The 72,089-nt window shown below is 35.2% G+C and overlaps 2 pseudogenes; one reads left to right on the top strand and one right to left on the bottom strand.

The window, feature by feature from the left end:
• Nucleotides 1-25,950: 25,950 nt before the first annotated feature.
• Nucleotides 25,951-29,084, bottom strand: LOC149578486 (type I inositol polyphosphate 5-phosphatase 4-like; annotated as a pseudogene).
• A 3,960-nt stretch (nt 29,085-33,044) lies between these two features.
• On the top strand, nt 33,045-37,732 carry LOC149578485 (65-kDa microtubule-associated protein 3-like; annotated as a pseudogene).
• Nucleotides 37,733-72,089: the final 34,357 nt, after the last annotated feature.

Below are 72,089 nucleotides of genomic sequence, written 5' to 3'. Positions count from 1 at the left end.
TAATCTAAGAGGATTCCATTCTAGAAAGGGTGCCTTTTAAATTTGAGTCAATATGGTTGTAACATAAAGATTGGGAGGTGTTAATGGTGGAAGACAACCCCTATCAAACAAGGTAATAAAATCTTTATGTTCTTCAAAAAGTTGTAATTTAAAAAAGATTACCTCAAAATTTGGAGCATGGAATCCTTCCAAGATATCTTCAATGAGAAATTAAGAATTTGAAAATCTAAAAGATTTACATTCAATGGTTATAGTTAAGGGAATGAGGGAAGAGGATTTCCTAAAAGAAGTAGGATTGAATAAGAGCTATTCTAAAATCTTGGCAAGGGAAGAAATTTATTGGAGACAAAAGTCCCATGAAACTTGGTTGGCCATAGGTGATAGAAATGCAAAGTTTTTCCATAGCTCTATCAAAGTTAGGTGCTCTTTCAATAATATATTTTCTTTGAACAATCAGGAAAGTGTAAGGCTCACTAATTGATTGAAATGAATCAAAAGGTTATTAGAAATGTTTTTATGAGCATTTCAGTGATCCAGAAAATTTTACCATGGATTTGTCTAAATTATTAGATTTCGTCCCTAACACTATTACTAAGGAACAAAACAATATTCTATATGTCATGGTGAAGGATTCAGAGGTTAAATCGTTAATTTTAAGTATGGGAGGAGAAAAAGGCTCCTAGGCCTAATGGTTTTTCCGCTATCTTCTTTTAGAGGTTTTGGCATATGTTGGTCAAGAGGTTGTTGAGGAATCTAGTGTTAGCAATTTTGTGCTCAAAGATTTAAATAATACCTTTATTGCCCTTGTTCCCAAGTTTGAAGATAGGATGAGTTTACGTGATTTTGGACCTATCTCCCTTTGCAATACAATTTACAAAATTATTGCAAAGGTCATTGCTAACAGATTGAAACTAGTGTTGAACTCTATTATTCTCAAGAACAAAGTGGCTTTTGTCCCAATTGATCAATCTACGAAGGTATTATTATTGCTCATGAAGCTATTCATATAGTAAACTCTGCCAAATTGGAAAAAATGATGATTAAGTTTAATATAAGAAAGGCTTATGATGAGGCAAATAGAAAGTTTTTACACAAGGTTTTAGACAAATTTGGCTTTTCTAAGGCATGGATTAAATGGTTTGAGAGTTATATTTATGTTGACCCTATGATGAGACATGTTGTCAATTAGTTCCAAAACACTTAGTCATTATTAAGGAAGGTTGGATAATACTACAATCGAGCTTTCCTTTAGTCAACATGTTTTCAGTGTAGCTCGAGAAGACTGAGAAGATCTTGTGTAAACCAAGTATCTGAGTATCCAGTGTTAATCGGGCACCACCATATGGAACAAGCATCACATTGTTAACCAAGCAACCATTGTTCATTGAGTGTCCAACATGAACCAAGCATCCAATGAAACCAAGGCAAGTAGTGTCACCCGAGCATCCAGTGTTACCCAAGTGCCAAAGTATTACCCGAGTACATTGTATTGCCCGAGCATCAACATATCACTTGAGTACATAGTTTGACCCAAGCATCAACATTAACTAACTTGGAGATATAATTTGATTATTGAAAATATACCTTTTCATTTGAAACTGGCTTGGAATGAAAATATTGATTGGATAACTATATAAGGAAGATGTAATGTTTTTTCAAAAGTAAGTGTGTGGAATAAAAAGATGGAATGAAATGAGAAACAAGGAAGTGTGAAGAATAGCAAATTGATTGGCAGTTAAGTCTTGTGGCTAATAGGTAGTATAAAAGGGCAAAGTAGAGACACATCTATCATAGTTAGGTGATTACAAACTTCAATAGAAGATCTACATTAGCAAATAAAGTTACAAAGAAAGGATCATATTGTTGATTGCATCCTAATAGTTGCATCAAGTAAAATCCTCTAACAAGGTGGACTTTACAGTCCTTTGTAAAATCTCCTAACAGAGTACATACTTCATTTTATTGTAAAATTATTTCACAAGGTGGACCTAGTAGTTCTTTATACTCCTAATAGAGTAGATCACCATAAGTGATCAATTGTAAGCCCTAACATGCCAACTTTATTACTGCAATAGTAAAGCATTGTGGGTGCCACCCCCACCAGAGTTTTACCTTCACCTTGGAGGGTTTCTAGGTTAATATTGTGTCAAAGTGTTATGATGCTCTACATTCACCCCCACCCCCCTTGCCGCCACCCCTCTTAGTCACCTATCTATCATTACATTTCCAACAATTGGTATCAGAGCAAGGTTCTCCTATTAGAGGCTTAGCAGCTTGAGAGGAAATATCTAGGGAAATGGAAGTGTATAAGTTAGAAAAAGCCATTTTGAATGACAAACTAGATCTACATATGGTTATGGAGCAAATCAAAAAACTCAAAAAGAAACTCATTCACTCTCTAAAAAGAAGAAAAGAGTTAGCAATGCAGATGAATGACAATCTATACATAGAAGAAAGAATAGAATACCTTTGTAGAGAAAGAAGTTCAGAAGAAGCAAATGCAACGATAAAAGATCTACTAGGGAGGAATAAAATTCTACAAGAAGAATTAAGAAAGTTGAAAAGAGAATAAAAAAGACACTCGGTCAGGCTATGTGAAGTCATGGAACAAAAGAAAAAAATACTAAATGACAAAGAAATGACAGAAGAAGGTAAAAGATTGCTTGCAACAAGATTAGACAAAAAGATCAATGAAATCAAACAACTATCACAACATTAGGTAGACATGGAAAATTAGCTAAATAATGCAAGTCATGAAATCATCGATCTAAGAACAGAGAAAGATAGACTCAAGAATGATCTAAGAATTGAAAAGGAATTCAATGAAAGAATGTTGAGGTCACAGGAAAGTGTAAATCAATTGTATAAACAAACTCAAGAAAGACACTTAAAGAACTATTGGCTTAGGGTTTACTGAAACTAAACAAGGAGAATCATCAAAACAAGGAGCACGAAAGAACAAAAAACCTACATATAACAATTGTAGAAAAATAGGACATACATCAAATGTTTGTTGGAGTAATGCTATGAAAACCAAGTTCAATGGATATTACTATAATTGTAACAAGCATGGACATAAAGCAAATGAATGTACAACTAGACCAAAATTTGAAGGAAACTACTACACATGTTAGAAGTAGGGTCACAAATCTTTTGAGTATAGATCCAAACTATGGAATCCAAAATAATCAATTCAATGGAACTAGACAAGGAGCAATTATTGGTTGGGACTCTATCTATGTGGAGAATATGGCCACATTGGAGCAAATTGTGTAAGAACCCACTTCAGGAAGAGACATACTAATATGAGATGTTATGTATGCAAAAAGGTTGGTCATTTGGGAAGAAATTGTATGAACTGAGCTACAACAAATTCTAGTGAAGAAAAAAAAGGGAAAACAAAGGTTGAAGAGATCAAAACTCAGATGAATAAAAAATGGGTAAGGAAATTAGAGTAAAACATAAGGAAAAGAAATGAAGCTATTGTCACCCAAACCAATGAGTTGGGTGAAGCAACCACCTCCAACTAAGCATATAAAGAGATGGCTAGAACTATGAATCCAAAGAATATCATACATCAATTCTAGATAGAGAAGAAAGAATAGTTCAAATCTGCATATTAAGATGCACAAGGACAAGTGAAGGAAACTAAGTTTAACCGAGTTGAAGAATCTTAGTTATAACCAAACTGTCAAGCATAACCAAGTCAAGTTGAGTTAAGAACCAGTTCTAACTGAGCTTCATGATGAACGGTTCTTGCCAAGTCACCTCACCTACCAAGTACAGAGCATTTATTAGGCCCTAGAATTGAATTTTATAAAAAGGGAAATTGAGGTTTATTCTTTCGCTATGAATACATAGATCAATTTGAGTAGAGTGATTTTGAGCCTCCACATGATTTAGAGCATAAATTATCATGTTGTTGAGCGAATTGGAAGGAGTACTATTTGGCAAGGTAATATGTCATTGAAAATCTTCATTAACCAAGAAAATGGCATCCACCTCTAACATAAAGGCAAAGAAGGTTTTTGAAATGTTGGTAAAGAATGTGGTTTGCAAAGCACCCAAATTCAAGCTACATCCTGTGGTAGCTGAGGAGAAAGACCCCATGAGAGCTCACTCGATCATCCCTCTAAAGGTACTGCTAATTCATGATATTAGGTCGTTCTGCCACTACACAATGTTGGAATTAGGCTCATCCGAGATGAATGAAGCATTTGGTACACTATGTGAGAATGGAGTACTGAAACCCAAGCATAGGTCACAATTTTTCCAATGTTGGATAGACCAAGAACTACCCAAACCCTACCTCAAGGTGAGTTTGCAAAGAAAACCCTAGCAGAGTGGAATGGTAGAGGTATGATATTGAGCAATGTTATAGACAAAAAAATCAAGTTTGTCATCCATGTCATTGCCCACAAAATCTACAACTCAAGTAGACCCCATAGTGTACCCTATGAGGCAGTCGACCTAGCATTCAAGATTGTCAAGAACAATCTATCTTATGACCTAGCCAAGTTGCACCTGATTCAATTAAGCAAGAACATGGGGAGCATGTGGGCATGAAAGAAGAATGTTTTTAAGTTTGGATCTTTACTTTTATGTTTATTTTTCTATGTGAAAAAGTTATTTCCTTCCAAGGGTAATGTGGTTTGGAACAAGGATAGACCAGTTATCTATCAAATAAATGAATTCATCAATGATTTAGGAGAAAATATAGATGGAATTATGGATGCATATTTTGAGAACTTTAAGGATAAGATGTAGAATAGATTTAGGATCCCTCAACAACTGGTTGATCAATATGAAAAAGATATTTGCTTCCTAGTTGACTATGATAAAACTCATAATCAAACAATCAAACCTATGATTGCATGGGTAAAACCATTGGGCTATGAAGTAAACATTGACGATACTAGGGGCATCACTAAGGCTCTACTGAATGAGCCAGATAATCCTAAGGCCACTTACTTTGGAACCTATGAAGAGGCCAAAACCATAATATATCTAGAAATAGAGATTCCTCAAATATTGAAGAGAGGAAAGAAAAGAATTAAAAATATTTAGAAGAAAATTGACAAGAAGGATGACCCTCTCATGCTTATAGAAGGAAAAGGAGAGGATGAAGAGAACAAGTCCAATGAGAAGGAAAAAGAACCTCCAAAGAAGAAAGGGAAAGTAATGATCAAGGCAATACCAAAGAAGATTGCACCTAAGAAGGCAACTAATCCTATGATCACTACTACCAAGCCTACAAGGATAAGGAGAAAACTAAAGCTTTAGGATGATGATGACGAGGAGGAAGAAGAAGCATAAAACATCAATTTGAAGAAACCCCCACCATCCTTTGAGAAGCAATTGAAGAAATTAAGAGAAGGAAGTGGCATCGCTAGATTCAAATACTTCATATATGAATCCAAGAGCAAGGAGGAGAAGTAGAAAATAGAATATGCTTTGGTTGAAAAGATGGCCAAATGGAAATATGACCCAAATGAATTAAAAGGCCAAGCTCCATATGTCTTAATTAAAGAAGTGTCACATAGATGGGAAAATATTGTAACTATTGAAAGAGACATTAGAGAACAAACATTGAAAAGTGTTATGCCACACTTTACTAAAGAAGAAGTCAAGAAGGCTATGACCAAGCATGAAAATAGGGAAACTCCTAGATTTAAATGTTTACAAATCTCGTCAAATAAAATAGAAGAAGTTGTACAGTTCACAACAAATATGTAAAAAAATATTTTTGAGGTAAATAATAAAGGATATGGGGATGCATCACCAAGTGTACAAATGCTATAAGAATATGACTCTGAGATTTAAGCAGCTAAGGTAATAGCTTCCCTACCCACTTCTCCAAACCAAGCTATCGTTTCATCAACTGTAAAGAAGACACAAAATATAGAGAAGAAAAAGGAAAATTCTACATCCACCTAAGTAGGAATTGAGAAATAGACTCAAAATACCTCTAGGCCAAGCTTAATTGAGCAAGAAACCAATAAGGATGTAAACACGATTGACAAAGAAGCTAAAGAAATCAAAGAAGAAGGCAAGAGTCAAGAGAGCGAGGAGGAGAAGGATGAAGGCAATGGAAAAGAAATAATACTTTCACTGAGTGCCAAGGTCAAGGAAAAAGGAAAGGAAACAATAGAAATTGACCTTAACAAGGAGATTATGATTCCAAATTGGGATTAATCAAATCTCTCTACTGAACAAATGGAAATCTTGAGTGAACTCTGGAGAAAAAGGACTCAACAACAAAAAATTAAGGTAGAAAGAGATAGAGGAAAGGTCCTTGAAGACATCAATGACATAATCTTGGATGTAATGCAAGTAGAGGTAAAAAATAATGCCCTTATTATAGAGAAATTAATATATAATGTACATGAGTTCAATAAAGACATAGATGGTCAAGAAAAACTTCTACAAAGAGCATAAAGGAAATTTGAGAATAAAGTTTTGAAAATGTAGCTAAGAAGATTGCCATAGATCAAGTAGAATTATTCATTCTCATTTCTAGATTAGAAGGAGTTGTAAATAATGTTGTAACCCTATTCACAAAATTGTGTGATACATCCAATTTCACTAAGGAAATAAAAGATCAATTGGTCAAGATTGATGAGGATTTGAAGAAAAGTGCTAGTCAGTTGGCACTTGACCCTGTAATCACCTAAAAATGGTCACCTAAAATTCTATGGTATGAGAGAATGTAGACAAGAAATAGAAGTTCTCCACAAAGCTCCAAAGAAACCTGTTAGAAAACCTGCAGCATGACAATATTCAAAAGATAGGATTGATTTAGGGGGAAAGCTCTCTCCCTTTTAAAGATTTATGGACGGTAGAGATCAAGATGAAGATGGTGGATGATCAACAGTGGAATTCAAAAAGAGGAGTAAAAAAATGTACACTCGATTTGTGTCACACTCTAAACCCTTCTATCCAAATGATTCCATGAGTTGGGAATGATTGGATGCCGGCTTAGAGCTCCCTATCCATGGAGTGCAAGAGAGTATATTTCAAGAATAAGAAGGCTCTCGGATGAGCCTTAGAGATACTCTTCTTGCTAGTAAACCATGCAATGGGAGGTTCCAAAGACAAGATGCAAGAATGCAAATGTCCCAAGGAGTTCCTCAAGAATGCAATGCAACTAAAGATTAAACTAGAATGAATATGAAAAGTGCAGCTATTCTAAGCATGGATGAGTGTTACAATACCATTATTAAGCTATGTGAGATTAAGCTACATGTAAAGATGAAAGCTAAGCTAAGCTAGAATGCCATGGATGAGAGAATGTAGACAAGAAAGAGAAGTTCTCCACAAAGCTCCAAAGAAACCTGTTAGAAAACCTGTAGCATGACAATATTCAAAAGATAGGATTGATTGAGGGGGAAAGCTCTCTCCCTTTTAAAGATGCATGGACAGTAGAGATCAAGATGAAGATGGTGGATGATCAACAGTGGAATTCAAAAAGAGGAGTGATCCATGTGCACACACAAGTCAACCAATAGAATATAAGTTGACTTGTCATATAAGACAAAAGTCTCACAAGCCTTTTCTTTTAATTGTAAAATAGAAAAAGGACTTTATGTGTGCACTTTAAGTGGATTAGAAGAATGGGGTCTTTTATTTAATTAAAAGAGGACATGTTCTTTTAATCAAATAATGAACTTAGGATAGCATAGTCAAACTATAGGTTATAATCAAATAAATTGATTATTAGAAATTTGGTCCAGGTAAATGATTAAATTAAATTAGCCAAAATGTTTAGAAGGGGGCTAATAGTCTAGATGACCATTTTTAGGTGATTACATTTGCCCCTCTTTGACTAATGCGTGATCGATCTGGGAACACATTATGTCAAAGAAAATAGAAAGCCAAGTAGGCGGTGATAGATATAGATATCTAATTTTGAAGAATGAAATGTAGAAAAAGATAGCAAGTCCTGAATGTACAGCTTAATAGTGGTAGTACTGAACACTAGGAAGAGAACAATGTTAGAATTCAAGAAGAATGTTAAAACCTAGAAAAGTGGATAGAGTGAGAGGAAGTGAGAAGATCAAATAAATGCTCCTAAGAAATAGATAGTTGTAGCAATCAGTGATAGAGTATTTCTGCCCCCTCGGGATCGAAATTGAAATGAGGTAAGGGGATGCAAAAATTGGCTAGACATGAAAAAAATAGAATATAGCAATGTCCAAGATGACAGATAGATGATTAGAACCCAAGAATGACTATATAAAAAAATTGATAAAATGCCCCAGTTTGACTAGAGTTGACCTTGAAGGATATAGCATAAAAATAAGGTCGAAATGAGTAGAAAGGTGATTTTAGACATGAAATAGTGAATTTAAGTAGATATGAAGTATGGAAATGATGAAGACATGAAGAAATGAAGATGCCCCAGTGATGATTCAGAGATTAGACCTCAAAAGGTCAGCTAACTACTTAGAAGAAAGTAGAATTTTAAAAGACAATTTTGACCATCAAGATGAACTCGAATTTGGATTTCGATCCCGAAAATGAATCTAGGAAGTCAAAATTATTTAAGAGGTCAAAACTTTATATAATGTGATGACAAGATAGAAAAGAGATGAAGCGAAAGATTAAGAAGGTGAAAAGACATGAACAAGAAGAAAGTAAAGAAATATATGAAAGGAGTTAGCTGATATGTCCACAAAAAGATGAAGAGAGAGCTCTCCCCATATGCAAGAATGCAAGACTAAGCTAGAAAATAAACCTAAAATGCAAGCTAATATGCAAAGTGGTTTACCAGCAAGAAGCATATAACATTTAGACTCTTAATTTCATCATTAAGCATTTATTAGGGACATCATGAGATCATACAACCATCACTAGTATAACTATGAGGATATGAATATGATCGATATGAGATAGGTATGTGAAAATCCAATCTAAGCATCAGAGACATGTAAGTCAAGATAACTACACGATTAGATTCCCTAAGTTTAATTTAGCAAGATTACACCTATATCAAGGCATAAGCGCTAGGATAAACCTCAAGTGTGGTCTTGCAAAACAGTCAAGGATGATACATTTGTAAGTCAACGTGTTGAATAGGACCAACATAAATGCTTACAACACTATAGACAAACAAAAGTATACCCACAAGCAGAAATCAAGAAAATATGTCCCATGCCCCCAATCTTCTAATCAATGACATCCTCGAAAGACTATTAGGGAGGGAACACATGGCAAAGAAATCATCATAGACAGCACACAAAGTAGATAAAGATCAGCATAGCTCAGTCGTTTAAGTGTTAAAGTTCGTGTGTGTAAGTCACTTGGCCATTTCTTCCAAACTTGATTTTGATAGTGAGAAATATCACGACATCGGAGACCGTAGGTAAACTATCTGTAAAGTGTTGAAAAACACTTGATGTCAAAGTGGGTGGGGGTAGTGTTGAGAAACACTGTTTTGTGAGTTGTCAAAGAAACCCTAATGCACAAGAATACCTCAATAGGCTAAGTAGCTATGCCCCCGAGATGAGGACAAGAAACAATTCCAAGCCAGGAAATGTGTAGCGAAGTGGATGATTGAGACTGATAGACATAGGTGCAAGGGTTTCAAGCAGCGCCTGTTTCTAGGTTTTCACCACTTGACAGTTTTTGTTTTTTTTTTTTTTGGTAATACATCAAAGTGCCTATTGCTAGGTTTTCACTAAGATGATCATTTTTTCATGACATTTTTTTGATTTTTATGATTTTTTCAGCATCATATATGATTTTTTGGATTTTTTAAGAAGGTTTTAGATATCACTAGTTCTCAAGCAAGATCACATCATTTTCTCCCAATGTCTAGCAAGGTATAGGACACGATGGAGAAACAATCCAGTGGATAAGCAATAATGCATAAGAAAGGAATGTGAAGCAAGTGAAAGTGATCCTCAAGAACGGACTCCTCAAGAGTACCCAAGCTAGGGAAAGAGGTGAAATAGTCATATGAAGCATATTTTGGATAAGCAATGGAAGTAATGAGAAAGATAACATGTAGGATAAGCAATGAAGCCAACAAGTGAGATAGCATGAAGTGGGTAGTCCAAAAGAGTAGCCATGTCAAGAGACCTATGAGAATCATGTTTCATTTATTATGATCAAGACCAAGGGGTCAACTAGATAGGATAGCGATGGGATAGAGAAATAAAAATAAAGCTCAATATGGAGGCTGTGAGGGAATGTGAAAGCACAAATAGAAAATCTTGTGGATAAGATAGCCAATATGCAAAGATAGCTCAACATTGTCAAGATCAAAGAGAGAAGAGGGGATAGATGGATGACGGAAGAATTATGCATGATGCCTATTTGCCAGGTTTTCATCATGGTACTTATCCAAGGTGCCACAAGAAATAGTTTTCACCATAGAAGAAATTTATTTCTCTTTACTTTTGCTACCGAGGTGCCACAAGAAGTAGTTTTCACCAAGGCACATTTTTTTTTAAATTTTTTTTTTTTTTTTTGCTTTTTTTTTTCTTCTCTATTTTCTTTTTTCTTTTTTAGAATTTTTAGAAAGAGCTCAAGCTTTTTGAATGTAGATAATGCTTCTATAGAAAAGATAAGTCATGATAAGCCAAGACCATAGAAATGTATGCTCAAAGATGTTGATAGGGTGATGAAAGAGAAATGGTAGTAGGAAAAGTATATGGAGGATAATAGTTCATGTATAGAAAGTAAGTGTAAGCTTTAGATGATTTCATGAGGGTAGTTGAAATATTGGACAAGATCAACATTGACACACACCTTGAAGGGTATTGGAATGATGGAGGAATCATGGATGAAATAGCTTGAGGTTTAGATCTATGAGAAGGTAGAAGAGATTTGGAAAAAAGTGGAGTGGAAGGCTTTAGAATATTTATAGAAATATTTTTAGAAGAATATGGAATGGAAGCCTTTGGAAGCTTGAATGTCAATTTTGAAGTATTTTCAATATTCAAGTCTTCTAAAAGAGACTTGGGATTCCATATAGCTTTAGATTTTCGTTTGGATACTTCAAAACACATTTCTTTAATAATGGGTTTAGGAACCCATATTTTCTTTGATTTAGCTTTTTTAATAGTGGACCTTTGTGGTCTCTTTTGTGCATTCTCCTTGTTAGCATTCACATGTCGATGAGATGAGACATAGCGATCTTTCTTTTTCAATGGATTCTTATGTTTTTTCTCACTTCCAAAGGACTTGGGATTTGTGGATGAATAAGGCTGATATGACTGGTTTAGGTGGATAGATGGGTGATAATTAATCAAGGATGAGTGTCTTTGTTGATCTTGAGGTATGACGAGAGAGCTAGGAGTGGAAAATGTAGGAGATGACAGAACATAAGGTCCCAATATAGATGGAAGTTTTGAAGGCTTTAGCTTTGATGGATAAGGACCAAGGATAGACTTAGGAGATGCAAATGGATAGTGAAAAGGGACATCAACATCTTTAGAGTGAGCAACGTGGTCAAAGCCATCAATAGACTCATGAGTAGCTTTGACAGGAGCAACATTTTTAATAGGAGCACTTGAAGCTTGAGTAAAATTTTGAAGTGGATATGGAGAAGTAGAACATGAGGGGACACTTTGATCTTGACAAGTAGCTTTGGATAGCATAGGAAGAGAACTTTTCTCATAATTTTCAGTAAGCTCAAGGGAGATAGTGGAAGTTGCGTCTTCATCATACTTAGGAGGTGGATAAGATATAGAATATGGAGGGGAAAATCTTGAAAGAGATGAAAGGGTACTTGATCTTGATCTTTCTTGACATTTATAGCTTTTTCTTTTTGAGAGTCCTCTTGACATGGAGCCACTTCTAAGGACAAGGGAGAATGAAGAGTGAATGGAGTAGTGCTTGGATTAGGTATAGTAGTGCACGAAGGTTGAGGATGTTTAGGATTAGTAGCATGGAAAAGGTTTGCAGCCAAGTGAAGGTTAGCTTGAGTTTCTTTTAGAGATAGCCCTTGAGGATACACATAGTCAATGTGGAAAGCATTAGGTTCTTTATTTGATGGAGGCATGTTGGAAAGATTTGAAGTGTTGGGAGATGCATGAGTGTTGGAAGAAGTGGAAGATGTAATGGAGCCACTACTAGACATAGGTTCATCAACATAATCTTGCTCAAGAGAAGTATCCTCAACACATGAGTCACTAGAGGTTCCAATAATTCCATTATCAATAAGATCTTGGATTTTATGTTTTAGCTCAATGCAATCTGAAGTACTATGCTCATTATGTTGATGATAAGCATAATAGATATCCAAGAATGGGTTTCCATATGAGCTAGACTTAGGTAACATGATCTTATTGCCAAGAAGTTTTTGCAAAGTGTCATCATAAGAATCTTCCAAGGGAGCAAAAGTTCTATCAAAATTATGTCTAGAGTCCTTTTGTTTTTTCTCATATGAATAGTATGCATCCATGTATTCATCATTATCTTGGTCAAAGATAGGTCCATCATGAAATTTTAGCATAGGCTCAAAGGAGGTATCACTTGCTTGTTCTCTAAAGAGGCCTTTAGATCTAGAAGAAGAAGACATTTGATGTCTTAAAGTAGAGCATGTAGACCTAGAAGAAGAGGATGACCTCAAAGAAGGTGACTCAGATGCATGTAAAGACCTTAAGGAAGATTCATGTAATGATGCAATCTTCTCCTCTAACCTTTTCTCAAGTTTAGACTTCATTTCTATCATGCGCTTAGAGAGATGAAGGTAAGAAAGATCATTTGTCTCTTCTAGTTCTTTGTATTGTGCATATAGATCTTGAAACTCTTTAGTGACACAGAGGATATCATGATCATCTAGATTTGGTTGAGGTTTGCTAGCACAAGCTTTAGATCCCATAGTTTTAGATGCAAAGCCAAGCATAAAAGAGCCTAGAAGATAACTTGATGTTGAAACTATAGGAGGTAGAGTGTTCACTTGCCAAGATAGTAGAGAGAGATTAAAGTGACTTGTCAAACAATATGTCCAAGAAAATTATGACATGAATGACTCAAGTCAATAGCTAGGCAAGATGCCCAAATAGCCAAATAGATAGAGCAAGCGGGGTGACAAGTGAACAACTCTCCAACCCATGAGTGTAGTCAAGAAATCAAGGTAACCATTTTAGCAAAAGGATAACTAGCAAGAATGCATAGACCATGAAGATAGAAAGACCAAGAGCACTAAGACCAAAGAGCCACTTTAAGCATGTTCAAGAACTAGATACATATAAAAGAAAAGTCAAATGATGAGACTCCTCTTAGCAAGCAACACAAGAAAATGTTTGCACGTGATGTTTTGACTTGGTTGACAAAGTTTGACAATAGTTGATAGCATAGCAAGTTTGATGTTCAAAAAAAATTCTTTCTAAGCAAGATAGTGACACATGGAGTAGTCTTCAAACAATCAAGCAAAGGACAAAGCAACCTTGCATGATACAAGCATATGTGAGGTCTTAAAAGAAATCCCTAGAACTATCGTCATATGTATGTTCAAAAAAAATTCATAGGTCTAGCACATTCGAGAACACATCAAGCAATATCTACCTAAAAGTCATGGTTCATTACTCAACAACTTGGCCCACGCTTGATGCTCCTTTGCCTCACACCAAGTGGTTTCCCACAAGAGATATTGGCTTTGTCATGGAAGTGCCATAAGAACAACCAAGGGAACACATATGGTGAGTGTAAAATCATGGGGTGATCCGTGTAGTCCACTAGGATCAATCCTTGCACCAAGAAGTTGAGTGGCTAAAAAAGGTAGTTACTAACTTAGGGTGTTTAGATAGGGCTTCCGTTCATAGTGTTCCTCTTGCTCCCAATTACGAGACACCTCACCTTGCGATGAGTAACCGATCTCGCGACCACAAGAGTACCTTAAGCATTCTTGCCTAGTGATCTCCCTATGGTCGAAATCCCATAAGCGATCACACTAGACGAAGACAAACACTTTGTCTACCAAGGTTTTGTGTCCTCGGTAGCCTTGAGTTTATAGTGGGTTGGAAGAGCCAGGCAATCAGCTTGTCCCCACTTGGGTTGTTCCTCTTAGGTTGTCTGAGAGCAGGCCCTCTAAGGGATTCTAACTACACAAAGTGGATCAACTTTTAGAAGTCAAGATTTCTGGTTCACCACAAGGGTGAAGAGAATACTCTCCTATTCCAATCATTTTCTCCCAAACATGCCAAGAAGATTTAGTTACCCCTTGCTTTTGAAACCAAATGGCAAGTCAAGATTTCTGATTCACCACAAGGGTGAAGAGCATACTCTCCTATTACCAAAAGACTCCAATCACAAGTTTTATGTGCCTATAAAAAATGAACAATTAGTCAATGCCACACATGAAAACAAAAAAGCAAGAAATTTTGAGTTTTTATGCTTTGGGCAGCCCTGCAAACAATGTTAGTAGCCCTTGTGCATTTGAAGCTTTGACATGCGTTCTTTTTATGCAATGTTTCAATTTTTTTTTCATAAGGATGGCAACCTGTAATCACAACTTGTTAGCACCAAAAGTTAGTGTGAAATAACATAAACATCTGCAATAAAAAGTGGTGAGTTGCCTCAAAAATCCAATTTATCTTCCAACCAAGTGCATGCAAAGAAAGTGCAAGTTAATCACAAATGCTCTCATTTTTACTCTTTGATTTTGACCTAGTCGACAAGATTGGACTTGTTTGCTATGATTTCGTATCCAAAAATAAAAATGAAAAGAAGAGACCCCTATTAAAAATCAGAGAGCTTTCCAAAAATGCAAGAAATTTAAAAAAAATCTCTTCATTTGCGCTCTAGAGATCGATTTTGTCAAAACAGGCCAAATTTATCAAATCGAGTTTTTGATCCTTAATACGACCTCAAAATTCAAAACACAAAGAAAGAACCCCCATTAGAATTGAAAACCCTTTCTAAAATTGTAAGTATTTTAAAAAAAATTTCTGATTTGCAATCAGAAATAGCTTTTTATGAAAAACAAAGAAAAAATCATAACTCCCAAAAATCACTTCAAAATGCTCTAAAAATTGGACTGAGACATTTTGAACACATACCCAACTTGCAAAAAAAAATTCAGAACTAAACTCCAAGCGGTTTAAAAGATATGATCAAATCTTTAAACCAACTAAGTTTTTGACCTTCAAACCAATCTACTTAGGGGTTGGCCTTAAAATCAAAGTGATAATTCTACAAAAGCATTTGATTAGATCCAATATGCTGCTGTAAAAAATCAAATATGAAAAATAAAAGCAAATGGAGCTAGAAACTTGATTCAAGCCCCTAGGTGGGCGCCAAAAATGTACACTCAAATTGTGTCACACTCTAAACCATTCTATGCAAATGATTCCATGAGTTGGAATGTTCGGATGCCGGCTTAGAGCTCCCTATCCACAAATCGAGTGTGAATTCCAATCATCTAAACACTCAATTTGAATTCCACTATTGATCATCCACCATCTTCATCTTGATCTCTACCGTCCATACATCTTTAAAAGGGAGAGAGCTTTCCCCCTCAATCAATCCTCATTTTGAATATTGTTATGCTGTAGGTTTTCTAACAGGTTTCTTTGGAGCTTTGTGGAGAACTTCTATTTCTTGTCTACATTCTCTCATACCATAGCATTTTAGCTTAGATTCATGTTGCATGTTAGTTTAGCTTCTATTTTGCAATAATCTATCTCACATAGCTTAATATTTGGATTGTAACACTCTCATACATGTTTTAGCATACCTCCACTTTGCATCTCATTCTAGCTTAATTTTCATTTGTATTGCATCCTTGAGGAACTCCTTGGGACATTTGCATTCTTGCATCTTGTCTTTGGAACCTCCCATTGCATGGTTTACTAGCAAGAAGAGTATCTCTAAGGCTCATCTGAGAGCCCTTGAACTTGAAATACACTCTCTTGCACTCCGTGGATAGGGAGCTCTAAGCCGGCATCCGAGCATTCTGAACTCATGGAATCGTTTGAATAGAAGGGTTTAGAGTGGGACACTTTCGAGTGTACATACCCAAGTACCAACTCCAATAATTTTATGAAGATTGGATTTTTGATAGATTTATAGGCTGAATTACTAAGGGAAGAAGCTAGGATTAGGGCACCATTAATCTATATTCAGAGTATGCTACTTCCCCACATGGATATAATGCAGAAACAACTTTCACATGCTAATACATTGGTTCATGACACAAATTTATTAGTTGCAAACCACTTCATGGAATTATCAGTAGAGCTTTAGATTGAACTGCACATATTGAAGGTATTGTAAGAAAATTGGGATAAAGCAATGTCTATAATTTTGAAAGTGTGTCATGATTTCCTCCATCATTTTGGTATAAACTTGTAAAGCCGTGTTTTTGGAATTCCTAAGAAAAATAAGGGGGAAAATGTATAGTGGGAAATATTTATGTATATAGCAAGTAAACAAGGGGAAATATATAAAGAAGATGTACAGTTGAACAAAAACATTTTTTGGAAAATCAAAATTCAATTCAATTGTAACCGAGCCACAATTTTTTAGTTCAAACCAAGTTGTAGATCCAAGTATATGGAAAGGGGGAGTTTGACTAAAAATTTTGGATTAAAGAGTTTTTGGATTGGAGATATAATTTCTCATGATAAGTTTTTTTTGTCACTAATGCCAAAGCGGGGGGTTGTTGACCCTATGGAAAGACATATTGTCAATTAGAGCCAAAACATTTAATCATTATTCAGGAAGATCAATTAATACTGAAACTAAACTTTCCTTTAGTCAACATGTTTGTAGTATAGCTTGAGTAGATTGAGAAGATCTTGTGTAAACTAAGTATCTAAGTATCCAATGTAAACCGAGCACCAGCATATGCAACAAGCATCATAGTGCTAACTGAGCAAGCAATGTTCATTGAGTGTTCATCATGAACCAAACATCTAGTGCAAGTAAGACAAGCAGTGCCACCCGAGTGCATAGAATCACCTGGGTATTCAGTGTTACTTGAGCGCCAGACTATTACTCGATTGCACTATATCACTCGAGTACACTATTTGACCCAAGCATCAATATTAGCTGACTTGGAGATATAATTTGATTATTTAAAAGGCACCTTTTCATTTGAAGTTGACTAGGAATAAAAATATTGATTGGATAGCTATAAAAAGAAGATGTAATATTTTGTCCAAAGTAACTGTGTGGAATAAAAAGAAGATGGAATGAAATGGGAAACAAGGAAGTGCAAAGAATAAGAGATTGATTGGTAGTTATGTATTGTGGTGACCAGATAGTTTAAAAGGGAAGAGAAGAGACACATATATCACATTTTGGTGATTACAAACTTCAACAGAAGATCTATATCAGAAAATAAAATTGTGAAGAAAGGATCATGTTGTTGATTGTATCCTAACAATTGCATCATGTAAAATCCTCTAACAAGGTGGACCTTACAGTCCTTTGTAAAATCTCCTAATAGAGTACATACTTCATTGTATTGTAAAATCCTTTTACAAGGTGGACCTAGCAGTCCTTTATACTCGTAATAAGGTAGATCACTAGAAGTGATCAATTATAATCCCTAACATGTTTACTTTATTACTGTAGTAGTAAAGCATTGTGGGTGTCATCCCCACTGCAATTTTACTTTCACCTTGGAGGGTTTCTGGGTTACCAAATGTTATATGAAAGTGTTATGATGTTGATTTATTTATTGCTTTATGTTTCATGAATGACAGTAGGTTTGATAATTTAATGAAGAAAGACAAAAGAAATCAAAGTGAAAAGTTTTAAGTGGTTTCTGATTCACCTCCTACCCCTCTCAGTCACCTATCTATCATTACATTTCCAACATATTTCAACACATTGATTTTCTATAATTGTTAATGGAAGACCCCAAGGATTTTTTGAGTCAACCAAAGAGATAAGGTGGGGTGATCCTCTATCCACCTTTCTTTCTATTATCATGGATGAAACTTTTGGGTAGATTAATTTCTAAGGCTAGGAGAAAAGGGATTTCAAAGGACATTTCGATTGTAAATGGTGTTGATCCACTAACACATTTGCAATTTGTAGATGATACTTATCTGGCTTAGAAAGCTTTTCTTAGGGACATAAGGACTATTAAATCCCTACTTAATCAACACACTGAAGCCTCATGGAAATGTGTTTGATTAAAAAAAGTCTAAAATTTATTTTATTAACACGAATATCCATTTGCAAAACAATATAAGTCAGGTTTTAGGTATGAAAATTAGTCATTTACCGAGTAAATATCTAAGCATTCCATTATTTGAAGGTGCTTCTAAGGCACATCTATGGAAATACTTATTTGATAAATGCGTAAAAAGAATGGAGAGTTGGAAAAGAAAATGGCTTACATCCACAAGGAGGATCCTTTTACATAAATTAGTTATCTATGAAATTCCAATGTTCTTAATGATGCGAATGAAAATCCCCAAGAATATATTAAGAACACTTGAGCAAGGATGAGATCCTTTTTTTAAAGTGGTGGAAAAGGGGAGGAAAAATGCTCTCTCTTAGCATGGGACAAAATTTGCAAATCAACACTGAATTGTGGAGTTGGCTTGTGTAATTGGGATATTATGAATGAGGCTTTGGGAGTTAAATTAGTATGGTCTTTGCATGCAAATGTAGATTTATCATGGGTAAAAGTGTTAAGGGAAAAATTCTTGGATAGTTTGGAAGATGTTCAAATTTTGATAGTTAGAAACCCCCCTAGAGGATCAACCATATATAATTTCATAATGGGGTGTAGATCAATGATAACTAAACATATTTCTTAGCATTTTGGGATAGTTTATGTGTCCACTTTTGGGAAGATTCATTGGGTAGACAACAAGCTTTAAGGATGAATAAAAAATATGATGATCTAAGATAGGCCATGACTAATAGATGGGGCAATAAAGTTAGGGAATATGTAGATGTAAGGGTGTATCCCTTTGGTAAAGTGTGGCAATAGAAATTAGTTGATTCACTAGATATTTTAGAGCAACACAAACTACAATGCGGGATATTTTCCTAGGTAGACAAATCTTAATTTCAAATAAAGTAGATAAACTTATATGGTGTGCTTTGAAGAGCGGGTCATATTCAGTTAAAATAGGACATATGATGTTATCTAGAGAACTACAAGAGGGTAATTGGTCCACCCAATTATTTTAGGGAAAAGAATGTTTACCTAAAGTTGGTTCATTTTCATGGTTAGCTAAAAATGCCAGGATATTAACTGATGACAAGAGGAAATTTCTTGGTATTAATGGACCCTCAAGGTGCAATCTTTGTGAGTAGGAGGAGGAGGAGGAAATGACAAATTACTTATAGCTAAATTTTAAAGCGACCATAGAAATTTTGAAGTTAGTCCAAAGTAGGCTAGGATGATAGGAGCCCCTGACAAAAAATTGAAAGACTTATTTTATGGCTAGCCTACTCAGATGCCTCACTTAGTTATCTTGAGTCTATGGGAAGTTTGTCCCTCTATTATCATATAGGAAGTATGGAAGGAGATAAACATGCATATTTTATAGAATAAGGGTGAGGCTATGGACAGGCTAATATGTAGCTTGTGAATATGGATATTGAGGAGGTGGTTGATGCCACATCAACATTATTTTTGATAGACGTCCCATTCATAAAATGGGATCAGAATTGTCAATCAATGTGAATTGGATTAAAATTTAGAAGAGTGGATAGAGCAAAACATGGAGTTGTAAAAATGGATAAGTCATGGGTGAAGTGGGTAGAAATGATGAAGGGTTGGATCTATAGATGCCCAAAAATGGTTCATGTCTATTGTTTCATCACATTTTCATACTAACACATACCATTTTCTCATTTCACTAATTCTAATCTTTTTGACAACTTGATCATCATTCAAGCATATTTTGACATGTTCTTCATCATTGACACCCCATTTTCAAATAAATTGTAGATCATTTCAAAATCGATTCCTATTTTATCTAATCCTTTCAGAATTGACTCTAAATCATTTCAACATCATTAGAATCTTGTCCGATCAACTCTAAATCTAATGTCATCATAATCCCTTCTAATAAACTCTAAACCATCCCAAATCAACCCTAAATTGTTCTAAGTCAACCCTAATCAATTTGAAACATGTTAAACATCCATAATCAATTATCATTTATCCAATCCTAGGTATTATTGTATCCCTTAGTGCCTTTTGAATCTATCAATCTATTAAATTTGAACTTAGGACTGCCATGTCCTTTAGTTATAGGTCAACCTATCATTTTATCATTTGATCATCAAAATTTTTGAGTCCCTCAATGTTGGATCGTGGCCTTATCCAATCAATTTAATAACCTTAACAATGTTTTTTAATGTTATTGTTGTGGTGTCCACAACACACACCCCATTCCTCACTAGGAATGGGGACTCCCTACTTTTTTCTACTCTCAGACTAACAGTTCGAGAGTCGGGAGAAGAAAATTTTATTAGAGTTAAAGTATGAGTCACCAATTCAAAAAAAATTCAAAAAATTTAGAAAATCAAAAAAGAAAAAAAAAAAGAAAAAACAAAAAAAATAAATAAAAAACAAAACAAAACAAAAAAGAAACGCAAAAAACATAGAAAATTTGAAAAATTGAAAAAAAAAAAATCATAAGCAAGCACGCGAACAAAGTGTGCACCGCGCCCATAGCCCGGTGCGGTGGGGGTTATAAAACCCCCATCCAAACACTTTGCAATCCATGTTTTTGTTATTTTGCACTTGGCAGAGATCACATCGCAAGGTATGGCAATGTTTTTCTTTACGTGTCATGCACGCAATGTGTGCTCGCCACCACTTGTGCCAAGTGCCATCACAGGTGCCACAGGTTACATGTAACTCATGTCGAGCACAACCCTAAACATCACATGCTATACATAACTTGTATCAAGTGCTACCATAGGTGTTGCGTGCTACACATAACTCGTGTCGAGTGCAACCCTAAATGTCGCACGCTATACATAACTTGTGCTAACTGCCACCGCAAGGGCCGTGCGCTACACATAATTTGCACCGAGTGCAATCGTAAATGTTGTGTGCTATACATAACTTGCACCAAGTGCCACCACAGGTGCTGCACGCTATACATAACTTGTGCCAAGTGCCACCGCAAGCACTGCATGCTACACATGACTTGCATCAAGGGTTCACAAACCCTACACCTTTTCAAAGCACCCTGCGCCATATCTTTTGTTGTAGGCTCACAAGTGTTGTGCACTATAGGCCAAGCAATATGAGCTACAACTCGCACGCCATGCATGCCTCTTAGCCCCATGCACTGCTGGCTGCATTCTGCGGGTCAAGCATCACAGGCCACGCCTTGCACACCGTGCGTAACACTTTTTTTTTTTTTGTGAAAAAAGTTAAAAATGAAATAAAAGAAAATGATGGTAAAAAAAATAGAGAGGAAAAAATAATAATAATAATAAAAGGGAATAAAATAAGAAGATAAGAAAATAAACAAAATGCCCAAATGGGGGCCTTTTTTTTCTTTTTTTTCCTTATGTTTATTTCAATTCATAGTTTTTTTTTTAATGTTTTACTGGACTAATAAATGCTTTTTGTTCATAATGTGTAGATAATTGAATGGCATCCACATATGGAGTAGCACCCAAGTCGGTCGTGTTCAAATTCCAAGGTGTCCCTTCAAAGTCAAGATTCCACGATGATTACGCTAAGATCTAAGATACCGACCTCAGACACACAGACTTGGGAGAATTCTTGAGAATTTGTAACAAGCCAATAGAGAGGTCAGCCATTGTGTCCACTTTGATTCATTCAGGATTGGTGAATGCAGCATCACATCCATTATCTGTATAATTAGCTGAATTAATCATGACCCTATCCCAGCATTTCGTTCCTGATGAAAGAGTAGTGAAAAGTGTAACTGGAGAAGTGGTGTTGGATCTATGATTCGAAAACATTGAGAGGGTCTGTCATCTTCCTAGAGTAGACTAGTTCATCTGACTCTCCTATGAAGTGGCTGAAAGGTAGTACAGTGAGAATCAGCAAGAGGCCATTGATATTATACAATCTTCATACCTCATTGAGAAGCCTCCTTGGGGAAAGATAACCGACAAAGTAGATATGACTCGGGGATACATGAAGGAAGACATTGGATACTCTATCATTCTTCTGAGCAGAGTCATGGGCTTACCCATAGTAGGTCACCTCAACACCTTCATGGTCAATTTTATTAAGACCATCAGACAGGCAAAGATACCACTGGACTGAGCCACTACACTAAGTGAAAACTTGTGTGAGCAACTGAGGATAGTGAAGGATATGAAGAAGTTTTACATGACTTCTTACATGGTGTACCTACTCCCAATGAGGGAAATGAACTATCCTAGTTTGTAAAGGAGAGGCAATATGCAAGACCACAATGCTTGGCCTTACATAGTCTATCCTCAGCTAGTGAAGAAGAAGCTATCAGGGTAGAGCAAAGAATACATAATTGTGAATGATGCGTTCATCTTTGCGATCATTCAATTTATTGAAAGGGACTATGGAAAGAGGTTATCCGATGAAGCCAAAGCACAAGTCACAACTCTCAGAGTCTACTTCATCCAATTCAAAACATTTACCTATCTACGAGTAGTTGGTGCATCCATCAATCCTAAGAAGCTCCCAAGATACCCAAGTGACAAGTTGGTACTATTAGAGATCTCCCAACAAATTGAGTAAGCCTATGAGAAAATAAAGAGACAATGGAGACCTTGTTGGGCATGGCCATTGGTCATTGGAACATATCAAGTGAAGTGAAAGCAAGAAATTCTATCTTTTGAATGGGACTGAGAGAACTATCCCCTTGAAGAATACAACTCTCCCCAGCCATATTTTGACAATGTCAGGAAAGTGGAGAGTCTAGCAGGAAAAGACTTCCATCATGAGGATGTTGTTGAAGATCACTGGATGAATGCCACAAATGACTATGATGTTCGCATTAGGGACTATTGTAGGATGACTCTATATCTAGCAGAAAAGACTCTCTAGTTGAACATCCTAGAGGAGATAAAGAAACAAGATTTGAAGGAGTTATTGGATCCCCTATTCAATGCAGATAAAATTGGTGAAAGACCTATTTTGAATGCAGAGGTTGATAGGGAAGAAAGGGATGACATTAATCATTGAGCGAGACATGTCATCAGAATGACAAAGGATTGGATTAAGAAATGTTTTCCACTTAATCCAATTCCTGATACAGTGATCTTTCATGCACATGCTCACCCAGAAAGGGATAAAGGAAGTAAAGTAACAATTCCTACCTTTGCAACTCAGTCTCTTATCAGGCAAGAAATAGTGTACCAGCCTGATCACCTAGTTGGATATTATCACCCTCCTGAAAGGAAGGGAAAGAACAAAAGAAAGAGGACCTCATCTCAAAGGATTCAAATAGAACAGGTGCCTTCCTAGTAGCATGAACAGAGTCCACAAGGGTCTCAAGATACTGGAGCTACCCAAGTCCAGGATGAACCACAGTTGCCTCTCATTATGTCTAGCCAACTAGAAGAGGGAGAGGTTCTGCAAGTCTCCATGCCTCCTGCGCAAGATGAGCTAGCTTCTCCTTCTACCTCCAAGAAATAGAAGAAGAGGATTAAGATTTGGATGAAGAAAAGGTAAAGGATTAGTAGAAAACTAGTGCCTGATCCTTAGTAGGATGTATCCCTAGATGGATCTGAAAGGAGATAATGAGGAGTACTAAGCCTCAATTCCGTGCTTTAGAGGAGGACATTTGTGATATTGCAAAGATCCTAAATAAACCTAAGTGTCCATCACATGAGGCAACACCATTGGCATTTGTCACCACCATACGGAATTATGATTTATTTGCACAAGTAGCTCTCCCTCCTGAAGGCAAAGATGCAGAAGGCCTTAGCCTCGAAGATTATGAATTGAAGGATGTTATGATTTAGGCCAAAAAATGATGACTATGGGAGTCAAAGAGGTCCTCAAGTATATGGAACAAGAAGAGATTGAACTTTAGGCACTTCAAAGGCAAGTTGAGATCCTAAAAGGATGTCTAGCTGAAGTCGTTGGTCCTCTTGATCCTAAACACCTAGAGCATACTTTGAACATCGTACTTAGAGAAGGAGGAGGTGTGCAACTTGATCCATTGTTGAGAGTTTGTCAAGAGTGGTGAGAGAGTTTTGAGGAGAAAGGTGTTACCATTATCACAGGGAATTTGAAGTTATTGCATGCGACATAGCAGAACGTAAATAAGATAGTAGTAAATTTGGAGCAGGACTTCAGTATCATGGATGAGGTATGTGCCTAGAGTAAGGATTTGGAGACTCTACAAGCCATAAGGGCCAAAGATACCGGGTTTTGATTAATGTATATACCAGAGAAGAATTGGACATGATTGATGATTGGATAGAGAAAATAGCAGATAGCAATAAAGTAATGGAGACATTACATGAGGAGATCCATCGGCTCAAGGACCAAGCCTGAAAGTGGATTTTGGAAGTAGAAAGACAATACAGTGATGCATGCTTGGATATTTTTGAAGATGAGGAACGAGAGAAATTATTACCTATAGAGATAGTAGTGGAAAATTTTAGGAAGATTTTTGTGGAGGTTGCAGATGATGAGGACATTTGACAAGCCTTTAGGATATAAGAAACCTTGTTAGAGTTAGATACCAAACTTAGAGATTTTGCAGAGACTCGAATTGAGGTGGACAACTATAAACAGAAGGTCAAGGACAAGTACAAGGCTTTAGATCTTCTGAATTTTGCTAAGATAACTTAGATGATAGAGAAGTTCAAGGGCAAATATCCAAACATAGCTTTGCAATGAAGAAGAACAAAACCTAGATGCCAGAATTTCAATTTTGACACTTAGTAAAATTTTGAGATTTTGACCCTATTGAGGTCTACAGCTCCGCAATTCGGAGGTGTGCCAATAGTTAATTTCCAACTCCAAAAATAACACCTTCTATGCATTGGGAACACATTCTAAGGGCAGTTTAACTTCGATACATGCTTAGTAAAGGACCTGCTTCTATTTTTGACACCTCCAAATGCTCCTACTTTGACTGAAGGCTTCCTCCTACTTTCTCTCTCATGCTTTCTCTATTTTTGACATGTAAAGGGTTCATGCATCCATTAATGAATAAAATATGAATGGAGTCCCTCTAAGAGCCAAATTAGCTATTAGATTGTATATATTTAGTTTGTTTTAATGTTTTAAAAGCATTTTATTACATGAAGATATCTCTCACTCTCAACACAAATTGAGGAGATGATTTCTTATAAATACCCCATTGTAAAATGTAACAAGGGCCACCATTATTATGCAATAAAATTATGCTTTTGTTGCTTGCATTTGGAGTGTAGTGATTCTTGCCTGAATGTGTCATATTTTTGTGACTTTTGTTCATAAGATTGTGATTGAGCCAAAGGTTTATTGCATTCACTAGTACATTTGACCCTATTTTTCGACCATCTATTAAAATGTTTTAGATTGGTCGAAATATGGAAGGAAAAACATCTTTTTTTTAAAAATCCATTTCCGTGTTGGTCAAAATTTTGACCAACACGGGCTTCATAATGTTAAATTGAAAAAGGGATTTCGCTATTTCATTGTTATGCATTTGCCCGCGCGTGGGAGCTGCATACAAAAATGGTTTCCGCTCTTCTGAACGCCTCAAAAAGATTTGTCCTCGCTGTGAAACGTCGATAGATGCTCTTTGTAATTTTCTCTTGTCTTCATTCATCCATTTTCGTTTTGATCTGAGATCAATTGGTGGAGTATTGAGGAAGAATGACTTGCTGTAACAGTGGAAGCCATGGGCGTGCCCTAGTTTGTCATTTGTTAAGCTTCAAACTTCTGTTTCTTCCAATGAACCAATAGATGCCTTTAAATTTCAAGGAGGAAGAATGTAACATTATATTTTTCAAAGTTTGTTTTCTTTTTGTTAACTCCTGTTTAAATATTGGTGCTCGAAGACCACAGTTTGGGTTCGAAAGACTTACCTCGAATCAAATCCATCATGGCCATGAGTAGGAGCCAAGTCTAAGACACCTTACTGCACGCCCTTGGATATTCAGATCCCACTGAATATACAGAAAAAAAGATTTTTGAAAAAAAGTTTCAATAAAATCTTAGCACATCTATGAATGTTCAATAGAATTATTCATTAAGAATGAATTTTTTATGATTTGGGTCATAAAATTAATCCAAACCCTGGCATTTCAATCCAATGCCATAGATTATGTATCTACCTGATCTTTTCCGAATAGAGTTTCCCAGTTGTTTTCTCCCATGAGTTGTTTACTATCAGAATAATGGAGTGCAAGACGATAATTCAAATCTCCAAGCCAAATAATTCGACTGCAAAAGGAAAGAAAATATAGAACCAAATCAGACAGACATCATATTACCTAAACCTTTGTTATAAATTATTATAGATAATTGTAAGATCTCATATGAAGTTTTCTCATTTGCTTTTTCTTTAAAAATTTAATGGTATTGAGTTATTCAATATCTATTTGGGAGTATAAGGATACAATATTAAAACCTACTCATGCTCCAAAATTCTCTCTAGGGTTTTCTGTGAGAGAATCTTGTTTGTTTGGCGAAAGTGGGTCTTCTTCATTATCTCCCTCACATCAGAATTCCTCAATATCTCATCACCTTCTTTCTCTCCTGATGTCAAATGGCTACAAACAAAGTAGAAGCTTGTCTAATTGAATAGCATGCTGATCGAAATAGAGCCCTATAAACAAGTAAAATATTTGTTAAATAGGTATTCCTCTAGAGTATGAGTAATCTTAGATACAAGAATATTGAACAATTTTTAAAATCTTGAAATGAACTATTCCCTACAATAATAGTTCATTTGAATAGTGTGGAAAACATGAAACAAGTTTTCTAATTATACCTTGTTTCCAAGGTAGCCCATTAGCCCACAACCAACACAAGAAACTTTTATATCTCTGACATGTTTTCTCAGATCACTACGCACCCAAACACACAGAAAAATGCCAACCATCTGTTTGCTAGCTGCCAAGCAATAATTTGGCCCACTTGAATTAAAGTTGTAATTCATCTCACCCAAGTTGGATGAGGATCTTTCTGATGAAGAACTGTATGAGATTGGGCTACGGTAAAGAGAATATGGTGAATCTCTCCCACTGAATGAACTTTCATCTTTTGATGAAAGTGACCCAGATGGAGCAAAATTATTATGCCCTTGAGAACCCTCAAAATCAGAATCAAAACTGTAAATTTGATCCTCTGAAGATATTGACCCATCCTTTCTACAAAATGTAAAACTGATGCTTTGATTTCTATCTTTGTTCAATGTATGGCGAATAAGGGCTAACCATTTTGCAGCAGGACCATTGTCTTCTATACCCAATATGTTCCCAGCATTTAATGGCACAATTTCCTGAAACCTACAAAAACAATTGAGATATCCAAAAAAGGGGGTTAAAACTAAGGAATATAACATCTTCTCTGAGAGGAGATAATATCAATATCAATAAATGAAAAGGTCATGGGAAGACTTCTTTTTTGATGTTCGATGAATATCTTTCACTTTCAGTGGTTTGGAGAGAACAATTAGTTAGTTGATTTTTAATTATATAAATATATTCATTATATATAAATTATAAGTTATATAAAAATAATTAATTTTGATAACAAATGCATTAAGCATAAATAGACTAATAATTAAATGTTAAAATGGGTATCTTTTGAAAGTTTTAGTTATGTATGTATATGACGTAGTAACTAAATGCAATTAAATGGATCCTTTACTTTTGAAAGAGAGGTTTTGTAAAATATGGGATTCAGGGATTGTGAAGCCTTAATCAGTGATGTTTCTATCATTTTTTAAGAGTATTACCATGACTTTTAGCTTTTTCCTTTTTATCCACAAATTGATGGCTTTATGTGACTAAGATTCCCATTATGGAAGACACTGCTTAAGGTTCATGGAATTTCATAATTTATTAGTTGCTCTATCATTATATTGAATGCTTAGATTCCAAGTTTTTGAGAACAAGGTTCAGATTTTGAGATTGAGAACTTAGTTTTGCCGGTGCAATCTATAATTTTCTAAGTTTAAGCAGTTATTTTTTAAACTATAAAAATGAACAGTAGAAAAAATGCAATAGAACATTATTTAGGAGAAAGCTGCTGTTCCTAATGGAAACTGATTGACAACAAGCTAATTACATTTAATACAGCTCCTATTGCCAACATTTTTCAATATACACTTCATTCATGATATCTTTTTTGTTTAGACACCAAGCTTTTGATTAGTCTGACTCAGGTTTTTATCCAAGAAATTCAGTCTTTTGGCAGCTGCTATCTATGCTTGTGAAGTTTGTATTTGATTTTTTTATTGTTAGCTATTGATGGTCAGCATGCAATAAAATCAACTAACTGGCATGTTGGGGTAATCAAACTGAAAAAAGTAAAATGAAAGCTATTTATTTTTAGACCTCAAATGCACACTACACAAGCACAGTTGTTATACTACACTTGCAATTAAAGATAGTGAGATGAGATTCCACTTGATAATCTCTAGAAGATAGTTGATCAAGGGCCACTTCTAAGAAAATCAAAAGATTGGATGAACACTCAACCAAAGGAGGAATCACCCTGGCCCAACAGGAATAGGATTACCTGTATGCACCTAACAAAATGACTTACCCATGAATTGAAACCCAATTGACTAGAAAAAGAAGAGTAAACACATTTTCTGTTCATACAACTGATTGGAATGAGATGAGAGGATATTGTTTTTACCCAAAAACATAGATATCTGCTAGAGTTGATGATACCCATTCATCCAAATTGAGGCCACTATGGGGCACTTCACCTCCTACATTCCATGCTCCCACAAATACCCTGCAACCCCAAAAAAACAAATTGAAGTCATATTTTTCTTGTAATGCAACATGGGTTAAATTGATAGCTCAGTGTTTTAGAAGAAAAGATTTTATAGGCAGTGGCAAAACAGTAACACCTTATCAAATCTCAGTTGAATTTATCTGAATCCACTTTAATGAGTGATATACCTTAGATCTTGCATGTTTGTATCCTGAGACATATATGGCTCATGTCTTTCTAGTGTGTCATATGTAGGTCTGGTCACCAAATTTTTGGTCATGTTCGAGAAAAGTAGTAAGAATTACAGTTGTGCTAATTCAGATATACAAATAGGATCATGGAACCTGATTCAAAATGTTGATTAATACAAAATCTAATTGTACCAACTTATCATTTTTATTTGTATCAAGTATGAAACCTTGAAAACTTGAATTCTACTTGCCACTAAATAGACCTCCCCTCATTAGAAAATCTAATAACAATTGACAACAATGCAAAGACAGGAAAGAGTGGTTCCCAATGAGTTGATGTCTTTTGGTAAGTTATCAAATTAACACCCAACTTATCATTGTTTTCAAAACAGTGATTTGAGCACCAAAATATTTGACCTTATACTAGAAAAATTAACTTTTTTTAAGAGCACTGATCTGTTGTATTAGAGGTCTCCTTGAGGAATTTGAAATATCTTAGGATAAACTACACTTCATTGAAGCAAGCTAGAAAGTTTTCAAAAGTAAAAGCAATAGTGCAATACGACCATGAACATCCAAAACAAGGACAAACTAAACCACAATTATAAAAATTAGGTGCACATTCTTCCTTGTGAGAATGGGATTACCTTCAATAAATCCATCAACTTGAAACTTTTCAGGTTTTGACTTTATATTTAGCCATTTCCTGGCAACCAACTTCGGCCATGAATACTGCACATACAAAAAACCAAGCAAGATCATTTAATCAACTTCATTGTCTACAAAATATGGGTCGATCAATGTATATGGTAATGTTAAAAGAGTGTTTTGGTGAAACATGCCTTATTCTTCTCTTCATCCATTGGTAGAGACAAGTTGAATAGAATGATGATGTAGCCAGAAATGTGGGTCTTAAGAGTTTAGCAACCCTACCACTCTTTTATATAGATAGCAGAGAATGGATGGAAACGTTTTTCTTATTTACAAAGATTCTGCTTAGCTATGGGCTGACGTCACAGCTAAGAAGAAATATATTTGTAAATAAGAATGGAGAACCACTATTTTGACAACCAACCAAAAGACCAGACATAGAAAGCTTTGTCAATGGAGAAGAATGATTTTGACTTATTAGTTGGAATGTCAAGGTTTACATGGCCAACAATTTATAAAAAGTATTCTGTATTTTAAAGTATGATTTGAACTAATCACATGGTTACACCGAGCTTCTCTTTTCGTGGATTTTTTATAGTTTAAGATCTAAAAGTTTGAGGAATAGGTTGAGTGGGGCAAACGTTATGAAATCATGTTTTAGCTTAGAAATTGACATGTGGAAGTATCATATTGACATTTGATTTTATATTGAAATTTAGTAACTACTAAAAGTTGATAGAAATCATATTTTATGGGAAGAATAATGGCTGCCCAATTTAAAATTTGAAATTTGATGGTGCATGTTAGAAGCATCTCTTACTTTGAATGGAGTTAATAATTTCTATAAAGTATTTAAAAGTAAAAAAATTATTTGTAAGTAAGCAATGTATTGAAATTGAAATTATAAGAATTGAGATTTTAATATCTTAAATTCATGAAAGTTGATATTTCTTTATTTAATAGATTATTGTTTGTTATGTTCTTATGTATAGAGAAGTATATTCCATTACTTATTCCATTTGACCTTAGGACAATCATGTGACAAAATATTATTCATACTTTTGTTGATAAAAAACCCTTTGTTGCTGACATACTGAAATATAAAATATGAAATGCACGGCCAAGATAACATAAATTAATAAATGAAGTAAAATATGAAAGATTAATTACACTAAGTTGCCAATTGTGTTTGGAAATGAAGTGAAAAATAGTGTTTTTCTTAAAAACTGTAGGCAGAAAAAGGTTTTAATGTGGATTTGGACAAGTATTAGCACAAAAATTGTGTTTTTCCCTACTACCAAATCAGTTTAATAGGGAAGAATCACCATGAATTTAATAACAACTCGCGTAGCAATCTGGCTTGTGAGTACTAAACAAGTTTTGCAATTATGGTTAGAATGTTTTACTCTTTTCTTACCTCATTTGTCCAGGTCTGAATGCATTGATGCTTCTTAGGCTTCAGTCTCACGACCCCATTAATTAAGTCTATTTTACAAAAAATATTTTTAGCTGGGACTTGTGCGAGCTTTAGAATTAACTTTTCCTATGTTTGGATAGAATTAATATTAAAATTAAAACTTAAAATGTTGTATGTATATTTCTCTCTTTTGATTTATTTTATTCTCTTGCTCTAGGAACAACTCTTCCTATATCATTTCCAGTTGATTGTTATTTGAGACTGGCACTCTAATGCTATTTACCTAGTCCCCTTATTCATGAAAACTAATATAGTTTAAAATTCAAGTTTAATTTATGTTTTCAAATAGGAGAAGGTTTTGCAATTTCTCACCTGGACCCTATCAAAGTGATTTGTTAATTTGTGTTTGGCTGCTTATAAGTTTTCATCTCCAATAAATCATTATCCTAAAGTTGTTTGCATTATGTGAAGATACTGTATCATTCTGATATTACTGTTGGTTGACTGCAGGAACTTGGCTTCCATTGTGATAAAATTCAAGGTGAATGTCATGCTAAATTAGCATGCCACCTAGATTGTTTTGCTTGGGTCAAGCATGACAGTTATCTACCACAAGGTAGCCAGGGCCTAAAGGTGCTAGTTCTATCTATCAAAACACTATAACTTCTAATAGTTAAATAGCTTTTTGTTAGAGTTTCTATATTATGTTTAGAAGGAGCTTAAATTTAGAGAAATAGATCAAGACTTGCTCCAGATATTATTTAATCATTTGTGCTTGGTGAATGCATTTTATGCCCAACCTGAAATTAAAATGGAATTTATCCTTGGCTTAGACTGTGCGAGTTTTCCTTTTTCACATTTATGCCAAAATGATTTTTTTTCGTTAATTGTAATTTTAATTCTATGAACCTCCTCTTCTTTTCCCTTCAAGATCTCGTGTTTTACTATCTTGATGTTTCTAAATAGTGGGAATATTCTTATGTATATTTCCTATGTTTGTGGCAGCAGTAACACTATAAACAGAAAAATTGTCATTGATTTTGGAGCTGCAGTTTTATTTTAGACTTGCAGAACCTCTTCATCTAGAAGTAGAACATCCCTGATCCAAACTTGGCAGAAAGTGTATGTTTCATTTTACACGTGTTCTAGAAGGTTACTTTTCAAACAATTTTATCTCAAGTTGCACTTTGCTTAATGGATAGAATGCACTAGGAACCTTTTAAATTGGTAGTTTCATGAATCTTGATTTTGTTTTAAGATAGGATAACAATTCAGTGGATGTCTTGTTTGAGATTAAAATGGTGGGTATATGTTTAATCTAGTTCTGTACCGTATTGCCTACCAGCTTTCTTCAACACACTGAAAAATTTCTTTAAATGGCATTCTCTACTTTTTGTTTTCTACATGTTTTGAGTTTTTTTGTTTTTGGTGAATTGCTGTGAAAGGAGATTCCTCCCATTATATTGAAAGAAAGTAATTTGATTACAATGACTTCCTATAATTTGGCTAAGATCATGATGCGAATGCCTTGAGTGATGTCTTGTAGTCTTTTGATCTGATTAGGAGAAAATAGATTTCATTGAAGTTTATAAAATAAGCATATGTTTGCATGTTATTCATTGCCAGTCTTTTCATCAGAGTGATGCATGCATCATGTCTTCGCTCTTGCTTGCTATTGAAATGCATCCTCAACCAGACCTCCTTTTGAATCTCTTCTCAAACCAGCAAGTGTTGTCAATGCCACAAACCTATAGACTCGATTCATTGTGTTGTTGATCACTCTTCTACCACATTCAAATTTGTTGAGTGATTTGTATTTTGTTTAGTAGATGTATTCATGTTTTAAGCTATAGACAATGAATCAGAAATATGCAAGTATTTGGCGGCAAATTAATATTACCAAGCATTTATCTTTTCCAGACCTGAAAGTCTAGGCCTGACAATAAGAATCTTTTCATGGAAATCAAATTAAGTAGGGTTTCATATTTTACAAATGTTTAAATCTATTTTACATAAATTCCTGATCTAATAAAGCTGCTATTGTTGGCAGATATAGAATAGTTTGGAATCACCTAGTAGCGTATTCAAAATGTCAAGCATGCAACGGGATCATCTATACCATTTGGAAACAACTTGTGGTTCTCTTCTATACGAGCTGTAGGTAAAATTGTTTTATATGAGATTCTTTCTTTTTGTTGACAAAATGGATAAATTGTGTGCTTATTTTAGTTGAATTCATGCTAGTTTTCCCACTGGAGAATTGTATCTTAAAGTCTATTGGCCTTGCTGAATTTCTTTTACTTTTTGAGTCTATTTCCTTTCAATCGAAATATGTTTCTGATAAAAGAATTTGCAGATTTACACGGGTTTATTTTTTTGGGTATTAATGATATCTATGATGATGATAACATAATGAAGCTTATGAATCATAATGTTTTAATAGCCTAAAAGAGATTTGGGTGAGATATTAACTAGCAGTTGGTTGATTTCAGTTGATATGGGATGAAATAGGGGAACCGGATGATGAAAGAGATAAAATGTTGCTTCAGCTCGAACAAGAGTGTTTGGAGGTATACACATGCAAAGTGGATCAAGCAAACTGATCGAGGGCTCAGCTTCATCAGATGATAGCAGATTATGAATCAGAGCTTGCTTCCATAATTTCAGCGCTTGGAGATTGCCCTCTGCTCAAGCAGGTTCAGTAATAACTTGCTGTAAGATTCAATACAATGTTTCTTACTTAATTATTATAGATAAACAATCTCCTAAACACATTATGAGAGACTCTTCAGACCACTCTGGCTTAATGGAATTTATGAGTCTTTGTATCATTACCTTTTATGAAATTTTTTTGAAGCGGAACATGTGCACACACTTTGATTATGTAGGGAGAAAGAAAGCCAGGCAGCTTGAAGGAACAACTCAAAGCTATTACTCCACACTTGGAAGAAATGTGATGGAGAAAGGAAGACCAGATTAAGCAGATTGTGGATGTTAAGACACAAATTCAAAGGATTTCAAATGAAATTACTGGATATATGCAGCTCAATCCTTCTGTTGTTAGTGTAGACTATAGTGATTTATCTGTAAGAAAGCTTGAAGAATACCAGAGGCAACTCCAAGCACTTCAAGAGGAGAAAGTAAGGATTTTATGACTAGTTCATTTCATATTTTGCTCAAACATCTAGGCTTTGTTATGTTATGTCAGTGATTTTAAGGGATTCAGACTTTCTTCAGTCCAATGGCCAATCTGCGATATAGAATTATTGTTTGCAAGTATGGGGTAATATTATTACTCGTGAGATCAATTGTAATCATTGCAGTTCAATCAGTTTTTCCTGCTGTTAATTCACAGTTCCCTACTTTTCAGCAACACGTTGCTTTAATCTTAATGCTTTGTTCACTCTCCCATCTTACTGAATGTTTGAAGTCTTGTTTTATATGTAGAGATCCTTTTAAAATATTAATTCTCTAGATTGCATATAAAATTCTAATATGTGACCCCAGTTATTCTAATCTGATTCTGGCTTGAAACCATATTATGAGGTAGTTGTCATTGATGTCTATTTTTCATTTATGAGGGGCTTTTAATGCTTTCTTCACTCTCCCATCTTACTGAATGTTTGAAGTCTTGTTTTATATGTAGAGATCCTTTTAAAATATTTATTCTCTAGATTGCATATAAAGTTCTAATATGTGACCCTAGTTATTCTTATCTGATTCTGGCTTGAAAACATATTATGAGGTAGTTGTCATTGATGTCTATTTTTCATTTATGAGGGGCTTTTTTTCAGACGCTAGACTGGTTTTTTTTCATTTATTTTTTGCTAACATTTGATGAATTTTGATGGCTAATAACATAAGATGTGTCAAAATACCATTTCTTAAACTGTATATGTCAACCTACTTATGCTTTGTCTTAATTTACCATAAACTTCCTCTTGATTACCACATCATTTCATTTAATGTGTCCTGACACCTTTATTACATTCATTGTCTCTGTTCCACATTTCCTTGTTCTCACTCTCTATTGTTTTTACCCCAGAATAATCGCTTATTCAAAGTAATTGAGTATTGTAATACCCTTCATGAATTATGCTCGGTCCTTGGCATAGATTTCTCATACACTATGAAAGAAGTGCATCCAAGCTTGGATGAGTCAAAACAGGCAAAGAGCATTAGTGATGATATTATTGAAAGACTAGCAATGACAATTCATAGATTGCGAGAAGAAAAAAGAAATAGAATGCAAAAGGTAAGTTCTTTTATAGGGCATTTGTTTTAATTACACAACTTATTTTATTTTTTTGTATTGTTTTGTGCAAGTTGTGTGTTTATTGATCTGTGTTAGTGCTAAAACTCTTCTACTACGGATGTTTACAGCTTCAAGATTTGGCTACTACTATGGTTGAACTCTGGAATTTAATGGACACACCTGTTGAAGAGCAACTGATGTTCCAGAGTGTTACTTGTAATATTGCAGCTTCAGAGCATGAAATTTGCTCTCCCAATTCTTTGTTAGAGGAATTCATTGAAAATGTATGCAGGTTGACCTATATCCAATCTGATGTTTGCAGATATTGATGTCATTCTTGTGCATGTAAGCTCACTTTTTCTTTTTGTATATGTAATATGATTATGATTCTGCAGGTTGAAGCAGAGGTTGCAAGGCTAGAGGAGCTGAAAGGAAGCAAGATGAAGGAACTTGTTCTAAAGAAGCGAACATAGTTGGAAGAAATTTGTAGAAGAACTCATCTTTTTTCAGAAAGTAATATTGCTATGGATGAAGCAATTGCCTCCTTGGATTTTGGTAAATTTTTGGCACTGCTTGTTTTGCTTCTTATGTTAGAATATAACCAAAGATATCTATTTTCACTCAGACAACTGATGTGATTTTGGTTTCATCTCTTAATGTTTTCAGGGTTGGTTGATCCATCAGTACTTCTTGAAACTGTTGAAGAACAGATTGCTTTGACTAAAGAAGAGGCATTTAGCAGGAAGGAAATCCTTGAGAAAGTTGAAAAATGGATATTTGCATGTGAAGAGGAGGTCTGGCTAGAGGATTATAACAAGGTATACAATATAACAAATAGTCAATTCTATATTTACAATAGTACGATGCTTTTATCTAATGCTATGCATGAATCCAACAGGGATATGATACATGCATGTATTATTGTTGGATTTTTATTAATGTATGAACCTTTGTAGGTATTCAAGGCAAACATCATTTGTTCCAACAAGCATCAATCTGAACCAGAAAAGTTTTACAATGGGCATCTACTTCAGAGTGAAACATATATTGGAGGCCATGTTGAATGTCTTGAAAGTGGTGTCTTCCACTCTGATCTTCCTACAAAATTTTGTCTTGAACCTTCAGCTTATCAGGTGCCTTTCTGGTCAAAATTTCTTTTGAAAGAATATATTTTGCAGGAATTTTTCGTTGAGTACTATGTTATCAAATTCTTCATTAGCAAGCCCAAAGTCTGGTCCCATTCTTGCAAAAGTCTGGTCCTTATCATATTCTTGCTAAAGTCTTTCCAAATTCTGTTAAACGAACCCAACACAAATTTTGTAGATAATGCTTTGTCATATAAGACTTAGCTCTGCAATGTGTTTGTAACATCTGGCTCTGAATTTGCTGGTTCTTTGGTGTCTGCTGATTGGTGTAGGTATTGTTAAACGAGCATTGTGGAAGCAAGTACAATATTTTAGGAAATATACATCTCAAATAACAACCATTGTTGGGGTAAAGAGTGCTTCGAGTATTGTAAGCAATGCAATTTACTACTTGGCTACAGGGAATGCTGATTGGGGTGTTAGTTATTTCTTCAATATAGGAAATGTTAATAGTAACTGTCCTAGGATCTGTACAATGCTGGAGCCAGAAAGTTCATAGTAGCAGGGCTGTCGATCTTGGGATGTTCACCTTAAAATAGAACATTTCTTGCTATGGCAGGGAGGCCATGCAATGTAAGAATAAATGATGCATCACTCTACTTCAACAGAAATTGGGCACCTGCTCTCTCCAACTTGGAGAGCTCACTGCCAGGATCAACTATTGTTTACTCAGACATCTATGACATCTATACAAGTTTTTCACCATATAGCTTGGATGGACCAAAAGATTCATCACTAGAACCTTGTAGTTCTGATTCTGATTGTGGATGTTCTCAAGCAAATCAGAATTCTGCTTCTTACCAAAGTAATTCCTTCCAGACTTTGAAATTTCATATCAAACCAAACATTGAACTAATTAAAAATATAACCTTGCTGATTGTGTGAATGTGTTCGATAAAGATAGAGGTTTCACACATCACATATCCTTTTTATATTCATTGATTACACAATCAATAAAAAAGTTAACTAAAATGTCTACTTTTAATGTTATATCCATTTGCAGCATGTGCCTCATGGCTATGTTTTTGTGATGGGCGATAACCAGAACAACAACTGTGACTCTCATGTTTGGTAAGTAGAGTGGAAGCTTAAGTTTCTAATAGACTGTGTGCCGCCTATATTTGTATATCTGACTTTTAAATGGATTGACTCTGATTTGTCTTATTTTAAAACAGGGGATCTCTTCCTATCAAGAACATTCTAGGAAGATATGTAATGTGTTATTTGCGACCGTCACAATTGGGATCCGACATATACAGACATCATTAGATTTTTAGAGGCACGAGATTTGCCAAGATGTTACTAGATAATAGCTTTCATGACAACATGAATTTCTTTTTGTGGAGAAAATCCTAGTAGTAGTCATGCATCATATGCAACCTTCAAATATTGGCAGGGACCCTGGTGGACAGAAAACTAGTGGTTGTGAGTATGTGTCATTGGAGTATCAATTCTTGACTGGGGTAAAGCTTCTTAGGAAAATTTTGTCTATAGTAAAATGAGCAACTATAGACTTTGCAGACTCACTTCTTAGTCACATAATTTGGTGGTTGTAATTTCCTTATGTTTCTGATTACGAGATACTACTTGAATTCTTCACAATTCAATGAATATAGAAACAATTTCTTGTATTAAAGTAATATTTGAATGATTCTTAATTCCAAATGCATATACAGTATGGTTCAGATCAAAATAATTATGATTGCATAACAATCAAGATGATATATATTTTCTATTTCTGATATACAAGAAATTACATGCAATGACTGAGGAAATTCTTAGTACCTTGTACTGTTCGTTGTGTCTGATATACAAGTAAGAATGTGCAAATATGCAGGCCGTCTCTGATATAACTTTATATTTATGCTCTAAATATTGTGATAAGTTGTCTGATATGACAATATAAATATACTCAAAGATGATGTCATTTCTGATGGTAGACTTTATATGCCTGCACTAAATGGGTGCCAAAGGAAATATGCTCTCTTACAGAGCGATCATTGTGAGATACAAAATATAATAAGTAGACTTGGTGAGCTGACTTAATGAGTCAACTCATTGAGGTGACTGGGTGGGGGTGACTTGGTGAGTTGACTTGGAGAGTTGGCCTAGGGGGCGGACTTGGTGAGCGAACTTAGAGAGTCGACTTGGTGAGCGTACTTCAATTGTCAGCTTGGCGAGCTGACTTGGGGAGCCGGCTTGGCTATCTAACATGGTGAGTGGGCTTAAAGTGGCAACTTGGTGGGGCAAGTTGGCGAGCCGACTTAGCGAGGCCACTTAGAGATGCGACATGGTGAGTTGACTTGGTGAGCAAGCTTGATGAATGGACCTAAAGACTAACCTTGATGAGGCACTTTGGTGGGGTGACTTGATGACCGAACTCAAAGAGTCAACTTGGCGAGCATACTTGAATAGTCAACTTCGTGGGGCAAGTTGGTGAGCTGACTTAGCGAGTCCACTTGGTGAGGCGAGAGGTGAATCAACTTGGTGCGGCGACTTGGCGAGCTGACTTGGTGAGTGGACTTAAAGATTGACCTTGATGAGGTGCTTTGGCGGGGTGACTTGATGAGCGAACTTAAAGAGTCAACTTTGTGAGCATACTCAAACAATCGACTTGGTGACATGACTTGGTGGGCTGGCTTGGCGAGCTGACTTGGCGTGCGTACTTGAACAGTAGACTTGGTGAGCTGACTTAATGAGTCAACTCATTGAGGTGACTGGGTGGGGGTGACTTGGTGAGCTAACCTAGAGAGTTGTCCTAGGGGGCAGACTTGGTGAGCGAACTTAGAGAGTCGACTTGGTGAGTGTACTTCAATTGTTAGCTTGGCGAGCTGACTCGGGGAGTCAGCCTGGTGATCTAACATGGTGAGTGGGCTTAAAGTGGCAACTTGGTGGGGCAAGTTGGCAAGCCAACTTAGCGAGGCCACTTAGAGACATGACATGGTGAGCTGACTTGGTGAGCAAGCTCGATGAGCGGACCTAAAGACTGACCTTGATGAGGCACTTTGGTGGGGTGATTTGATGACCGAACTCAAAGAGTCAACTTGGTGAGCATACTTGCACTAGTGCATTTGGGTTCATTTTTCGACCTTCATTGATCAAATTTTTGACCCAATTTTCGACCAAATTTGACCAACCCATTGGTCAAAATTTATCTGGTCGAAATTTTGACCAACTCACTGGTACATGATTTGTCTCAATCATATAACTAATTATATATTTTTCATATTATTTACTATCAGTTTTTTTAGGCATTCTATAAAACAGTTCACATGCCTTGCGTATGATATGACATTTTGCATGCATCCTGCACTCTCTCTCATCCAGCTAATGATGGATTACATAGAGTGATCTGAAACCATGATGCTAAAAAACACACAATCAAATCCAAAATGAACTTGCACTACAAATGGATTGTGGAAATTTGATAATGGTAAAATTGCATGCATGTCTACCAGGACAATCACAACTTAAACATATATTTGTCCTAGTAGACATGCATGCAAAATTAACAATATCAGATTTCCACAATCCATTTGTAATGCAAGTTCATTTTGGATTTGATTGTGTGTGTTTTTTAGCATCATGGTTTCAGATCACTCTCTGTAATCAATCATCAGCTGGATGAGAGAGTGCAGGATGCATGCAAAATGTCATATCATATGCAAGGCATGTGACTGTTTTATAGAATGCCTATTTTTTTTTTTACACCTACCTGTTGGTAGAAATTTCTACCTTCATTAGTCAAAATTTCTACCTTCATTGGTCAAAATTTTTGACCTTCATTGGTCGAAATCTCTACCTTTATTGGTCGAAATTTTTGACCTTCATTGGTCGAATTTTTTCCCTTCTTTGGTCGAAATTTCTACCTTTATTGGTCAAAATTTTCTACCTTCATTGATCAAAAATTTGACCAATTCTTGGCAGAACTTGCACCATGGCTATGGAGGTTTTTTGACCAACCAGAAGGATGGTCAAAATTTTGACCGAAAAAATTCTGACCAATGGGTTGGTCGAAGTTGGTCGAAGTTTGGTCGAAAATTGGGTCAAAATTTCAACCAATAATGGTCAAAAAATGGTCTCAAATGTACTAGTGATTATTTCTGGTTGTGCGATCTTTTAGTTCTTATGTTTGTTACAGATTTACAAATTTCACTGATGTATCGAGCTTGAGGAGAGATCACAAATTGTACTTGTATAACTCTTTGTCTCACATGAGTGCACTTTTCATGGCCTTGCAATTTGATGAAAAGTGAAACATCATTCGGTTATTAAAATTTCCCATCGACAATTGTATCAGTGGGTTCTAGGAAGCGTTGCTCCTATTTTCCTTGGTTTCCTACCAATTTCTTTGAATGTTTAACTTGCAGTGTGTTGTTTTCTATAGCTTATGTCCATTTAGGATTTTAATTTCAAGTTATTTCAATTTCATGTTATTTGCTTTCAGTTTCATTATTTTCTTTGCTAACCCCTTGTTAGAATAGGAACTCATTTTAGTTGCATTGTTAGAATTGCATTCATTAAAAAAATAAAAAATACAAAAGCATTGTTCTTTTGTGTATTATTTTGAAACAACAAATAGATTTACTTTATTCTGAGATCATAGTAGAACCAACAAAGGCCTCCTCATGAACAATCACATTTATCTTCAATTGAGTGGATTTTGGTACGTCGCAAGACAATTACTAAACCTTGGAGTTGATCCCTAAAGATTAACTTTTCAAGAGAGGAATTGCGTAATGGATTCCTGTCGTTGAGCTCATGTAAAATGACTGCCCAACAGAAGTGGCACTAGAAGGAGGGCCCCTTTTGACTCTTAGAAAGGAAAAAAAATTGTACAAGTTTCAAAATTTTGAACTTCTATAATAATCTGCACTTCACCAAAAGTTCAAAAAATTTTCCTGAGTTTTTGACAAATTTAGGTCTGCAACTCCATAGCTCTGCAGGTATGCACCTGTCCGCAGGTCTGTAGATCGGCAACTTCGTAGACTCTATCGTTGGCAAAATTTAGAGTAGTGAGAAAGTGTACTTCTACAGACATGCACTTTTTCTAAAATTGATGTAAGCTGGAAGATATTGATCCAAAATCCCCATTTCAATGAGCATTAAGGTCTACACCAAGTGCACACGAGTTTTTGAAGCTCACTTTTGCAAACCACGTAGTGACAAGGGAACATCCTGAGTTCAACCACTTCCATTCAAACTTTCATCATCTTCTTCAACTCCACCTCCACTCCAACCACCTGGTGGACCACCACATATTCCAATAGCTACTCCTCAACAACCACCATTAGGTCTGCAAAACCCTCCAATGGCCTTTTTCATGAACATTGTAAACTCACCAATAAACTTGAGAAGTGCACTCCATGACCTCCCTAAGAATCCTGAGAAGTTTTTCCCTAGATTCATCTATGGTGAGACACGAACTACTAAAGATCATGTCAAGGTATTCAAGGAAATTTGCAACCGTAAGTAGGTTGCTAATGAGGACATGGTTCTTCATTTATTTCCCTACTCTTTGGGGGAAATTGCTTTCAATTGATATGTTAATTTTCCACCTAGATGCATTGGAGATTGGGACACGTTTGAAAAATTGTTCTTTGAACAATTCAAAACATTCATCAACTCTGCTGTGATATATCAACAATTCATATCAATCAAAAGGGACCCAGTTGAGATAGTTTTCTAATTCAACCATCACTTTCATATGGCCTACCGCAAGTTGGAAACACCATACACCATATCGGTTGAAGTCACTATTCAAATTTATCTGAATGCTATGGACCATCTTACTGCGATCTTTCTAAGAAGACTTCCTGTAGTAAATATTGACACATTGGATAAAGTCTTTGTAGAAGCAATCACGTTCACGAAGCAAGAAAATCCTAATGGAAGAGAAATGATGCTTCTAGCTCAAGCAGTCCCTACAATACCAACATAGCCCATGGGAGCACCCACAGTGTCTAGCCAGTTCATACCTATGAATCTAATTCTGTTATAGCAAGAACCCACTCCACAAAATCAAGCGATAACATATCGAGGGTATGAGCCTCCAAAAATAGCCTTCTTTGAACAGAAGGCTACAGTTCCTGTGGAAACAGACAATAACCTCATTTCAAAAGTTGGTCAAATGAAGAAGACTATGTCACAGATAAACAATGAATTGACACATCTTAGATTGTCACAAGGAAAAAATAACAACTTCCAAAGAAACAATGTTGGCCCCTACAACAAAAATTTTGGTTAGAATTACAATAGGAACTTTAACAGGAATAGTAACAACAACAATTCAGGAAACAACAATGGAGGGAACAACTTCAATCCCCCTGATCGAAATAATGGCTTCCAGACATAATCGACAATAGAAAACTATCTGAATAATGGAAGCATTCCTACTAACAACAACAATAACGTTCAGTATGTTGATATCAATTAGTATGATGATAGCCAAAATGCCCTCAACAATGATGGTTCTTACTATAATGGCAATCAAGAGATGAATCAAAATTCATAGGTAAATGACAATCCCCCTCCTGTAGAATTCAATGCTATGCTATTGGAATCCTACAATTTTGCATAGAATGCACAAGTGGAACAATTAGCGAGTGAGGAGTTCTCATTCCCATTTAGTCAAGAACCTAATATTCAACACAATGAGATGTTTGCTTTTCACAATGACAATCAGAATACATACAATCTCAAAAATAGAAAGGAACCTTTGACATATGGGATTCCTCTAGGTTTACAACCAATTCCACCTGATCCAAGAGCAAGTAACAATCCACCACTAGTAAGACTAGTGCAGGGAGGACAACAGAATTAGAATCAAGTAAACTTTCCAACAATACTGAAAAATCTCGCTTGGTCCATTGAAAAGTACAATGCAGTAGAAGATTTGAAGAGAACTAAAGCCAATATGTCCATGTTTGACATGTTATAGAATTATCCACAACAACAAGAAGCTCTTATGAAGACATTGGATAATACAAAGGTTTCCCACAATATGAATGTTGTCCCTCAAACGATAGTATCTCAACAAGTAAATACTGCAGAAGCGATGCCCACTATGTTCAAGGACAAAGTTGAGGTACCCCTATTTTTGCTTAGTATCAAGATATATGGAAATAATCTTCACAATTGCCTCATTGATTCAGGAGCTTCATGTAATGTAATGCCATTATCAATAGCTCAAAGGCTAGGAGTTAGTCCTTAGCCCTCTAATTGAGTCGTGATACAATTGGATAAATAGAGGTAAAAGTCGTTAGTGTATTGAAAGATGTGTAGATACAGTTAACAGTTGACACTCAGATTTAGGATGTTATCGACATACATGTGGTTGATATCCCAGAAATATATGGGTTGCTTCTAAGCAGAGAATGTATGAAATGTATGAGAGGATGGTTTTATATAGAGTTCACTTAATTGTGGTTGCCATGGAAAGGATTGAACAATCAAATCAATATAGATGCTAAGCCCAAATTGAAAACAATGATCACAAATTACAATGCCTTGAATGAGATAGCATTTTTACAATCAGATTTGGGTTCATACAAAGTGATGGTATTGGATATGGTTCCAAATAATACACCTCAAGATCAGAAAGAAGAACCTAAGGTGCCAGTACCAAAAACTGAAACCATGACACAGTTCATAGATAGTATGGTGACTAATTTACAATGTTTAGGAGAGGAAGCTGATCCCAACATCCTCCTCCTTCCAAGATTTTGTCAATTGCATAAAGTTAGTCACTTAGAATTTGAATTCTCATCTTGCTAAGAAGTAGTAGCAAAGGTACTAATGCACATAATGGAAAACAAGGATAAAAACACCTCAATAGATGAGCTCACCGAAAGCCAAAATTCAGTGAACTCATCTAACCTTGTTGAAAAAATTGAAGAGGAAATTGAAGATTTAAATGTGTCATACAATGATACCTCTTCAGATGGTGGAGGTTTGTCTTCTCCTATTCTAGGGATGATTAAAGTACAATGAAGAAGAAGATATGTGAAAGGTAAAGGATGGACTTCAGTAGTCATTCATCATTGAACCTAATGTTGAGGAAATCAAAGAATTGATAGGGGAAATTCAAGAAAAACAAGAAAAACATGCACTTCCTCTATCTACAGACTATGAAGGGGACTCATCAAGTCCTACACAAGGAAAGTTACAATGGGTTCCTAAGAAACAATCATTCAAGGCCCAAGTGAAGGAGAAATTAAGGACAAATAAGCATAAAGTCAGAAAATCCAAGGAAAATGTAATTTGGACACTCTGATTTGATGGTTCTAGGTGCAAGATGGGAGCTAGTATAGGTATCAAATTGGTCAACCCAAAAGGTAGGTCTTTCTATGCCACATATCGGTCACAGTTTAGATGTACTAACAATGCTACAGAATATGAGGTGTTAATTTGAGGACTTCTCTTTGCATAGGAGAAAGGAGTCACAACTCTCATAATCAAAGGGGATTCTCAATTGGTTATACGACAAGTAAAATCCATATACTCTTGCAAAGATAAAAGATTACTTGTTTGTAGAAAAAGGGTATGGGATATATTGGATGACTTTGAAGCCTTAAACATCAAATCCATTCCAAGAAGAAAGAATATGGTAGCAGATGCTCTCGCCATTTCAACAAGTGCTTTGCAACTAGTTGAAAGGACCAAGTTGAAAAGATTTTCAGTAGAATTGGTTGCTGTTCCATCCATTCCTGATAATATCACCAACTTTCAAGTCTTTCAAGATGATCAACATATACTTGAGTTTATCATGTACATTCGCCATTTTGAGGGACAAGAGATTGATGATACACCAAATGACAAACCTAAAGATGATGGGCTTGAAGATGAAGATGGAATTCTTAATTTGAAAACCAGCACTATTAGAAAAGGAATAGTTGAGCTAGAACACATCTTTGATCATTATGAATCAACACTCAATATAAGGGAAACTCAAGAAAAGGGAATGGACGAATGTGACTCGTACAATTTGGGTACTGATGAAGAACCAAGATTGATACAGATAGGAAAAGTGTGCAACTCACAAGAAAGGGAAGATATTCTCAAATTACTCATTGAATATAAAGATGTCATTGCTTGGAGCTATGAAGAATTAAAGACTTATGATCTTAAGATTATCACACATGATATCCCGTTTAAGCCCGATGCCAAACCATTTCGACAAAGACAAGGACCGGTAAATCCTCTTATTGAACCACTGATCATGAAGGAAGTAAAGAAGTTACTAGATGCTAAGATCATATTTCCTATCCGCCATTCCACATGGGAGGTAAATTTGGTTCCTGTGTAGAAGAAGACTGGAGAGATTCATCTTTGTGTTGACTTTCGTAACTTAAATCTAGCATCTCAGAAAGACAACTATCCTCTACCCTCACTTGATGAGGTTATGCAAATTGTAAATGGTTCAAAGATGATGTCTTTCTTAGATGGTTACTCAGGGTATAATCAGGTGATGGTTGATGAAGAAGATAGGTTAAAGATGGCTTTCACAATGAGGTGGGGAAATTTTTCCTACAGAAGGATGCCTTTTGGACTAATTAACCCAGGAGCTACATTTTAGCATGCAATGGATGAAGCTTTCAAAGGATTGATTAATAGGTGTATAGTTATCTACATGGATGACTTGACTATCTTTTCAAAAGATTGAAGTACTCACATTGTTGATCTGAGATATGTATTAAATAGATGTCGTAAATACGACATATCTCTCAATCCCAAGAAATGTTCATTTGGCATTACTAAAGGAAAGCTCTTGGGACATGTTATTTCTAAAGTCAGAATCTCCATTGATCTGGATAGAGTTGAATCTATTCTGAAATTAGCACCTCCACATAGTCGGAAGGAACTGAAGTCTTTCTTGGGGAAGATAAATTTTGTATGAAAATTCATAAGTGGATTTGTAAAGATAGTTCATCCCCTTAATGATTTGCTCAAAAAGGGGGCTAAAATGGAATGGGTTCTAGAGATAAAGAAATCTTTTGAAGATATTAAGGTTGCCATTTCAATGGCCCTAGTTTTGGTGAGTCCTGATTATGAGTTACCTTTCAAGATCTATTCCTTTGCTTTCGAACACTCTTGTGTAGGGATCTTGACATAGAAACGAGAGAAGGAAGATGAGAGACCAATTTATTTTATGAGTTTTCCTTTGAAGAATGTAGAGTTGAATTATTAAACCTTGATAAACAATCCTTTGCATTGATCAAGGCAGTAAAGAAATTTTGTCATTACATACTAAGAAGTAAGCTGTATGCAATTGTACTTGATCCAACAATAAAGATGCTTTTAATGCAAAATGAACTTGGTGAAAGGAGAGGAAAGTGGATGGCCATACTTCAAGAATTTGATCTTGAAATTCAACCTATGAGATTAGTTAGAGTTTAAGGGTTGTCAAAGATGATAGTTGATAACCAGGATGCAAATAAAAAAGAATTCAAGTTTGATGATGAAATGGATAAGGATGATTAGAAGAAGATGGTTGTATCACATGTTGACATTAATCAGGGAGTAGTGACAGATGTTTGGTATCAAGACATTGTTTATTATCTCCTACAAGACCAATGCCCAAAATGGATGAACAATTCACAACGTAGGGGACTTAAAATGAAGTATGAATCTTATATGTTGCATGACAACATGTTGTAAAAGAGAAACTATGAAGGGATTTATTTGAAGTGTTTAGGCCATGAGGAAGCAAAAGAAGTCTTGGAACACTTTCATGATAAGTAAGGTACAAGACATGGTTCGATAGAAGAAACGACCCATATGATTCTAAGATCAGGTTATTTTTGGCCCTCGATATTCAAAGACACTTTTGAGCACATGAACTCTTGCCATATCTATCAAACTAGTGCCAACAGAGAAAGGAATCCAGTAATGCCCTTACAGCCTGTGTACGAGATACACCCGTTTGCAAAGTGGGGATTGGATTTCATTGGTCTAGTCAACCCACCATCATCAAATGGACACATATTTATTCTCATAGCTACTAATTATTGCATGCAATGGACGAAGGTAGAAACATTCAGAAATTGCACTACAAAGGTGGTGATAGAGTTCTTGGAAGAACATATTGTTACCAGGTTCAAGATGCCATTCGCTCTTATGTGTAATAACTGGTCTACTTTTGCATCTGCATTTCTAACCCAGTGGGCATTCAAAAATCAAGTCATTATCAAGTTCTCTTCAAATTGCTACCTACAAGGAAACAAGGTAACAAAATCTATAAACAAGAACTTGATCACAGTGATAAGACAATTGTTGAAGGAGAATCCTAGGGATTGGCATATGCAACTCAAATATGCCCTATGGATAGATCAAGTTAGATTCAAAAATTCCTTGGGGACTTCTCCATATTTGCTTATCTACGGACAAGAACTAGTGTTCCCACTTAATCTCAGAATTCCTATTTTGAAATTTATGAGTGGGTATGCTGAAGATGTTGATAGAGTACAAATTAGATTGATGAATCTCTTAGAAATGGATGAGAATCAGACAACTGCATTGGAGCACATGGCTAAACATCAAGTTGTTGTAAAAAGATGGTTCGACAAGAGAGCGTGCAATCAAATCATTCAGGATTTTTAACCTTGTTCTACTCTGGGATAAGGCAAAAGAAAAACTAGGTAGTCATACCAAGTTTCAATGCTTGTGGATAGGCCCTTATCAAATCGTGAAAATTTTGGGAGAAAACACTTTTAGGCATAGTTTCTTACAAGGGAAATTTCTTCCCTTACCCATAAATGGGCAAAATCTGAAGCATTATTTTGAAGCCTTAAAGACACCAAAAAAAAAGTAGTTAGATTTTATTTCTGCATTTAGCTTAGAATTTCATTATTGCAAGCATGTTTATTTCTGCAAATGTGTTTGCTTTCATTTTGTATGTTTGCTTTTAGTCGCGTGTTTCTTTCGAAGTTGTGTTAGTCTTGGGGGGTAAGGTGTACTTGAGATTTTACTAACTACTCTTTGGTTTTGATTTTAGGAAGAGGTATTTCTTTGTCAAAACATTTGGACGATTATGTGTCTTATACCAATCGAGAAAATGGATATTTCTTGTGAAAATAGGGGATTTTAAGTCTAGAAATCAGAGGCCTAGACCAACAAGTTCTCAACACTTTGAAAATTTAAAGATTTGATTTTTTAGGTGTTTTTGAATTAAAGTCAAATATGATGAGAGATGATCCAAACTCTGACTAGTTCAAACAGGGGGGGTCTCCTCGAAAGGTTACTGAGATCATTGATTGGCATGAGAGTTTCTCAAAAATTCTAAAAGAGGAATGCAAGGGATGTTCATAAGAGATCAAATTCAAGAAATGAAACCAATTTCTTAACTACATAGTCTAAGCATAGTTAGGATACAGGAAAAAAAAAGAAAGAAAGAGAGAAAGAGGAAAATACAGTGTTAAGTCTGAAGGATTCTAAAGATCTAAAATGGAAAAAGATACATTTTCAAAACAAAGTATCTAGTATTCCAAGCATTGTTTCATCAAAAGTAACATTCTGAAGGACATGGAGCAATTATTCAAAAATCTAGAAATCAAAAGAATGTGGCATCTTGCCAAGAGCCCTCAAACTGATTCTCTCATTTGGTCAAGCAAGTGATCAATGAATAGCCTTCGTAGAGATTCTGAATGAATGAGCTGGGAGGAGTCGACAATTGTTTTAAGTTATTAGAAAACTTTGATAGACAACATCTTGAAGCATCAAAAGGAATGAATACACAATGCACACACTAAGTTTGGAGGTTTCAAATTCTGAGTTTTTGATTATAAAATCATCCAAAAAGACGCTCAAGATGTTCAAAGTTTGGTTGGTGTTTAACACACGTTGGAGGAATGTTTGTTGATGAAGAAATGCCTTGGTCATTTCTTCCTTTTTTTGGGGCTATTTGTTGTGGTGTCCACAAAAAATGCCCCATTCCTCACTAGGAATGGGGACCCCCTACTTTTTTCAACTCTCGAACTATTAGTTTGAGAGTTGGGAGAAGAAATTTTTATTAGAGTTAAAGTATGAGTCGCCAATTCAAAAAAACAAAAAAAAGAAAAGAAAATCAAACACAAAAAAAAATTAGAAACAAAAAAAACATAGAAAAATTGAAAAGTTGAAAAATACAAAAAAATTATAAAGTCATTTCAAAAAAAAAAATCATAAGCAAGCACACAAGCGCGCGGGTGAAGTGCATGCCGCATACCCAACCCGACACTGCAGGGGTTATAAAACCCTCGCCCAAACACTTTGTAATCCATGCTTTTGTTATTTTGCATTCGACAGAGATCACATTGTAAGGTATGGTAGTGTTTTTCTTTACGCACCGTGCACTGTGCACACAAAGTGTGAGTGCCACCACTTGCACCAAGTGCCACTGCATGCACCACATACTACACATAACTTGCACTGAGTGCAATCCTAAACATCATGTGCTATACATAACTTGTACCAAGCACCATCGCAGGCATTGCACACTGCACATAACTTGTGCCAAGCACAACCCTAAATGCTGCACGCTATACATAACTTGCACCAAGTGCCACCGCAAGTGCCGTGTGCTACACATAACTCGCACCAAGCACAACCCTAAATGTTGCATTCTATACATAACTTGCACCAAGTGCAACTGCAGGTGCTACACATTATACATAGCTTATGCCAAGTGTCATTGTAGGCACCGTGCGCTGCACATAAGTCACACCGAGCACAACCCCAAATGCCAGACACTATACATAACTTGCGCCAAGCGCCACCGCAGGCACTGCGTGCTACACATAATTTATGCTGAGGGTTCACAAACCATGTGCCCTTTTCAAAGTGCCCTGCACCATATCTTTTTCTACGGGCTCACAAGTGTTGCGCCATGGGCCAAGCACCATGAGCTATGGCTTGCGCACCGTGCACACCTCTCGGCCCTATGCACTGTAGGTCAAGCATCGTAGGCCGCGCGTAACACAATTTTTTTGTTTTTTTTTTTGATTTGAAAAAAGTTTAAAATGAAATAAAACAAAATGATGGTAAAAAAGAAGAAGAGGAAAATAAAACAAAATAATAATAATAATAAAAGGGAATAAAATAAGACGATAAGAAAATAAACAAAATGCCCAAATGGGGGCCTTTTTTTCTTTTTTTCTTATGTTTATTTCAATTCATAGTATTTTTTTTCTTAATGTTTTATTGGATTAATAAATTCTTTTTTCTCATTATGTGCATATAATTGAATGACATCCACATTTGGAGTAGCACCCAAGCCGGTCGTGTTCAAATTCCAAGGTGTACCTTCAAAGTCAAGATTCCATGATGATTACGCTAAGATCCAAGATACTGACCTTAGACACACAAACTTGGGAGAATTCTTGAGAATTTGCAACAAGCCAATAAAGAGGTCAACCATTATGTCCACTCTAATTTGCTAAGGATTGGTGAATGCAACATCACATCCGTTGTCTGTACAATCAGGTGAATTAATCATGACCCTATCCCAACATTTCATTCCTGATGAAAGAGTAGTGAAAAGTGTAACCAGAGAAGTGGTGTTGGATTTGCAACTTGACAACATTGAGAGGGTCTTTCATCTTCCTAGAGTAGATCAGTTCATTCGACTCTCCTATGAAATGGCTGAAATGTGGTACAAGGAGCATCAACAAGAGGCCATTGATATTATACAATTTTTGTGCCTTATTGAGAAGCCTCCTCAGAGAAATATAATCGGAAAAGTGGATATGAATCAAGGATATATGAAGGAAGACATTGGATACTCTATCATTCTCCTGAGTAGAGTAATGGGCTTACCTGTAGCAGGGCACCTCAGTGCCTTCATGGTCAATTTCATTGAGACTATTAGATAGGCAAAGATACCACTGGACTAGGCCACCACACTAAGTGAAAACTTGTGTGAGAAAATGAGGATGGTGAAGGATAAGAAGAAGTTTTAAATGACTTCTTACATGGTGTACCTACTCATAGTGAGGGTAACGAACTATCCCAGTTTGTATAGGAGAGGTAGTATGCAGGACCCCAATGCATGGCCATTGGTCATTGGAGCATATCAAGTGAAGCAGAAGCAAGACATACCATCTTTTGAATGGGACTAGGAGAACTATCCCCTTGAAGAATACAACTCTCCCCGACCATATTTTGACAATGTCATGAAAGTGGAGAGTCTAGCAAGAAATGAATTTCATCATGAGGATGCTGTTGAAGATCACTAGATGAATGCCACAAATGACTACGATGTCCACATTAGGGACTATTGTAGGATGACTCTGTATCTAGCAGAAAAGGGTCTCCAATTGAACATCTCGGAGGAGATAAAGAAACAAGATTCAAAGGAGTTACTAAATCCCTTATTCAATGCAGATAAAATTGGTGAAAGACCTATTCTAAATGCAGAGGTTGACATAGAAGAAAGGCATGACATTAATCATTGAGCGAGACATGTCATCAGAATGACAAAGAATTGGATCAAGAAACTTTTTCCACTTGATCCAATTCCTGATATAGTGATTTTTCATGCAAATGCTCGCCCAGAAAGGGGTAAATGAAGGAATGTAACAATTCCTACCTTTGTAGCCTAGTCTCCTATCAGGCCAAAAATAATGTACTAGCTTGATCGCCTAGTTGGATATTATCACCCTCCTGAAAGGAAGGGAAAGAACAAAAGAAAAAGGACCTCATCTTAGAGGATTCAAATAGAACATGTGCCTTCCCAGTAGCATGAATAGAGTCAACAAGAGTCTTAAGATACTGGAGCTACCCAAGTCCAAAATGAACTGCAGTTGCCTCCTGTTGTGTCTAGTCAACCAGAAGAGGGAGAGATTCTGTAAGTCTCCATGCCTCCTATAGAAGATGAGCCGACTTCTCCTTCTACCTCCAAGAAATAGAAGAAGAGGATTAAGATTCAAATGAAGAAAATGCAAAGGATTAGTAGAAGATTAGTGCCTAATCTTTCTATTCTTGAAAGCATTCCAGAGTGAGATGAAGAAGAAGAAGAAATAGAATCAGAGGAGGAAGAGGAAGAACAAGTGCCTTTATAGGGAAGAACTTGGCTAGCCAGAGCCACATAATTGTAAAGGAGAAAGAGTGCCATGGGTACCCTGCCATCCACTCAAGCAGAACCTTTAGATCTTTCTTCTTTAGAAGATGAAGTACAACACTGGGTAGATGAGCAGAGTAAAGGGAGCAATGATGTTTTCTTGATGTCAAATTTTGATTTCATGCTCGTAGGTACAAAGTTGATCAAGGATAAGATTAGGGACACCCCTATAGGTGAACCTTAATAGGAAGACTAGACGCAGATGTTGCTAGATACATAAGGTCCTGATCTTACTCCTCCATCTCCACCACAAGTTACAGTGGAAGAATAGGGCTCGGTGACCCCTCCACCACAGAGTTCAGAGGAAGAGCATATTTAGAGGGAACCAATATTAGAGGAGAGACCAAAACAAATGGAAACTGGTGAAGTGTTAGAAGGACGAATGGTGGAATATTCTCAACCATTTTCTCATGACACTGAGGTTTAGGCTACAGGGTCCACTGAAATTGAAACTACACAAGAAGAGCGCTCCCAATAGGAGACAACTCCAAGCAAGAGTGCTAAAGGGAACAAGGTAGTAGAAAACATCTCTTCATCATCAAGAGCCTGATCCTCAGCAAGACATATCCCTAGATGGATCAAAAAGGAGATAATGAGGAGTACTAAGCCTCATTCCATGCTTTTGAGGAGGACATTTGTGATATTGTAGAGATCCTAAATAAACTTGATCTCCATCACATGAGGCAACACCATTAGCATTTTTCACCACCATAAAAAATCAAGATTTATTTGCACAAGTGGCTCTCCCTCTTGAAGGCACAGATGCAAAAGGCCTTAGCCTCGAAGATTATGAATTTAAGGATGTTATGTTCGAAAGACCTACATGGGATTCAACCTAACAAATGATGACTATGGGAGTCAAAGTGGTCATCAAGTATATGGAACAAGAAGAGATTGAACTTGAGGCACTTCGGAGGCAAGTTGAGATCCTAAAAGGATATCTAGCTGAAGTCATTGGTCCTCTTGATCCTGAACACCTGGAGCATACTTTGAACACTGTACTTAGAGAAAGGGGAGGTGTGCAATTTGATCCATTTTTGAGAGCTTTTCAAGAGCAGTGAGAGAGTTTTGAGGAGAAAGGTGTTACTGCTATCACAGGGAATTTGAAGTTACTACATGCTATGCAGGATAACATGAATAAGATCATAGCAATTTCGAAGTAGGACTTCAATATCATGGATGAGGTACGTGCTTGGAGTAAGGATTTGTAAACTCTACAAGCCATAAAGGGCCAAAGATATTGGGTTTTGATTAATGTATATACCAGAGAAGAATTGGACATGATTGATGATTAGATAGAGAAAATAGCGAATAGCAATAAAGTAATGGAGACATTACATGAGGAGATCCATCGGCTTAAGGACCAAGCCCAAAAGTGGATTTTGGAAGCAGAAAGACACTACAGTGATGCATGCTTGGATATTTTTGAAGATGAGGAATGAGAGAAATTGTTACTTGTAGAGATAGTAGTGGAAAATTTCATGAAGATTTTTGTGGAGGTTGCAGATGATGAGGAAATCCAATAGGCCTTTAGGATAGAAGAAGCCTTGTTAGAGTTAGATACCAAACTCAAAGATTTTGGAGAGACTTGAATCAAGGTGGACAACTATAGACAAAAGGTCAATGAAAAGTATGAGGTTTTAGATCTTTTGGATGTTGCTAAGATAACTGAGATGATAGAAGAATTCAAGGGCAAACATCCAAACATAGCTTTGGGATGAAGAAGAACAAAATTGAGATGCTAGAATTTCAATTTTGACACTTAGTAAAATTTTGAGATTTTAACCCTGTCGAGGTCCGTAGCTTTGCACCTCTGTAGGTGCATAGGTTTGTAGCTCCATAATTCAAAGGTGCACCAATGATTAACTGCCAGTTCCAAAAATAACACCTTCCATGCATTAGGAATGCATTCTGACGGAAATTTAACTTCTACACACTCTTAGTAAAGGACTAGCTTCTATTTTTGACACCTCCAAATGCTCCTACTTTGACTGAAGGCTTCCTTCTACTTTCTCTCTCATGCTTTCTCTATTTTTGACATGTAAAGGGCTCATGCATCCAATTAATAAATAAAATATGGATGGAGTCCCTCTAACCACCAGATTAACTATTAGATTGTATATATTTAATTTGTTTTAATGTTTTAAAACCATTTTATTGCATGAAGATATCTCTCACTCTCAACACAAATTGAGGAGATGATTTCTTATAAATACCCCATTGTAAAATGTAACAAGGACCACCATTATTATGCAATAAAATTACGCTTTTGGTGCTCGCATTTGGAGTGTAGTGATTCTTGCCTGAATGTGTCATATTTTTGTGAATTTTGTTCATAAAATGTGATTGAGCCAAAGGTTTATTGCATTGTTTCTGGTTGTGCGATCTTTTAGTTCTTGTGTTTGCTACAGATTTATGAATCTCGCTGATGTATCAAGCTTGAGGAGAGATGACAAATTGTGCCTGTATAACTCTTTGTCTCACATGAGTGCACTTTTCATGGCCTTGTGATTTGATGAAAAGTAAAACATCATTCGGTTATTAGAATTTCCCATCAACGATTGCATCAGTGGATTCTAGGAAGTGTTTCTCCTATTTTCATTAGTTTCCTACCGATTTCTTTGATAGTTTAACTCGCAATGTGTTATTTTCTATAGTTTATGTTTGTTTAGGATTTCAATTTCATGTTATTTGCTTTCAGTTTCATTATTTTCTTTGCTAACCCCTTGTTAGAATAGGAACTCATTTTAGTTGCATTATTAGAATTGCATTCATTAAAAAAATAGAAAATACAAAAACATTGTTCTTTTGTGTATTATTTTGAAACAACGAACAAATTTACTGCATTCTGAGATCATAGTAGAACCAACAAAGGCCTCCTCGTGAAAAATCACATTTATCTTCAACTAAGTGGATTTTGGTACATTGCAAGACAAATATTGAACCTTGGAGTTGATCCACAAAGATTAACTTCTCAAGAGAGGAATTGCGCAATGGATTCTTGTCATTGACCTCATGTAAAATGACTGCCCAACAATTATTATGACTAGTCTTATCAATAAACTTCAATCATGTGGCATTTACAATGTTTTTTAAATGTCTCATGTCCTTTATCCATGTCATATGTCCTTGACATGTAATCAACCATAATCATCCAAGCTATTTGATCATGGCTTTGATCTACCCACCATCATCCTAGTCAATCTGCATAGCCATCACAATTCATCAAAAGGGCAATCCTGCATTTATTTCATCAAATTGCCAATCATTTACTAATTTTTTCCTATAGGATTAGATAACCCATAATCTATTTTTATGTCATTTCAATCATCTTGTTCATCTCACTTCACTAATTATCCTATTGACCAATGTTCTCAATTAATTAATATTAATTAATTAATTGATCTATCTTTGTGAATTATGGGAATTCTTAATTTCCTAATTCTTGTTTTCTCATTTCTAATTTCTAATTTACTAATTTCTATTTGTGTGGAATTGTGAAATTTTAATTCAAAATTCCACATATCTCGAAACATGGCCATAATGTGTAATAGATTCTCTTTCAACACATGGCCAAGATGTGTCATATTTGGCATATATTATTTGTTACACGTGACTATAATAAGCCACACTTGTCATATATTATTGTCTACACATGGTTGTGTTGTGTTATAAGCTTATTGTAGATTCTCTTCTAATTTTGGTCATGTTGACTCATATGTGTCATAGAATCTTACATATGGTATATTATGTCATATTCATCATAGATAGTCCAAGGAATATTGTGCCAAGTTACACACTTGAAAATGACAAATGTCCATGTCCTCATTTATGTCTAACTTCTTGCATTTTGACTATAAATTGAGCCATTTTGCACTCATTTGCCTCTTAACCACATTTCTCTTAAACTCACTTTCTTAACCATACCTCTTAACCATGCTTCTAGTATTCTATTCATCATTCATCACAACATATTTTCATTGTCTTTTGTTTTCAATTGTAGGTAATATCTAGGTAATTGGAGCTACATCAATATCAATATTGGAGAAGAAAGACGGACATGGAAACTACATTCGAAAGGGGGTTTTGATTTTTTTAATATCTTTGTTTTCAATGGTTTTCATGGTAGATTAGAATAGTTAGCATATATTGTTTGAGTTTATGATTGCTCATAGTATGTTATTGCACCTATCTTCTAGTCCTGTAATTGGTGAACCCAATGTGAAAAAATATTTAAAAAATTACTAAAAAATAAAAAATGACAAAAAATCTTGAGAAAAAAATCAAAAAAATGGCAAAAAGTCATGAGAAAAATATTTAAAACAAATGGAAAAAAATCCGGAGAAAAATATTTTTAAAATTGTAAAAAGTCTTGAAAAAATATATTAAAAAATGAAAAAAGAAAAAGAAAAAATGGATGCCTTGATGAAAACCTCGAAAATAGGTGTCTTGGCACGAAAAAATGAGTCGAGAAAAAATTCGTCCAAAAGTGAAAACCTAGCAAATAGGTGCTTTGGACAAGTACCCTGGTGAAAACCTGGCAAATAGGCACCATATGTAATCAATTATTGCTTCTCCATCTATTGGGATTCCATCTAGTCCCCCCACTCCCCCGCCTTGTTATTCCCCGATCACATTCCTTATATTGCAAGACACCCCTAGTCCTTGATCATGGCCTGCAAACTGGTTAATACCTCTTGTTATCTTACCCAAGCATCACCAATCTGTACATACTATCTTTGGCCTTTGTACATAGTTTGTGTCTTGTCTGGAGACATATTACCTACACAGTGCGTGAGTTTAAAATTGAACCAGGGGCATGTCCCTAAGCACATGTTATCCATTGGACTTATCGCATATCAGATTAGAGTTAACATTTGTGAATCCTTTATGATCCTAAAAAAATTGATAAAAATTCAAATATGATCCTAAAAAAAGACTAAAAAATCATATAATATCCTAAATTTTTTGATAAAAATTCAAATATGATTGTGAGAAAAGACCTAAAAATCATATAATGTGCTATTTTTTTTTGATAAAAATCAAATATGATCATGAGAAAAGACCTAAAAACTATAAAATGTCATGACAAAAAAAAAAACCGAAAACTCATTAAAAAAAGAGTCTTGAAATAAACCATAAAAATCATTAAAAAGTCCTAAAAAAATTAGCAACACAAAAACATCAAATATCCTCAAAAACCCTATAAAAAACTCCCTAATTTTTTTTTAATAAGCCTTGTAAGTAATCATTGTGGATAATCACCCCTTTGGCTTAAACACTTACACATTTGTGGAATGAAACTCAAAGCACCATGCTTCAATGAAAATCACACCTTAAAACATCCTCTAAGCAATGTGAGCCAACAATAAATTCAACTTGTCACTGTGATCCTATCACCAAACCAAAAATCAAATCTACTACATAATCATTGTGACAAATACTCTCTAAAAACCAAAAAGACACTAAAAGAAAGAAATAATGGATGAGAATAGTTACTGGCTCATGCTGTTTAGTGAGTGTTTTATTTTCATTTTATTTTTCTTCAATCATATTCCTATGCCACTCAATGATATGGTTCATGGTCATCTTTTGCTTTTCTATCTATTGAATGTCCATTTGAGAATCTAGGCCATGTATATATCCCTCAGGAGGGATAAGGTCATTCTCTATCTACATCGTGTTTTTTTACGCAAAAGGCTTGCATTTGAGCTCTAGCCCTTTATGCCATGATGTGTTGCATTCCATTTTCCATATCAAAATAAAGCTCCTCAACATATAGTGTAATTTATGAAAGCAAAAAAGTCCTCACCTCATACTAACTGGTCCTCATATAATCTCCTTTATCTTCTAACATCCCTCTCGTCTACCATCACCATGGTCTAGTACTCTGTTACACCAAAAACATCCTCATCTTGAATTCCTACATATGTCAAAAGTCCAAAAAATCCCATATATATATATATATGGCATTCACATCATTTTCCATTTCATTTGTATTTATTTTATGAGAAAAACATGTGGAAGAAAAAAGATATCATTTTCTAAGCATAACATGTGATAAACCAAAGCATGATGTCATCATATAAAGTTCACATAAAAAACATAAATGCATCCATAATAAGAATGTGCATAATACATCTCATATAGTCATCATAACATAGATTCATATCATAAATGTCTCAAAAAAGCATTTGAGTACATGATCATGGTTTACATCAATACTAACCACCCTTAGGTGTGAACTATGTAAGAGCATATCAAAAATTTAAAAAGCCCCTCTACATAAGAGCATGTCTATGTCAACTTGTGTTCCTCAGGGCCTCTACCTGGCTTCGATGATGACCCATCACTAGTCTGTGATGGTCTCCTCGATCCTATCACTCCTTTGCTACTTTGAGTCCTATGTGTTTGTCGAAACTATGATCTTGATGCCTGGTAGCTCTTTACTACTTACTCCTAAGGAAATGCCATCTCATAATGACCCTCCAGTACTGTGCCTCTTCATGTGCCTCACCCGCCATCCCAGCTACCTCTCGAATGGATACATCCTTGATACTACTAATGAAATCTTGGGAATCTTGTGCTATTATCCATGCCCTATGAACTACTATATCCCTCTCTATTGTAGCTTGGTCATGCTCAGCCCTCAATTGCTCATACTCTATTGTAAACACTACTTAGTCTTAGTCCCATGCTATCTGATGCTTCTCTAACTCATTTTGGATCATTCTAATCACCTTCATCATCCAATCTTTTGGCTCTTTGTTACATGTCTATGTTGGAATTGGCATCTCCTCTAGAGCATCTAAAGGACCCTTATCTATATTTATCTTTGAGGTATCCATACCTATGTTGTCATCCCTTTTAGACTCACCCCCATCCTTACTATCATCCCCTCCATCTCCACCCACACTCTCTCCACCCTCCTCATCATCATTTCCCTCCTCATCTCATCATCATCTCCCTTCGCATCCTTGTCATCATCTCTATCTCCATCTATCTCCTCCTCATCCTCATCACCATCACCCTCCTCATCCTCATCAACCCCTCCCTCTTCGTCTATCTCCTTCTCCCCATCTCCCCAATCCTCCTCATCCTCCTCCCCTCTATCTTGGTTTAGTCTAAACCTCGATACTCACACCACTAGATCTATCAAAGGCCTCGATTGTTGTTGTGCCAACCATCTATCATATGCTAGTGTTGCACTTGCATCCATCACATTTGATGTCACTCCCCATAGTCTAGGTTGTAACTCCTCTAGCTGTGCATATGCTACTTGAGTCCTAATGGGTGCTCTCCACTCTCTGACCTTTTCTCTTGATTGAGAAAACAATGTGAGTCCTATAGGAACATCCTTTCTCTCCCCAAACTATCATTGTACACTCTCTAGAAAATACATCTCAATGACCAAATTTCTAATGATAGTATACTCGATCAAGTGTACCATTTCTATCTATAGTATGGTAGGTGGATCTCATCATCCTCCCACCTAAGGAAATCTTTGTATGGCCTCCATATGAATTATGTTAGGGTATCCAACTAGTGTTTGAAGTATAATGTGTACCACAATGGTCCCTATGCTAGTGCTCCTCCATAGCTATATGCATATGGCATGTCCTCCACTAACACTCTCTCTACTAGGGGACTGAATATTGTTATGTGCTCATATACCCATATCTATAGTAATGTGACCTTAGTACTGAATGACAACCCTCCTTTGTAGGCAATTTGGTGGAGGTGTTAATACAATATCCTTAACATGCATGACCCCCACACAAACATCATTCCTTCCATCACCATCCACTCTAAGACCTTGCCCCATCCCATTGGGAACCCATGTCCTGTCCTATCTAGAATCAGTAGTACCCCCAACACCCAACATATCACTACTATGAGGCATTCATGCCAAGCTACTAGCACCTCTCATTTGATATCATAATCTCTAGTCCCTAAATCCTCATCCCCACATTCGAACATTCAATGTAGTGCAACACACCATGTGGTAGGGTCATACACTACCAACTCCTTGTGAATAGGAATCTGAAGGATGTGGCATACATCTTTTAATGTCATAGTTGGCTCTGCAATAGGTAAGTGGAAGGAAATCATATCCGAGTGTCATCTCAGTGCTGTCACCAACCCCCTTTTCCCTCTAATCTTAGGCATAAACATAATGTGGTATAATTTGAGCCCAACAAGTATCTCCTTCTTGGCAATAGTCATCCTATGACATAATGATAGGTTCAGTGGCCTATGTCCCCTTGTCCTAAAAAATGGGAGGTTGTCTTGCATGATAGTACACCTTATGTCAATATTTTGTAGCTTTCTATGTTGCTGATCAAGTTTGACCTAAGTTTGATTGAATTTGATCATATTTGTCATAGTTGACCTAAATTTTAACATGCTAAGCCTATACACAAAATTTTGGGTCATTTCATTTACCTTGTTTTCACACTTTGGCACATCCAAGTGCATAGTTGGGCCTACCAATTATGCCCATGGAACAGTTGGTTTGGTGCACTTGGGTGTGTTTTGGGCACACTTGGGGTAGTTTGGTGCTTGAAACTACCCCTTGGACCCTATTTGACCCTTGTTTGACCCCTATTTGACCTAGAAAAGTGTGAAATGCATAAAATACACAAAGAGGCCTTGATGTGCTCATTGGTGGTCCTACATCTACCTGACGTTGATAGCTACACACTTTTTCTCTACGATGATGCTCCCTTGGTAGCCTACCCACGTTCCTTGCTTTTCTTCCAAATGAGAGGGTAAAAATGACCTCCAAACCCATTTTTATCTCTCTTTTTTACCTAGATGGGCATGTAAGAGGCCCCTTTTGTGTTGATCATGATGCTTTTTGCACTCTCGACCCCATAACTTTCGTGTATGAGCCTTGATTCTTGATCTGTTAGTTGCTATAGATTCATCTCTTTGTTATCGATAAAATTAACCTATCAATTTCATGACGGGGAACCCATATATACCACTCCTACTGGGGCATATTTTTGTGGCTTTTTCATCAATAATTCTTTGACACAATGCTCTAAATCATATTGTATTAAAGAGGGGCAAAATGTAGATGCTAAAAAATGGTTCATGTTTACTATTTCATCACATTTTCATACTAAGACCTCTCCTTTTCTGATTTCACTAACTCTGATCTTTGGCCAACTTGAACATCATTCAAGCATATTTTGACATGTTCCTCATCATTTGCACCCCTTTTTAGAATTAGTTCCTATTTTATCTAATCCTTTCAGAATCAACTAGAAATCATTTCAACATCATCAAAATCTCGTTCGATCAACTCTAAATCATTTTAGTACCATGAAAATCCCTTTTAATAAACCCTAAACCATTTTAAATCAACCCTAATCAATCCAAAACATGTCAAACATCCCTAATCAAATATCATTCATCCAATCCTAGGCATTGTCATATCCCTCGGTGCCTTGTTAATCTATCAAATCTATCAAATACGACCTTAGCATTGCCATGTCCCTCAGTACTAAGCCAACCTGTCATTTTATCATTCGATCATTGACATTTTTGAGTCCCTTAGTGTCAAATTGTGGCCTTGTCCAATCAATTTAATAACATTGATGATGTATATTGATGTTATTACGATCAATCTTATCAATCAACTTCGATCCTATGGCATTTACAATGTTTGTTAAATTTATCATGTCATTAATCCATGTTATATGTCCTTGACATGTCATCAATTCTAATCATCCAATCAATTTGATCATGACTTAGATCTACCCAGTATCATCCTAGTCAATTTGCATAATCATTGCAATTCATCGAAAGGGTAATCCTGCATTTATTTCATCAAATTGACCAATCATTTACTAATTTGTCCTATAGAATTAGATAACCCACAATCTATTCCTATGTTATTTCAATCATCATATTCATCCCTCTTTACAAATTATTCTTATTGACCAATGTTCTTAATTAATTAATATTTATTAATTAATTGATCCATCTTTGCAGATAATGGGAATTCTTAATTTTGTAATTCCTATTCTTCTATTTCTAATTTCTAATTTACTAATTTCCACTTGTATGGAATTATGAGTTTTTATTTCAAAATTCCACCCAATCTTGACACATGACCATAATGTGTTATAGATTCTCTTTCTACACATGGCTAATATGTGTCATATTTGGCATATATTCTTTCTTACACATGACTATAATAAGCCACACTTGTCATATATTCTTGTCTACACATGGATATGATGTGTCATAAGCTTATCATAGATTCTCTTCTAATTTTGGTCATGTTGACTTATGGTCATAGAATCTTACATAGGGCATATTAAGTCATATTCATCATAGATATTCCAAGGAATATTTTGCCAAGTTGCACACTTGAAAATGAAAAATGTCCATCTCCTCATTTATGTCTAATTCCTTGCATTTTGGCTATATATTGAGCCATTTTGCACTCATTTTCCTCTTAACCACATTTCTCTTAACTCCACTTTCTTAATTAGAGCTCTTAACCATGCTTCTAGTATTCTCTCTATCATTCATCACAACATTTTGTCATTGTATTTTTCTTTAAATTGTAGGTATACTATAGGCAATTGGAGCTACATCAACATCAAGAATGGAGAAGAAAGAATAACATAGAAACTATATTTGAAAGTGAGTTTTGATTATTTATTTTTATCTTTTTATTTTTAATGCTTTTCATGGTAGATTAGAATAGTTACCATATGTTTTTTGAGTTTTTGGTTTTTCATTGTATACTATCCCACCTATTTTTTAGTCCTACAAGATCAAAGTAAATTTTTATGTGGTAACTATGAGGAATGTGGAAGCCATACGAATAGATGTAATTATTAGAGACCACTAAGGAAAAAATATAGTGTTAGAGGCAATGAAAATAATATTTGGAACAAACAATGTAGCATAAGGTAGAGAAACCTCACTAGCAGTTAGATGGGCAGTTGATTTGGATCATTCACAAGTTCATTTGGAAGGGGATTATATAGTTATGATCAAAGCTTTTGAGGAGGGAAACATTAGGTTGGAATCTTCAACCCATTGTCAATACAATAAGGGACATGGTAAATAATTTGAATAACTTTAAACTTTCCCACATATGCAGAGAAGGAAATATGGAACCTAATAAACTATCCAAGTGGACATTGTCCTTTAAGGATGATGAAGTTTTTAGATTTGAAGATTATAGTAATCTTGATATTTATTATAGTAACTTTCAGTATCTTTCTGATTTAATTGCATTTCTTATAAAGTGGTATATTTCCATGAGTGATAAATATAATCAAACATGGGGTTTCATGGTTAAGAAACATGTAGTTGGATTGCTATCATTTTTGTTAGGTGAGGAATACAATTATTTTATGATAGGAAAAAGGGAGAAAATGAAGAATGACCTATCACATGAGTGGAAATCTTGAGGATTGTATGGAATGTAAGTCAAACTTATGTTTTCATAATTTTGGAAACAATCATAATGGGAGATTGTCATATATGCTTTTAGCAAGAGGACCGAATGCACGATGAGTTGGATTACTTAAGTTCGGCTTGCCCTTGGGGTTATTTTCTAAAGTTAAGTTTCTTCATTGTGAATGTATTATAGTGATAGAATATGGGAAGGTTGAAGGCTTCTGCACATGTTTATAACATGTAGTCCAATTTTTCAGTTACAATTAAGGCACATTAGAAAGGTCTTTCAGTTTTAATGAAGAAGAATAAAATGTAGGTGTTGATTAAAATCAAATATAAAAAAGTGGTGGACATATTATTGTACCTACATGGTGAGAAATGTAAGTCTCATTCGGTGGAGATTACATATGATATTGTATCCATGATTCTTTCTTGGGGCTTGGAGCTTGTAGAGGAGATGGAAATAGTCAAGTGGGTAGGTGAATTTATATTTAAAAATAAGTTTCTTTTGGGCCTCGATTCAATATTGGTATGGGTAGTTCCAACTTGTAGGATGGGCATCTCATAATGTTATGCAGATGAGCAAGATGTCAGGGACTACAAGTTGATCTCATTTATTTTCTAGACTGGAAAAAATGAAAAAGATCCAATTTGTAGGTGAGATTGAATGCTTTTAAAATGGAACTCTAACAATTGGAGGAAGACATTGTTGAACATTTCCCAATAGAGCACCACAGGGAAAACACTTGAGAAGGGCTTGTTGCCCATTTTTAGTAATAGGCCTACAAGGATGTGAGATGAAAAGGGTGAACTACAATTTTTAATCTGTGAAAATTGCTAACATTTTGTAGATGATCAAGATAGATGATCAAACAAGTTAGGACTCATGTAGATGAATTATGTAAGGGGGTCTTGGTGTCACCCATTGGTGACCTACATGCTGGTGTTTTGAAGGGTTTTTTTAATGTAATTTTTGTGTGAATCTGCATGTAATTCAAATTGTAAGATCATGTTTGCAGAGATTGATAGCAAGCAGTGGGGTGTTTTTTACTAAATATGTGGATAGTAGTGGTTTGTAATGGGTAGAAGTTTATTAGCAAGGCCAAGGCCTATAAAGATACTTTGTAAATGGATCAATGCATATTGTACTTATATTTCATATATTAATAAAAATCAAATATTACTAACTAAAAAAAATTAAAAGTTATCAAATTTTTGAAAAGTATATATATAGTTATGTAAAAATATTTAAACAATAAATTTTTTTTTTAATAAGAAAAAGGTCAATGCCATTGATTCATCATTAGAAAAATTACAACCCAACTCAAGAGGCATTGAGAGGATGAAGTTGGGTAGAAGTCCTTCAGTATTGCCTTGAAATATAAACAAGGAAATAATCTATAAGAAGTATCACAACTCATTCTTCATTGTTCTCTTGCATTTCTACTTCCTTTCTTTCATTTTGATCGAACAACACGAATACAACCGCCAAAAAACTTTCCTATACTACTAGTTAGATTGTTAGTGAATAAATTAGCTCATTTTATGAAAAATAATAACCACTATCAAAAGCATATCATATAGGAAATCCAAAGGAAAAATGAAATAAAGAAATCAACAAAAATCAAACATTTCTTAAAGGAAAAAGAGAACACTTTTTAGAAGATAGAAGTTCACATAAACATAAAACTCTTATTGTTAAGTACATAGTGCATAGCCTAGCACGAGAATTTAATATACTGGCATAAAAGATGGGGAGGGAGGCTCCTCCCCCACATGACTTTCCTCACTTTCAGCTGCAATGGGTTCTAAACATTCCATACTAACTTCAATTTCATTTTCCCAAGCTCCTATCCTGTGCTTTATGACATATCTTTGAATCCGGTCTCAAAAACTAGGTCTTCATACATGCATAAAGTTTAGGAAGAAATAAATGTTTCTTTGAATAACTCAAAGCCACTCCATAATTTGAGCCACATCAAAGGAAGAGATAATTGGATAAAATGCGAATAATTGTCTATCATGTTATGAAATATCATAATGGCAAGGTCTACAGATTAAGAAATCATGTTTGATGTTTGCCAATACTTTTTCTAGATTTCCTAAGAACTCTAGTTTAAACAAGCACATGCGTAATGTATTAATTTTTCTTTTTTCTATTTCCACCAAACAAGCGATTGCCACAAACATGGAAGTTACATCACTACCAACAAGATAACAATTTGTGTTGGTGATGAATTATTTTCCTAGGATTCAGAATATTGACCATCCACTAAAAAGCGAGTATTGAGAATAACCTCTCTAAGATGTCTACCTAGGATAGGATGATAAAGGACCACTTGTTAAGGTGGTCTACTAAGTTTAATGATTGTGGTCATCTTGAGAGCCCTATTCATACTATCGCTATGGCTCCTATATAGATATTAGGAAGGCAGTGACCTTGAGTATCCCAATGGTACATACTCTATGACTAACAAATGACTCTTCAATTTATTTAATTTTTATTGATCTTTCAACTCTTGAGTCACTCAAATAAATCCTTTAGAATTAACGATATGTCCCTTTTAAGAAACAAATTTACACTTTTTTATCATATCCTCCACATCCCATCAGATTTAGAAATTTGCATAGAATTATAAGATTGGAATCCTAGAAATGGAAGAAAAGACAAAGCCATAGAAATATACTGAATACTTAACATTCTAATAATTTAGATCCAATATTACAAAATGAATATTATAAAAAAACTTGTGATGGATAAACACAAAAATTGGTACAAAAACAAGAAGACATACAAAATTCTAATAAATATATCAAACTTGTATTAATAATATGTATTTAATAAGATTCTTACAAAAGTACCTATCAAGATAGTCCTTATTATCCTATACAATATTGAAAACATAAAACTTTCAATGTAGACTTTATACTATACCTTAACCCATATGTATTGCTACAACTATCATAGACGTATTCTTCTATATAATTACATAAAGGATAATTTTAGAGTTACCAAAATTGGGCTTTCCCCAAATAATATCATAATATCCCTAAACATTCTCAAAACTTAAGATCAAAAGACACTATGAAACCTATCTTTAAATAGTTGTAGGACCCTTCCTTTTGGGTGCTTCTTCCTCAAGCTTGAGCTAGCTCCATCATCCTTCATTTTTTCCTTAACCCCCAACCTTCCTATAGCTTTATCTTCCTCCTTTTCCTCGACTTTGTCATCAGACTCTAAAATAGTAATATTCACGTACTTTGTTATCTCTTCAAAGCCCTCAATCCCTTCATCTTTTAGATACTTTTCAAACCAGTTGGGTTCCTCGGGCCTCTTGAGATTGAAAAAACTTAAGAGGAAATTTAAACTCTGCATCCTTACCTCGACTGTCCAAGTCTTCAACCCATAGAATAGATTATTTCAATACATGTTTTCTACGTAGGTCCACCTTGTCATAATTGCTTATTTTCAACGTCATTATATTTTTATCAATATTTTTCAAAAGCATATCCATATCAACCAAATCCTTCTTTAAGAACAAACTATGACACAAATTATTGGCTATGTCTCTATTTCATTCAAAAAACATTGTCAAAGCAAGGACAATAGATGCATTTTCTGAATCCACCCTAATTCTATCTATATTTTCTAGATATTATTCTCCTAGAAATATCTTCAGAGCATCCAACACTAGAGAATGTCAGAAACATGAGATGTCTCTCAATCTCTCCTTTGTAACAAAGTTACCTTTGTTTGCCTCTTTATAACCTTCAAGTGTCGAATGGTATCCATTATCATACTCTTAGATGCCATGCAATTTGGGAATGGCTATCTTATAAAGATTAGAGGGATAACATAGTTATGATAACAACCTAGACTAGCACATGATGTGTTCAATCACTAGTTAAATAATCCAGAGGCCAACTATGCGTGGTACAAGTACTTTCCTAGCTCTTAAATTAAAATGCATTGTAATCATGATACATACTTATCATTTAAAGCTCATGGAAGAAAAAAAATGGAGTAAGAAAATGTTCAAACATTATCTTGGGGTGTGGATTATAGAATCCCAATCTAATATTTACTTTAGAAAATTTGTACCTACATCTGAATGAATTGATGCAGTCCTAACATCATAGATTTCCTTCTTGATTAGAAAGAAGAATTATTGATCCCTAAATTCGCTAACTTTGTTAGCCCCAACTAATTATGTAATTGATGATGCTATGATTGTATGCAAAAGATTCATATCAGTTATTATGTTGTCATTGATGTCAAGTATTAGTTGGCTATACATTATGCTAATTTAGTAGAGTGCCATATCATTTGATTGATGAAGAGAATTTGAAGAAAGTATGTTGGTGACAGGGTTGATAAGTATGGTATTCAATGGGCACTTGAATGAGTTGGAAAATGATAATGTAATGTTGGTTTGATTTTTTAACAATCATATAATATTGTAATGTAATGTTTGATACAAGCCACATCAAGTGACAAGGTCAAAGGAGGAAGACAATGTTTGTCGAGTGACTTCAATGTTCATTAAGAAATTGGCAAAGCTAAGTTGGAAGTTCAGTATTGATTGAGTGATATATTATCTAAGTAAAATGTTATATTCATTGAGTAATAGTAAGAAGAACAAGTTTATAGAGATGGAATCTAAGGCTAACTTTTGGTGGAAATAAAGAGTGTTTGAGAAGTTCAAGCCACAAGTCAAAGTTTGTTACAAGATCTATGGTTGGAAAAATATAATGAAGATCTAATGATGGAGATTGAAGAAGGATCAGGATAAGCATAAAGTTCTATTTATTGAGTATCTAGATTCATTGTATTTGGTATGAATATGAAATTGACTATTGTGATTAAGTGGCAGTAATTGGAAGAATATGGAAGCACAAAGACTACCATTTAAGGAGTTAAATCAAGTTTTTGGTTGTTGGTTGAATGTTGATGTTGATGGTTAAGTGCTAAAAGGAGAAAAATTGTTGAAGGTAAAAGAAGTAAGGTGAATCGAGCAGAAAAGAGAGAAGATCAAAGAAGAGTTACGACAAAGTAAAATACTGAATCAGTGAATCATGCAATAAAGTGATCATAGAAGAGATCAGAAAGAGACCGAGAAAAAAATAGATTTGATCAAACAAGGTAGTGTTGAACGTAACAGATCATTTGTACTGTTACTTTCTAATCATTATAGTAAAAAAAAATCTTAATCAAGTGAAACTATTAAGTTTGTAAATCCTATCTAGTAACATTGATCAGTGGTGTTTATAAGTCCTTTAGAGCACACCACTCTTTAGACAAGATTAAGGAGTGATAAGGTCTAGACAATCTTTTGGTAAATCCTCTAACTAGGTTATATTAACAATCTGTATGTAAACCTTTAACAATATTGGCTCCTAGCAGAGTTCACTTCATAAGATTAAAATTTTGGGTTGTCAGTCCTACATGGTTTTTTCCTTTACAAGGTTTCCACGTTAAAAATATTGGTGTCAAATGTATGAATGTTATTGTGTTTCAAGTTGTTTTACATGTTAGTTGCTTTATATTGCAACTCGGTAATAACTAGGTAAATCTTTGGTAACAACTAAGTTTTATTATTGTTGGTCAGTTATAATAGAAACAATGAACAAATAGTTTGGAGTAAATTGATTAAGTGAGTTTAATTGAGAAGCTAAATGAGAACAGTGAGTAAATTTTTTTTATATTTGTGAAGTTTGTTTGGTACTAAATTGTTTGAAGAGGATGTAGGACAATAGTACATAATTGATTCAACCCCCCTAGTTATCTAACAATTGGTATTAAAGAACAATGCTTGGAGGAAAAAGTTTTAAGGAACTTGAGCTAAAGATCACAAGATGTATAAAAGAGAGGTACCAAAGTTGAACAAGGAAAATTTCTCATCATGGCAAGAAACAATGAGATTAAATTTATTTGGAATTGGAGATAATATTGTTTGCTTGTTGGATAATGAATATGTTTGACCTCTTTCTCCTATGAATGTAAAACAAATTATAGAGAAGAGGAATCACAATAGCATGATGAATGAGATATCATTTGCTCTTAATGGTACATAATTTGATGATATCAAGAACTACAAAAATGCTAAATAGATGTGGGAAAAATTAGTACTTGTACATGGTGGAGATCCAAATGTGTTAAGAGATAAAATTGAAAGCCTTAGAGGCAAGCATGATGACATGAGAATGAAAGAAGGTGAGAATATTGCACTATATGTGAACCAAATCAAAGAAGTTGTGAGTGGAATTAGAGTAGCTATATATATTATCAGTAACAATGAAATTGTAAGTAAAGTTCTTGGAACAAGTCTTCCTATCTATGCTATAAACTTTTCTACAATTCAAGAAGTAAGAGCTATGCCTAGTAATGTTTTGTACTTAAGAGTTTAAATGGTTGGTCGACTACATTTGAATTAAGGAATTTTGGTAATTGTATGGTTACCCCTGGAAATGGTTTAAGTATTCACAAACCATTGGAATCTCAAATAAAGAGAAGAAAAGTAAGGAAGAAAGTGAGTTTGAATTTGAATATGATCTATAGATGAAATTTAAGCATTGCTTGCAAGAAATTTATTAAGAGGTAAAGGTAAATTCAAAGATAAAGTATCGCTTATTTGTTTCAAGTGCAATAAGGTTGGCCATTTTTCTACTAAGTGTTGTAACAAAAGTAAGAGTGATGAAATGGAAAGAAAGATTACAATTAAAAGAATAAAAATGACTACAAAGATAAAGGAAAGAAACCATGCTACATTGCAAAAGAAGAGCACACAAAGTCTAGTAATGATGAATAGAAGGAAGTAGTTGAGATGGTATATGTTGCTATCAAGAAAGATACCAATGGAGAAAGGTATGAGAGTGAAACCACCCTTATTTCTCATTTTAGCAAGAATGATTCATGTATTATAGATAGTTGATGCTCACATCATATTACTGGTGACTTAAGAAAGTTGGATAAGTTTGAAGAAATTTATGATGGTGGAAATGTGAAATCAGGTAATAATGTTCCATGTCTAGTGAAAGGTAGATGATCATAATGTTGAATGATAAAATTAGATGTGATGATGTATAATAATCACAAGGACTAAAGTATAATCTTTTGACTATTTCTTAATTGAACAATTCAAGTCACAAGTTGGAGTTTCAAAATATAAAAGTAAAGATCTATGATGATGAAGGAAATCTAACTGGAACTAGAATGAAAACAAAAGATAATTTATTTTATATTGATTCTACTATTGAGACATGCTTATTTATTAAATTTGAGGATGTATGGTTATGGCATAAAAGGTTGGGTCAAGTAAACTTTGAGACCATGGTAAAGGTTAGTAGAGAGAAAAGAGTTAGAGGCTTACCAAATCTACAAAAACCTGAGAATGCTATGTTTAAAGAATGTCATCTTGGTAAGATGAAAAAATCAATATTTTCAAGCATGGACCAATGGGTATGGAAAGTTATTATACTGACATATACTTTATCTTGTTCATTGATGACTATTCTAGATTGATGACTGTCATGTTCATGAAGTTTAAATCACATACTTTTGATATGCTTAAATGGTATAAGGCTAGAGTTGAGAAAGAGATGGTAAATAATTAAAATGTTTCAGATCTAATAGAGGTGGTGAGTTTATATATATTTAATTCAATAACTTTTGTGCTGAGCATGGTATTAAGAGATAGTTATTTGTGATGAGGACACCATAAAAAGAATAGACTTGGCAAGGGAAGCAATAGATCAATTGTGGATTATGCAAGGACACTACTGATTGAAAAAGATATTGCATAGATGTTCTAGAGATAATCTATTAGCACTATTGTTTATATTCCCAACTGAGTTCAGTTGAAGAAAGGAACAAATAAGACACCCTATGAACTCTAGTATGGTCATACAACTAATGTAAGCTATTTCAAAATCTTTGGAAGTAGGCGTTATATTCATAAGAATGAAAGGAATGGTAAAATTGATTCAAAAATAGATGAAGGCATATTCCTTGTCTATTCATCTAAAAGAAAAGCTTATAAATGTTTGAACAAAGCTACTAACAAAATAATTTAAAGTGTGGATGTGAGAATTGATCAATTT

Source organism: Cupressus sempervirens, chromosome 1, assembly GCF_028749045.1.
Source record: "Cupressus sempervirens isolate cs-2001-9-10 chromosome 1, ASM2874904v1, whole genome shotgun sequence".
NCBI classification, from domain to species: Eukaryota; Viridiplantae; Streptophyta; class Pinopsida; order Cupressales; family Cupressaceae; genus Cupressus; species Cupressus sempervirens.
Note: the sequence above shows the minus strand (reverse complement) of the source record. Positions and strands in the feature narration are given on the sequence as shown.